Source organism: Gouania willdenowi, chromosome 12 (assembly GCF_900634775.1).
Source record: "Gouania willdenowi chromosome 12, fGouWil2.1, whole genome shotgun sequence".
Lineage (NCBI taxonomy): Eukaryota > Metazoa > Chordata > Actinopteri > Blenniiformes > Gobiesocidae > Gouania > Gouania willdenowi.
This window is the reverse complement of record NC_041055.1, coordinates 20,565,857-20,637,690: the sequence shown is the minus strand read 5'-3', so window position 1 is coordinate 20,637,690 and position 71,834 is coordinate 20,565,857. Positions and strand designations below refer to the sequence as shown.

The 71,834-nt window shown below is 37.2% G+C and overlaps 5 protein-coding genes across 11 annotated transcripts in view; all 5 read left to right on the top strand.

Annotated features, from left to right (window-relative positions):
* The window catches only part of atp6v0a2a (ATPase H+ transporting V0 subunit a2a), a 20,693-nt gene extending 6,948 nt beyond the window's left edge, over window positions 1–13,745 (top strand). Inside the window, exons 9-20 of one of the 2 annotated variants that reach the window (XM_028463203.1) lie at window positions 8–220; window positions 2,235–2,385; window positions 2,486–2,625; window positions 2,693–2,850; window positions 5,865–5,955; window positions 6,030–6,148; window positions 7,321–7,531; window positions 8,353–8,472; window positions 8,548–8,664; window positions 10,219–10,336; window positions 10,972–11,143; window positions 12,876–13,745. In XM_028463203.1, coding sequence (XP_028319004.1) covers window positions 8–220; window positions 2,235–2,385; window positions 2,486–2,625; window positions 2,693–2,850; window positions 5,865–5,955; window positions 6,030–6,148; window positions 7,321–7,531; window positions 8,353–8,472; window positions 8,548–8,664; window positions 10,219–10,336; window positions 10,972–11,143; window positions 12,876–12,978 — 1,713 coding nt within the window. In that variant the 3' untranslated portion in view covers window positions 12,979–13,745. The remainder of the gene's footprint in view (window positions 1–7; window positions 221–2,234; window positions 2,386–2,485; window positions 2,626–2,692; window positions 2,851–5,864; window positions 5,956–6,029; window positions 6,149–7,320; window positions 7,532–8,352; window positions 8,473–8,547; window positions 8,665–10,218; window positions 10,337–10,971; window positions 11,144–12,875) is intronic. The other variant, XM_028463202.1, reaches the window with a different exon arrangement.
* Window positions 13,746–18,182: 4,437 nt separating this feature from the next.
* osbp2a (oxysterol binding protein 2a) lies at window positions 18,183–43,512 on the top strand. Of its 4 annotated transcripts, XR_003675260.1 has the most exons (15): window positions 18,183–18,639; window positions 21,754–21,959; window positions 31,290–31,540; window positions 32,356–32,524; window positions 34,003–34,123; window positions 34,222–34,288; window positions 34,389–34,526; window positions 35,664–35,909; window positions 36,009–36,129; window positions 36,246–36,349; window positions 36,547–36,642; window positions 37,722–37,906; window positions 38,880–39,100; window positions 40,977–41,525; window positions 41,614–43,512. XR_003675260.1 is itself a non-coding variant. In XM_028463212.1 (14 exons), exons 1-14 carry the CDS (start codon window positions 18,479–18,481, stop codon window positions 41,117–41,119), a joined length of 2,229 nt encoding a protein of 742 aa, XP_028319013.1. In that variant the 5' UTR covers window positions 18,183–18,478; the 3' UTR covers window positions 41,120–43,512. The 4 variants fall into 4 exon arrangements, 3 of the variants coding, with proteins under 3 accessions (XP_028319013.1, XP_028319014.1, XP_028319015.1); XM_028463212.1 differs by having other exon boundaries at window positions 40,977–43,512; XM_028463213.1 differs by lacking the exons at window positions 18,183–18,639; window positions 21,754–21,959 and adding an exon at window positions 24,416–24,570 and having other exon boundaries at window positions 40,977–43,512.
* A 1,545-nt stretch (window positions 43,513–45,057) lies between these two features.
* slc35e4 (solute carrier family 35 member E4) lies at window positions 45,058–56,415 on the top strand. 2 transcript variants are annotated; one of them, XM_028463630.1, is made up of 3 exons: window positions 45,058–45,154; window positions 46,638–47,248; window positions 55,817–56,415. In XM_028463630.1, the coding sequence occupies exons 2-3, from the start codon at window positions 46,657–46,659 to the stop codon at window positions 56,347–56,349; spliced, it is 1,125 nt and encodes a 374-aa protein (XP_028319431.1). In that variant the 5' UTR covers window positions 45,058–45,154; window positions 46,638–46,656; the 3' UTR covers window positions 56,350–56,415. The 2 variants fall into 2 exon arrangements, with proteins under 2 accessions (XP_028319431.1, XP_028319432.1); XM_028463631.1 differs by lacking the exon at window positions 45,058–45,154 and having other exon boundaries at window positions 46,511–47,248.
* Window positions 56,416–63,208: 6,793 nt separating this feature from the next.
* On the top strand, window positions 63,209–68,335 carry smtna (smoothelin a). Its single transcript, XM_028463111.1, has 8 exons — window positions 63,209–63,417; window positions 63,832–63,929; window positions 64,097–64,172; window positions 64,236–64,331; window positions 65,049–65,100; window positions 67,278–67,398; window positions 67,485–67,636; window positions 67,775–68,335. The coding sequence occupies exons 2-8, from the start codon at window positions 63,855–63,857 to the stop codon at window positions 67,920–67,922; spliced, it is 720 nt and encodes a 239-aa protein (XP_028318912.1). The 5' UTR covers window positions 63,209–63,417; window positions 63,832–63,854; the 3' UTR covers window positions 67,923–68,335.
* Window positions 68,336–70,443: 2,108 nt separating this feature from the next.
* Window positions 70,444–71,834, top strand: part of inpp5ja (inositol polyphosphate-5-phosphatase Ja) — a 12,723-nt gene continuing 11,332 nt past the window's right edge. The window contains exon 1 of one of the 2 annotated variants that reach the window (XM_028463109.1): window positions 70,444–70,914. The gene's annotated coding sequence lies outside the window, so the exon portion shown is untranslated. The remainder of the gene's footprint in view (window positions 70,915–71,834) is intronic. The other variant, XM_028463110.1, reaches the window with a different exon arrangement.

Sequence of the window (71,834 nt, the reverse complement as noted above, 5' to 3'; positions counted from 1 at the left end):
CCTGAAGGTGCTCCACCGCACTGAGGAATACCTGAGGCAGGTCCTTCAAAAGGCCTCGGAGTCCGCCTACACCTGGGTGGTGAAGGTGAAGAAGATGAAGGCCATCTATCACATCCTGAACCTCTGCAGCTTTGACGTCACCAACAAGTGTTTGATCGCTGAGGTGTGGTGTCCAGTCAGTGACCTGGCCAACCTGAGGGGGGCGCTGGAGGAAGGCGCCGTGAGTGCAAACTGTATTTTCCACCATTACTCAGCACATTTTGGTAGAAGCATTTTTAAACGATGCTCTTTGACTATTAAAGAATACTTTTACCTACATACCTCACGTTCTATCTGACTAACAGTTCAAATTTAAATTGTAGTTGTTTATATTATGAAAGATTATTCCACTCAGGGATGTCCCGATACAACTTTTTCATTTCCGATATGATACCGATATTGCAGCTTTGCTTATCGGCCGATACCGATATTGATCCGATATCTGCATGAATCATACATACTTTTTTTTTTTTTTTGCTTTAATAAAGAAATGACTTATTTTGTAGTGTGGAATGTTAAAAAAGGTTTGATCAAGTGATGTCACTCAAACAGAGAACAATAGTAAGCAATAGTAGGTATGAGAAAAACTGACACATTTATTATTAACCTATTTGTTACATAAATTTCATTGAATAAAATAAATAAATGAATTGGGGAAAAAATTTAAATATCGGAGAATCCGGAAATTTGAATCCGATATCCGATATTTGTTTTCAGGCTAATTATGGACCGATATCGATATCGGATCGGGATACCCCTAATTCCACTATGTGCTGGAATAAACTGTATTTAGCTGTATTTGCCATTAAACATATCTCTTGTTTCATTATTTAGTCGTTTATTTTCCTATAGACTCATTGTAGCTCTGGTTTGGATGCTGTGTACTTTCTATTCTATGTAGTTAAACCACAGTTGCACAGTGACCAAACTGGGTTAAACATGAACCATAATGGGAGTAAACTTTGTATGTTTTTTCCATACCGGTTCCTTTTTCATTTGTTGGCACGCCTAAAGACCCATAAATGGTTCCTATAGCTGTTGTCAGGTTAATGAAGACCTGAATGTATAAATATCTAAAAAGTAAACAAAACTCCATCTTATTGTGATGATTTTTTTTGGGGGGGAGGAAATTTGCTTTCAATTTAAAAAAAAATCTTGATTCATTTAGATTTAAATTTTGTTTCATCAAATGAAAGTAAAATGACTTATTTTCTAAAGCACAGTGGTTTTAAACTCATTTTAGCTCAAAGGCAACACACACACACTTCTCCATTTGATCCCAGACAGTCCTCACCAGTAAAATCATTGCAATACATTTATTGAAACCTATTATGACTGATATGAGATTATTTTATAAATATAAGTGCACATTACAACTTAGGGATCATAGATCTTTATTAAATGCGCAAAACATAAAATCACATGCATCTGGGTCTGAGCAGTCTGGTATTTTACTTGGTTAAACACGATGTAATATTCAATAAATTATTTCTTTATTGGCAAACCACATATTTTATCTGTAATTCTTAGTGAACAATTTAGAAACTGTACTTACTAGGGCTGGGCAATTTTGCCTAAAAAAAAAATCTCAGATTTCTTAAAGAAAAATTCGAGTTTCGATTCGATTTATTTTTTTCCAATGCACTTAAAATGACTGCAGACATCAGATATTTTGTCAAAAGTGCAACTTTATCGCTGTGATTGTCCTCAAGAGTTAAAATGCATAAAACAATCCCAAATTAAAAAGTAAATGAGGCTCTGTTATTCAACAATTATAAGCTTTAACCCAGGTTTAAGCAAAAGTGTAACAGCAGTAGCTTAAATTTTCTGACTAAGAAACCAAATATTTTTGAACATATAACATTACAATTAAAAAAGATAATTAACTCTTCCCTTAGCATCTCAGCATAGTGCGTATAAAAAGTCAGAAAAAACTGGTGGGAAAAAATAACAATAATTTTAATGATTAAAAAAAAAAAAAAAACTTGAATTTGCAAAACAAAAATCATTTTTATCTACAAATTCGATATATCGATTAAATCAATTTTTTTTGCCCAGCCCTAGTACTTATTTTTATTTGATAATTACACCATGTGTTTTCTTATGTAATGGTCGTATTGAACACCCTGGTATGCTAGTTTTGTCCCGCAGCCTGTATGTTTAACATAATAACTATTTGTGTTTTTTTCCATTAGCGTAAAGGTGATGCCACCGTCCCATCGTTTGTGAACCGCATCCCCAGCACTGACACTCCACCAACCTTACTGAGATCCAATAAGTTCACGTCTGGGTTTCAGAGCATTGTGGAAGCGTATGGGGTGGGGGATTACCGCGAGGTTAGCCCAGGTAACAACTCCTGCTGCTACAATCAGTTGTGACCATTTGTTTCATCTTTGCCTTGCATAAATTCTAAATTCAAGCACTTGTGGTATTTCCTTACTGACAGCCCCTTACACCATCATCACCTTCCCCTTTCTGTTCGCCGTGATGTTTGGGGACCTCGGCCACGGCGTGATAATGACTCTCTTTGCTTTGTGGATGGTGCTGAGGGAAAAGAAGCAGAAGAAGAAATGCTCCAGTAATGAGGTGGGCTGAAGTGGTTTTTAATGTGTGAATTAGCTGTGGCTAATACTCTTAACTCTGCCGCACTCAGATTTTGACCACGTTTTTCAACGGTCGTTACATCATCTTGATGATGGGACTTTTTTCCATCTACACTGGACTTATTTACAACGACTGCTTCTCCAAGTCTCTCAATATATTTGGCTCGGCCTGGAGTGTGAAGGCAATGTTCTCAAGTCAGCAATGGACGTGAGTTATCAGTTTGGACACACGCAAACACACACACACACACACACACACACACACACACATACACTCGACTCTTTTCAAATGAACATACTTTCATATATACATAACCTCAAAAAGGAGTGGGAGGAAGTAAACTTATAAGTTCCCACCCTTTGTAATTGTCATAATTCATATCAGTGGTTGTTTCCTTTCACAAAACAGTTAACGTAACAGATAAACAGTTTACATGCAAGAAACATACATATGCATATACACATAATTACATACACACATATAAATATACAAAAAGATATGTTACCAACAATGGAAAGTACTTTAGTAGATCACAATCTATTGTCAAGCACTGATATGTAACAGTTTTATTTTTTATATATATATATTCCTGTCATTCTTATACGTATACTAAGAACACCTCCTACATTGTTCACCCGGATGCGCCTTTTACCTTTATAGTCTATATATATATATATATATATATTTATTTATTTATTTTTAGTCACAAAAATCACCGCTATTGTTATAGTTCAGCGTCTTCAACCACAACGATCTTTTTACCACTGTTATTGCCTTTTATTATTATTAATAGACTTAAAATCAAAGCAGGAAAAAAACATCAGGCAAGCAGCATTTTTCTGTTTTAAAATGAAATCTTGTTCTGTTTGTGAGATATTTGGTTATTTAAGGGAGACTCGGACGAGAGCTTCATGTTTTAAGCTCACCACACAGAGTGGACCCACAGACGGGGGTGGACTTTTACTCTCGGACAAAAAAAGTCATATTACTGATGAGCTGATGAATTGAAACATTATTAGTACATAAATACAAGAATGGATGTTACGAAAAGCACACGCAATATGTGATTAAAGTAACCAGAGGTGGTGTAATCAACCTACTGGTGCTCCTCGTTTCTTGTAATCAACTTCCGTGTGTGTGTTGACGGCTGCCGTTAGTGGCTAGCGGTATTATAATACGCGAAACAAATTTTTTTTTAGTGCCCTCAAAAAAGCTGTGTAATAGTTTTTGCAACAGTGTGAAATTGTAGAAGTTCTTGGATCTGAACTGAACGGTTTGAGCCACCTGATATAATGACTGAACCCATTGATCCTTCCCAGCCTGTACTCAAATTACGTGAAATAACAGAACTGAAGGTAGAAAACATCATTGATCACTTAAGAGTTCCAAAGCAAAGGATGCTTATGGGCTAGATACGCATTATCTGAAATTATGTAAAGACTCCTTAATTGCTCCAATAACATTTATGATCAATTTATCATTCAAGCAGAGAACTGTTCCATTATCCTGGAAAATGGCCTGAGTCACCCCTAATGACCCCTTTAAGTTAAATGTAGCCAACTACCAACCAATCAGTATCCTTCCAGTGGTCTTCAAGGTTGCTGAGAGGTGGGTTGCTAAGATTATAAAAGAACATCTCAATAAAGGCCACTCCTGCTTGCATCCTGTGCAATTTGGGTTCCGTACCAATCACTCTACTAAATTTGACAAAGGTTTGTTTGTAGAAAAAGTAAATTGGATAATAATGCTTGTGTTGGTGCTGTGTTTTTAGATCTAACAAAAAGCATTTGACACTGTCAATCATGACATTTCATGATCTAAGCGAACATATTTCAACTTCTGCTCAAATGCTATTCAATGGATAAAATCTTATTTGGACTCAAGGAAACAGTGTGTTAACATTAACAGTGTAAAATTGTCTTTCCTTGATGTTGCCGTTGGTGTGCCTCAAGGGTCCATACTCGGACCCTTATTATTTTCTTTGTGTAAATGACCTTCCTAATACTTGTGTTGATGTTGAATTTCAAATGTATGCTGAAGTGAAAGAAATATTCATGAGGCTTCTGCCATCCTGACCTCTGCTCTGGTCCCTGTAAATGAATGGTTTTTCAAATCCTGCCCGCGACTCAATACAAAAATAACTGTTTGTATGATGTTCACTAAACAGTCTCACGACATAAAACAATCTGGTGTAGTTTTAAGAGAAGAATTAGAAATTGTCTCGGAATAAAGACCTTGGTGTGACCCTTGATTCCACATAAAGTTTGAAAAAACATTTAAAAAGAATATCGAATACAGTCAGTTTTAATCTACAAAAGTTTAAACAAATTTGTCAATTCGTCAATTCGTGCCAAAGTGTTTTTACAGTCTATGATTTTATCGCATGTTGAATATTGTTTTACAAGTTGGTGTGAACAACCTCAAATCAATAGAATCACTCTATAAAATGCCTTAAAAGTCTCTGATAAAAAGCCAATGTCCTTCCATATTTGTAATATTTTTCAAAAACATAATATCACCATTAAGTGACTCTTATTTTACTTTTCTTGTTATCCCCTTAGGTTTGGACTCCGTGTGTCCGTCTGTCCAAGTTAAAGGGGACAGATTTTCTCAGAAACTGTTTAAGATAGGATAACCAAATTCAATGTGTGGCTTCAGGGTATCAGTGCCTTGATGGAGTTCGAAAATGAGAAGTGTGCAATTATTGTTTCCGGAGTTATTGCCTTTGTTCTGTTTTTTTTTTTTTTGGCGGGAGATGTTGATGACTATGTCTTATTAATCATTTCTGTTACATTGTTTGTTGTATTTTCTAATAAACACATGAATAAAATAAAGAAAATCTATTGTTTCTCACACCAGCCTCACAGTCTATAGTCAGTCACCAATTTATTTGGATATTATTTGGACCGTAACACTGTTCACTCTGACAGAATGTGACGTGCTTTAGCTCCCGCTCTAATTTCCACGTAAATATTCAAATATCTCACAAACAGAACAAGATTTCACCAATAATATTTTTGATTTTATAACAGGAAAACGCTGCTTTTCTGGTTTTTGTGGTTTCTGTATTTCTGTTTAGGTTTTAAGTCAGCAAAACAAAATAACCACACAATTTATTTGAAACGGAATAGCCAAAGAGCAAAGGGTACACGAAACCCCTATTGATTTCCATTTTCTCTAAATCATTGTAATTCTATTATTTTTTTTTTTTTACCTTGCAGAAACAAAACACTCCAAGCCAATGTATTGCTAACTTTAGATCCCAACGTCAGTGGTGTGTTTTATGGGCCGTACCCATTCGGCATTGATCCTGTGAGTAAATAAACATAAGATAATACATGGTGTAAAGATCACGTTTTCTGAGGTATTCAATTTTTTGTTATCAGATCTGGAACCTGGCAGTGAACCGTCTGTCTTTCCTAAACTCTTACAAGATGAAAATGTCAGTGATTATTGGGGTGATTCACATGACATTTGGAGTGGTGCTCAGCGTCTTCAACCACATGTAAGTAATCCTGTGTTGATGAGTGTTTTTCCTGAATAAATGAAATAAATTTAAAAAAAAAACATTTTAATTCCAGCCAATGAGAATGTGTGTGTGTGTGTGTGTGTGTGTGATAGAAAGGAGTGAAATTAATCATTTAAAGTCAAAGTTTTAAACATCACTGCTAAAAATAAAGCCCTTTTTATGTTTATTTTCTTTCATTTTGTTATTTAGAATGTTTTGTAGAGTAACTCGGGTTTTTTTTTTCTCCCCTTGAAATTATTTATCCACCTCTTTGAATTTTTAGCTCACAAACTGTCTGATTTATGCAAATGCAACATTTTTAGGTCATAATCGATGCAGACGCTGGGGACGTTTGATGAAGTGTGTGCACTGCAGAACGTCTGACTGAAAAATATGAATTCAATTTAATTCAAAACAGCCTCATTGGCATAAACAAGTTTACATTGCCAAAGCAAGTGTGATGTACACACACAAAGAATGAATATTTTTTTTAAAAAGCAACATTTGTGTTGTGCAAAATAATAATATAAAATGTCAATTTTGTTCTGCATAGCAAGAGTAAAACCCTATTTTTTTATATACGTGTTAGAAAAGGGGAAAATGTTATGTACAGAGTTTTACATACATATATGCATACATGTTCACAAACACATACATATGTATATATACATACATGCATGAGCAGAATATTTATATATACATAAATGTAGTGAGACTATAGGGTCTATATTATATATTAAATATGTCGTCATAAAGTCCCAAAATAAAAAATAAAAAACATTTTAATTCTTTGAAAATCCAAAAATGTGCAAAAATCAATTAAAGAACTTACAGTATCTTATATATTTTATTTATTTATTCACAAACTCCAACCAAAATAATGCGACAATGTCGCAAAATAAAGACTTAATACTTGGTATGAAAGAACAAGGAGGGACAGGGACAAGAGACTTGTGTTCATTTGTTAAGAATCTCCTACCATTGCTTTCCAAAGCAAAGAGTTTGGAAATAAAAGCAATCCTTCAGTGATCAATCCATGTTGAGCTGTACTGTTTAATGGGCCATTGTCTATGATTTTCTTTGATTGAAATCCTATACTTTGAAAATGAATTTTCACCATCTGACATGTTCCATATTCCCCATATATGTTTTTTTCTTCTTATCCTTAGGCACTTCCGACAGAAATTTAACGTCTACCTGCTCTTTATCCCCGAGCTCCTCTTCCTGCTTTGTCTTTTTGGGTACTTGGTCTTCATGATTCTGTACAAGTGGTTGGCGTTCGGTGCACATGTGTCCAACCAGGCTCCCAGCATCCTCATCCACTTCATCAACATGTTTGTCATGCAGGGAAAAGACATGACTCCACTCTACCCAGGACAGGTACTGTACATCTCAACAGCAACATCCCTGTCAGGGGTGGACTGGGACAAAAATTCATCCCAGACATTTTCTGTCCATAGCAGCCCACTATATTATCAGAGGACACAACGTAGAAGCCGTTATTAAGTTGGTAATGGTCAACTTGTGGCTTTTTATGTCTTCATTTTGATTATTATTCCCCCAGAAAAGCTTAAAAGGGGGAAACCTTTAAACCCCTTTTTTTCCTTTGGCCATTTTGCAACTTCCTCTGTCCAATTTTTGCCCCTTTTCAAAAAGTTCTGACACATTTTTCAGACTATAGCTACCCTTTGCCAATAAATACCCATTTTTTTCTATTTTTTTATCAATTTTTGAAAGTTCTTTGTGACACTTTTTGTCCTTTCTTTAATTTTTTTGGCCACTTTTCATCCAAATAAGCTAATTTTTGCCCAATAAATACCACTTGTTTTTTTTCTGCTACATTTTGCCTCTTTTTGTTAGACATTTTTTACTTTTTTTCGCTATAGTTTGGCACATTTTTACATACCACTTGGTTCTTCTTTATTTGCTCATCTTTTGGCCACTCTTGACTGCTTTTGGCCCATTTTAGTCACTTTTCACTCTTTTATTGCCACGTTTTTGCCATTTTTGGCCACCTGTGACCTTGTCGGCCTTTACTTGCACGTCCAAAAAAAAAATGTAGCGGACCGGACCGACCCACTTTGGGTCGACGGCCCACCGGAACAATATCCGGTATGCTAGATGGCCAGTCCACCCCTGATCCCTGTTCATTTTTGACTACTCAGCTGTGTTTTGAGATCGTATTTGCTCTGCTTTTCAAGACTGGGTTGCAGATCTTCCTGGTTTTGGTAGCCATGCTGTCAGTCCCAGTGTTGCTGCTGGGAAAACCCCTTTATCTCTACTGGTTGTACCGTGGAGGCAAAGGTCTGCGCAGACGCAGAGTGAGTGCAATCAAATCACTGTTTGGTCTTTATTATTGGATTGTTTGTTTATGTACAGTAAATGTTTGTCTTCAGGGTTATGAGAGAGTGAGGCGTGCAAGTGAGGATGACCACTCTGCAGCTCCTTCCTTTGAAGATGACGAAGAGGAAGATATTGATGAAGCAACCAGCAGAGACTTTCTACCGAAACAGGTCAGAGTGAACAGCATCACATTCATATTTATATTTGGATTTTACTAGATCAGAGGTGGGCAACTTTTATCGCAGCAGGGCCAAAAAAAAGTGATTTTCTGATCTGAGGGTTACATTATCAACATTCATGTCAGCATTTAGAATAATGACCAATCAGACCATTAATACATGGAACGAGAATACGTTTGTGTTGTCATTTCATGTGTTTTTGGTGTAATGTATTGTTTTGTTTGGTTTTTTTTGTGTAATTCTTTCCTCATTTTGCGCTTTCTGTTGTCGTCTCGTGTATTTTTACTGTTGTTTTGTGTGTGTTTTTGAAGCCATTTAGCATATTTTCCTCTTATTTCATTAGTTTTTTGTGTATTTGTTTTCTAAGTTCTTGTTGTCGTTTTGTAATTTTATCATTTTTCTCTCATTAGGGGTTTTTTTTGTTGCCATTGTGTGTTTTTGGAGTCATCTTCTGTATTTATGTTGTCTAGTGTATAATTCTTTTTCATTTCATTTTGTTCATTTACTTCAGGGGCTGCTCAAAATTAGAGCAACGTCCGCATGTGGCCCCCGAGCCGCTAGATGCCCGTATCTGCACTAGATTATGCTCGTTTAGCATCATGTTAGCATTTTATAACAGTTTTACTGCTGCTTATGTCCAATAATCTGAGCATTAATACAAGAAAGGACAATAAGTTTGTGTTGTCATTTCATAGTGTTTTTGGTGTTTTGTTTCATTGTTTGTGGTCATTTTGTGTATTTTTTTTTTTTCTCATTTTTTGCTTTCTGTCGTTGCCTTGTGTCGTTTTATGTGTGATTTTGAAGTGATTTAGCCTATTTTTCTCTTATTTCATTTGTTATTTTTGTTGTTGTTTTGTGTGTTATGAGCCAATTTGTGTATTTTTGTTCTAATTTTGTGATTTTGGAGACGTTTTCTGTGAATTTGTTATAATATATATATATATATATATATATATATATATATATAATTTTTTTTCTCATTAGGTGTTGGTTTTTGTTGTTGTTTCCGTTGTGTGTTTTTGAAGTCATTTTGTGTATTTATGTTGTCTGGTGTATATTTCTAGAAACTTTGTATACGTTTTTAACTCATTTTGTGCATTTACTTCAGAATTAGAGCGACCCCCTCAAAATATATCTGTTCTAGATTATGCTAGTTTCTGCTAGTTTAGCATCATGTTAGCATTTTATAACAGCACAGGTGGATGATCTTTCCTTTTCACTGCTGCTGATGTCTAATGCCAATGTTACCAAACTCATGGTGCACGGGCAAAGCTTGGCCGATCGTAGCATCCAATGCAGCCTTAGTAGAATTTTGCAGAAATTCACAGGAAAACCTTTATTTTATTTTTTAATTAATGTCTTTGACCGAATGGTTGTTTTGACTTAAGCAGTTTTTCTGTGATCTGTAATTTTTCATTTATCTCCACAAATGACAATGTACAATGTTCCACTGTCCACTTGAAATAAAACCAGGACAAATGTGGCCTCTGAACCACGTCGGAGTTTGACAATCCATTCTTATATCTCGCTTGCTTTGATTTGCAGTTTGACCTGGGTGATGTGCTTCTGCATCAGTCCATTCACACCATCGAGTACTGCCTGGGCTGCATCTCCAACACTGCTTCTTACCTGCGTCTCTGGGCTCTCAGCTTGGCTCATGCTCGTGAGTTCAGTCAGGATTAAAGCACTTCCTGTTGATGGTTCTTTTTTTGTTTTGTTTTATTTTGTATGATTTCCTACGGTGGCTGAGAAGTGCAAAACACTTTTACAGATTCCACAAAAAATGTACAATTTTGAAAACAAATACACGTAATTAGCTAAAAAAAAAAATAAATTACAACAGCAAAACACTTTTACAAATAACACAACACATTTAAAATTTTGAAAGCAAATTTAAATTTTTGTTCAAAAACAAATTTACAGTTTTGAAAACAGATAGAAAACAGATAAAAAAAAAAAAAGACAATAGCAAAACACTTACAAATGTTGAAACAGATTTATAAAGGCAACTTTACAGCTAGCCGTCTACTATCGGCGTTTTTCGAACCCTCTCTTTCCGTATGATTTTACGCAACAAATCAACAAATCACACTTCCATTGTAAATCTGTTTCAACATTTGTAAAAGTGTTTTGCTATTTGTATTTTTTTTTAACTAATTATGTAAATTTGTTTTAAAAAATGTTAATTTGTTGTGGTGTTTGTAAAAGTGTTTTGCACTTCTCAGCCACCGTCATTTCCTCATAATCTTTAACATTTGAACACCTTTCTGCATTTGCTCTGGTCGACCTTATTCTCAGAGCTTTCAGAGGTCTTGTGGTCCATGGTGATGCGCCTCGGATTCAGGGTCACCACAAAGGTTGGGGTGGTTCTTTTAGTCCCTGTGTTTGCCCTATTTGCTACGCTCACTGTCTCCATCCTGCTCATCATGGAAGGCTTGTCAGCGTTCCTCCATGCTCTGCGTCTTCACTGGTGAGTCATCACTACCTTTAACATCACTCAATGTGCTGATCTACCTGCTCTGCTCCATCATAGTGAGTTATGTCCCATAATGTTAAAGGATACATTTGCCTTTATGACCATCAAAGTAGTCCCATATAGTGCTTTACAATATCACCCACTCACACACCAATGAGCAGAGCTGCAGTGCAAGGCTAGTCCGCCACTGGGAGCAACTTAGGGTTCAGTGTCTTGCCCAAGAACACTTCAGCACACAGCAAGGTTGCTTTTGACCTATTTTAGTCACTTTTCACAATTTTCTTACCCCATTTTTGCCACTTTTGGACCATTTTTGGCCACTTGTTACCATGTCTGCCTCCACTCGCTCGTCAAAAACGGACCGGACCGGCCCACACAATGCCCTATATAGGGCCCTATAAAATGCATTTTATTTTTTTCCAAATTCCGTTTTATTTTTTTCCACTTAAATTTTTTAAATTCCGTTTTTTGGAAACATTTTTAATTTTGTAACGAAAATTTTAGTTTTTAACTCCTGTGGGGAAAGAAAATAAATACTAATAAAAAAAAGAAAAAGAAAGAAAACCTCATAATTAAACAAAAGTATATGTCAAAAATAAAGTAAGATACAATTAAAAGGTAGATATAAGTTGTAATGACATGGATTATTCTGACTGCTCCTTTTTAAATATTTGTATGTCATATAAAGATGTATGAGAACTGCATTGATGTCACCTCATTTCCTCTCGGGGATCAATGGTTTACTGAATTTCAGCGGGTTTATTGAATAAATTTTGATCAACTTAGTATAAATGAACCTAATTTAAATGATCCTATCTTCTGTAGCTCTGATGAGATGTTGTTAGAATGTAACTGTAGGAAAGCCCTGTTATATAAGTGTTTAGTTTCACTTTCAGTGATGTTGTTACTAGCCCTTTAAGAGGAACGTATTTTAGCAGAGTTCTTCCTGCTGCATGCATGAGCAGAGTGTGTTGCATGTTGACCAGCTGCAGAGCTGCATGTGTGTTTCTCTCCTGTTCCATGGAAGATGTGTGTACATGAAAAATGTAAGTAGTGGCTGATTCATGTTATAACTCATGACAATGCATCTTGGAGGATATTGAGTTATTCTTAGTTAGCCAGGCACAACAGATCGAACACTGAGCAGGTGAAGATTATTAAATTTGATCACGTTTACACGGACCGTCGCAGCGTGACATGAGAAACGGGCGGAGCTTTGCAGGCACAGCAAAGTTAAACAGGCACTGGAGGCTCTGTAGTTAGGAGTCAGTGATTATTTCTGTTGTTTTAAAAGGTGTGTTTGGTGGTTTAAGATGAGTTTATTGCCGCCAGGACAGGGGGAGGGAGGGCGGTGTACCTAATAAGCGTACCACAGAAATATTTCCCAATAAAAAAATGTGTGACAGCGTTTCATGCCGATTTTGTCCATTTCCACGTTTAACCGTTTTCATTTCTCGATTCCGTGATTCCGTTCGCAATTTCATTAATGCAGATATTAGATTTCACCTATATTCCAGATGGCCAGTCCACCCCTGTATAAACTGTGTGTCTCTAATATCTAAACCTAACATTTATATTCCCAGTGTTTATACTGAATAAAGTGGTAACAGGCAAGTGTAAGCAAAGACAATTACATGTTTATACATCTTCCCACTCCTTTCCTGTGAAAGTCTAAAACTAAAACTGAAACATCTTTTTACTCTCTTGCTTTATCGTTTGTTCCCAGGGTTGAGTTTCAGAACAAGTTCTACCACGGGACAGGCGTGAAGTTTGCGCCCTTCGACTTCTCTCTGCTGCCCTCCATTTTTGAACAAGAAGGCCTGCTATGAAAACCCACAGGCTGCAGATAAGAGAAACACAAGACTTCATCCTGGGAGGAAAACTGGAAGTAGGGAAAGGTTCACACTGTGATCACGACAAGAAAACTCAAAGACAATGAATTGAAAATCACTCTTGTAGCAAATTTTCTCACCGTGACATTTTCTAAATGTTATGAATCGTGCTGACTGCCTTACCTCTCTGCCCCAGAAAACCTCTGCATTTTCAGAGGTTCGAATTTCCTCTTCTGTTGACAATATGAATTTAATGGTGAGGAATTACTCAGCAACTCTTAATACACCTGTTGGGGGATTTGAAATATTATATTTGCATTGTGCTTTGTAAACTGACTTTGTATTCTTCACAACAAGATAATAAAATCAGATACAGTGTCGAAGTTGGTTTTAATAAAAAAATGACAATATCAACTGAACCTTTTCCAGCATCCTGATGTAGTGCCATAGAGATAAAGACAAGCCTTTTAGGAGGCCTTATGTCACAAAGCACTTTGCAAAACTGATTGTACAATTCCAGCTTTTCACTTATTGCAATGATGCCAAATGGAAAATATTTCCTGTTTGCGTAATTACTTATGATTGCATCATTAAGCTCCCTTTATGATCGATACAAAACATGAAGTACTTCTGTAAATGTTAAGAAGCCTGAGGTCTCTTATTTCACTGAGTGTTGCATTTGTTATTCATATTAATCCTGTTATTTATTTAAATTATTGTATGTACAAGAATTCAATATTTTACCATTTTGCTGTGTTCAATAAAAAAAATTTGAGTTCTGCAAAGTTGACAAAGCCATCGTCATTTTTAATACAATAAAATACAATAATATTATGTATTTAAAAGATTCACAAGAAGTTCTATGGTTATACTAGTTTGTATTATTCTTAAATTATTTAAAATAAGTAATGAATCTGTTTCACTGCCTGGAGAGATTAGCACTTTGTTTATGTTGTTAATATTTTATTCACCTTATTTAGGTCAAGGATGACTTAATGTTTCAGCACAGATACTGTATTTGTCAATCAGTAAAGGAGTAAACATTAGGTCAATATGTGGTGAAATGGAAAAAGTGGGTGTTCCTTGCAGCTCTATTCACAGGGAATAGGGAGTTAGGGTGGGATAATGGAGGGGGTGGGTAAGATTTATTACCAAAAATAAACATGGGGGGTGAAAGTAGCTAGTAACTTTGTGGTACTATTTAATGCAGCTACTTTTTACTTGTAATTGAGTATTTTATGTATGAATTACTTGTACAATTTCAATCAAATAGCAGTACTTCTACTTGAGTAGGATATACCAGTACTCTTTACACCTGTGGTCTCCAGTCAAAATCAGGCCCCACTACTGTTTATGATGATGATGAATATTATAAACAAAAATAATGATGGTGAAGATATTTCAATATACTAAACAGGAACATGGGTACAGAAATTTAGGTTGATTAGTAATAATATCTAAATCCAGTATAGTCAGTCACAGACAGAAATGAAATTGCTTATGTCTGAAATAAACCTAACGTAACATGTTATACAATATGTATCACAAGCACAAACATTTAAAAAATATATTTGAGTAACTTCACATGCTTTTTATTGAACTGTAATGTGTGCATGTATAATTCAGGAGATCGTTCATTGTTCGGCTCGAGGCCGCTTAATAAAATTAACAGGTCTAGACAATTAATAATTAATCATGTTCATTATTAATCTGAGTTAAAATGGAAAGAACTGATGTTTTGACAGATGATCTGGTAACTCAGGTTAAGTTAGAACAGCTTTGTTGACAGGTAGTCGTGGTAACTAACGGGTAGACATCAAAGTCAAACTGTGGAACTACGGGCGCTGTACTGGTTACTATAGTAACCAAAGTTCCAAAACATTCATAGGAATAACAACACATGAAAGGAGCTGCAACATGAAAGGCAGCTGAATTGTGGATTCTATTCGTCATACTAGTTCGAATAAGTCTGGCTTTTGACAGCTAGTGAATTTCAGCTATTTGGTGAAACACTCCTATTTGTGCGTATGAACAAGTATACGAAAGAATATTGTGAATTCAGAAAGTAGTGAAAAATGTGCACTAAGACTCCACTCGTGGTAGGGAAGGTTCTGCAGGGCAACTATAATGCCTTTATCATTCTGGAGTTTATTGGTGAAGGTTCCTATGGAAAAGTGGCTAAGTGCAAGGTATATGGCAGGAACGCAATAGTGGCTGTGAAGATCATTAAGCAAGAGATCAAGGTGAACGTAGAAAATGAGCTGCTCATGTTGGAGGTCATCGGCCTACTGAATGCAGACCAAGCACATGTGGTCAAATTGTATGAGAGATTTCTGTACTATGGCCACACCTGTTTGGTTTTTGAGATGCTGGACATGGATTTATTTCAACACTGTCTGAAGAAAGGGTCACTGTGTGTAAATGATATCCGCCCCATTGCAAAGCAGCTGTTGGAGACATTGCAGGCTCTACAATCTCTCGGGGTCATACATGCTGATATGAAACCTGACAACGTCATGCTGATCAACTCGGAGTACCTTCCCAACCGAGTTAAAATGATTGACTTCGGAATGGCTCGACACTCCTATGCCACCAGGCGTGGGGACTTGTGTCAGGCCATTAGCTACCGGGCTCCAGAGGTTACACTTGGCCTTCCTTACACTGAGTCCATTGATATGTGGGGATTAGGCTGTGTGCTGGCATTTCTCTACCTCGGATTTAGCCTCTTTCCTGTTCATTGTGAACATCTCATAATGAGGTGCATAGTGGAGACCCTCGGCATGCCGTCACGTCGACAGCTCCAGAAAGGCAAGAACACCAAATGTTTTTTCCATGAGGAGGTGGATGAATCTGGCTCAACATGGAGGCTGCTGACAAAAAATGAACTCTCGGCTATTCATAAAACAACAGCTAAGTGTTGGAAGAAAAATCACGCTCGTTTCTCATCACTGGATGACCTGTTCTATATGTTTGAAGTAGGGGAAGATGAACAAATGAAAGACCGGAAGTCTTTCATCGACCTATTGAAGAAAATGCTGCGTCTGGATGGGGAGAAGCGGATTTCTCCCACTGAGGCTCTCCAACACCCCTTTATCACCATGTCTCACTTGAGCCATGATCCGAGAAGCAGAGACTATCTAACCGAGGCACTTGCCTCAATGAGTATCATATAGGCATGTGGACTAACCACATGTGGACTATCCATAGGACTAACCACATGGATCAACCCAAACACCAACCTCCTGGAAATATTGTAGAAACATGTATTATTAAAGAAGATGGGAATGAAGAACTCCAGATTTCTTCTTCAACTGAGAAAGATTCGGAAATCCTGTCAGAAACTGTGGATTTGATTCTATCATTCTCACAAATGTACCAACTATACTAGGAGCAGTGACATGCATGACTGATGAGGCACTGTACGAGTTTATAAACCCAATAAACCCTTTAAAATGCAACACTTCTTTTTTTAAACGTCATTTTGTAAAGTATATGTAAATAAGGAGCAGTCTTTTCCTTGTACTTTGACTATTTTGTCCTGCTATTGCAAGAAGATTTTGTTGCATGTATGACGTGTTCTTTCACTGAAATGATATACAAGTTTGATTATAATTTACAATAAGCATTTAGATTCTGATTATGTTTCAATTTTGACCTTAATTTAAACATGTATTTGTTTTAAAAGCTTTTGAATATGCTTTAATCCATTCCATATGTTTCAACAATACAATAGCAAGAAAAACAAGAACTCGCCTTATAAGGTCCGCTTTGTTGTTAATAAAATGTATATGTTTTTTATCAAGGGTGCACGATGGCTTAGTAGTTACCACAGATGCAAAGAATAAAGGGCCGCACAACTGTGTGGTTAGCTCCCAATTTCAGTTTTAATTTACACCAAAAACGTGACGTTTTGGGCTGACCGCCCTTCATCAGACATCGAGCGGTCAGCCCGAAACGTCACGTTTTTGGTTTAAATTAAAACTGAAATTGGGAGCTAACCACGCAGTTATGCAGACCTTTTTTTCTTAGCATCTTTGGACCTTTTTGATCCAGCACACTGCCTAAAAAAGAAGGAAGTGCGTGTTTTTTCGATTGTGCTACTTAGTAGTCACCACATCCACCTCACTGCAAGAAGGGGTTCAAACCCTGGGGTGGACACTTGGATCCTTTCTGTGTGGAGTTTACATGTTCTCCCCATGCTGCGTGGGTTTCCTCCGGGTACTACGGCTTCCTCTCACAATACAAAACAATGGAGTCTGTAAATTACCGTGGTGAAGATAGTTTGATATTTGACATTCGCCTGTTTCCTGTTAAACTTCACATAACAAAAAGTGACGATGCAGCTGGGAGTGCAAAGAACTCAATGTGTCCAAAAAGTGCAATACGGCTCATTTCAATATTCAGTAACTTCTTTATTTTTCAACATAGACATCTCAATTTACCAAAAAGTACATTTTATTTTTCAAATAAACTAAATAAACGTTTAAAATGCATAATTTGGTAAACAACATCAGAAACAGACTGCGATGTAAGCAATGTGTAGGCCACCCTTTCCTTGTGTACTTTGAGAATTTCCCAGTGCAGATGGGTGTACTCACACTGGCAACTGGAAAAAGCCAGGAAAATAAGTGAAATGTTATATATTATAGACTTCACTGCGCCAGTTCCTTTGGTGGATATCTCCTTGTTGCATGAAAATAGCATTATTTTTTTTTAAATATATGTATGGAATTACCAATTTGTTGACATGTTGGTTATTTATAATTTTTTATCGGTAAAAAATAAAAAAAATATTTCAGCATTGAGACCGGATGTATCAAATATGATACAAACTCATAAATGTAAATTGATGTTTGAATGAATTTTTTGTTGTTGTTCAGGGACCATTAAGCCTCCAGTTTCAAAACGTTTGCAATTTCTGACAATTATTTAATGGTTCAGGCTCTACAGGGTTAAAACATTTCTAAAATGTATTTTCATTTTTCAGGAAAAAAAAATCAGGCGTCCCCATATGGGGTCCCGACCCCAAGGTTGAAAAACCCTGCTTTAGCCTCTTTGTCAATATTAGCATGATAATAATACAATGTAAATGTGTGCATTGCACTTGTATTAGTGACAGTAGTGAAATCACAGTAAACAAACATGCGCATAGTTGCACGCAGGCGCTCCAGGTTCTTGACGTCACCCAGGATCAGGATGACGTCCTGGGATGAGGACGTCATCCTGACCCTCTGATGGTCCAGCCTGTGTTCGAGCAGGAATCAGGATGCGGTCCAAAGTGGCAGCTCTCTGTGCACTAAAGTGCTTTATTGTGGCTTCATGGAGGCTTTAACGTCACTGTAGCGGAAGCTGGAGTGTCTCGCTCTCTCCAGCAGCTGTACGCTAACAGCAGCTCGCTCTAATCCGCACAGCGGTGCTCAGGCGGCGGCGTGACTCCGCAGAGCCGCCCCGGAGTCTCCATCTGTTCTCCTCCCCGTCCTCCGGAGCAGCGGCGGACATGAACGAGCTGGTGAAGAGCCTGCCCTCCCCGACCCTCCCCGGGCTACACCTGTCCCAGCTGGACACCTACAAAGGCTGGCTGTTCAAATGGACCAACTACCTGAAGGGCTACCAGCGGCGCTGGTTCGTCCTCAGTAACGGCCTGTTGTCCTACTACCGGTTAGTGCTGAGTCTGACACGTACTTTCTACACATTCACCTGGTTGGAGCATGTTAGTCCATCCTTGGGGACATAATAAACTTTCTCTGAATGGGAAAATGCTCTGCTCCTAGGAACATCATAAATAACCTGTGACACCTGTGTCGAACTCAAGGCCCGGGGGCCAAATCTGGCCCCTTAGAGCATCCCATTTGGCCCGCAGGCATACCTGTCAAGTTTTGGATTTGAAAATAAGGGACATTTTCTGGCGCCCGCTACGAGCAGTCCCACCCGCCCAACCAAACTCCAGTATCCCTTATATTTTAAGACAAGTGTACAATAGATCTAAAATAGCCACTTGTCATCCACTTACTAAATACAATCATGTGATTAGAATCTGGTAGGTCGACCTTTATTAACATTGAAGTGCTGTGAACATGTGGGCGATATGGACCAAATCTCATACCTCAATATATTTTCTCAAAATGGTGATTTACGATCTAAATCTTAGATAATTTTATCAAATAAAGTCTGACCAGAAAGACAATTCTGGGTTAAATATGCTGATGCAAAATGCCCCACAGGCTCATTTATTAACAAACAGATGTACAATATGTGACACTCAGAAATTCATCTAACTGAGCTTTACATGTTGTTCTGAGCAGTATAAGCAGCGACTCTGAAAACTAGTATTTGATACATAATAAGCTATAATATATACATATATATATGAAATATTATAGTTTTCTATATCGCCAAAATAGAAAACTCAATACATCTTGAAACTCTAATTTCTGAATTATAAAACATTCTAAATTAAAACATAAATGTGTATATGAAGCACATGTTTATTTAATATACTTACAGTTTATATACAAGTCAACACGTTGCATATTTACTGTTAATTTCACATTGCTTGTCTTTAAGTTAGACATTAACATTTTATTTTTATTACATATTTTCTTATAATTTTTCATGCTCACTCATGTGTTTCTTTGGTATTCACTAATGACTTATTAGACACATTTATTACAGATTTTACATTCTTTAACACTTTTTAAAGCAGTGTATATTTGTGGAGCTTGTGATTGGCTGATTTTTCATGGTGACTTACGACGTTCCTTCCGCTGTGGTAGACGTTAAAATCTCAGTTATTAATCTAACAGAACATGTAACTGTGTCCTATCCTGCAACTCTTTAGGGAAGGTAAACTCTCTGTCTCATTTTACAACGTATTTACACCAGTTCTTTGTTTTTTTTGCCAGAACGTCTTCATTCATCATCTCTCTTCTGAGTTGTTTCCGGGTTTGTTGCCGCTGTCAGCACTAATCTCGCGAGAACTGCCACTCAGGCCATTTCAGGTGGAAGTTCTCACGAGGCTAGTGACGGCGTTCAGTTTAGTAATGCATCTTTTAATTATTATTACATTAAAATACGGGATATTTATGGGAAAATACTAATACGGGGAGATGGCGGGAAAGAGGGGTAAAATACGGGAGTTTCCCGGCTAAAACGGGATACTTGACAGGTATGTCCGCAGGAGAAAGTAAAAACAACATGAATCATTGTGTAAATTACCAAATAATTCAGTTGTAGATATCACAGCAATTTATGCTTACCGGCGGTGTATATTACATTGCATTTGGCTATACGATTCGTATCCCGATATGATATATCCCGAAATGAAAGTATCAGGCGATTATTGCAATTTTACACTCAAAACATTGGCTTTAACATGCCATGTGCCAACAACTTAAAATAAAAAAATAACATGCAATCTGCCTGTGGCTTTTAAACCAGCTTTAGTGCAACATGACTTTAGTGCAACGTATCTGAGGTACAGTATATGCCTAGAACAAGAAATATATGCAGAAAGTTAGTCCTTTCTTTTCAGATTTTATTGAAAAAGCACAAGCTGGTCAACATACCCAGGTTTCAGTGCACTTCTTTGTGCAGTTACAATGTTCCCTGCAGTGGAAAATACTTTCCTGGTTAAAAAAAGGTAAAAAAAAAAAAAAAAAATTAAATGTAAAAAAAAATCGATATGGATGTATTTTTAATCGATCCGAGAATTGCGCAACGTAATATCGCGATATATCGCAGAATCAATTTTTTTCCAACACCCCTCATGCATTACATTACATGATGGCTGTCATTTTAAATCTGGATTCAAAAAACAAAAACAACTTTCACTTTTTAATCTCCTTGTTTGAAGAACTTTCCATTTTTTTTTATTTCAAATTTGAATTTTTCCAAAGTCCTGTAATTCTTAAAAAAAGCACAAATCCTCCAAGTCAATATTTTTTTTGTGTGAAGTCTCTCTTTGTGTCTTATTATTTGGTGCATTTTAGGTTATGGGGTCTCCAAAAATGCTTTTTATGTCATTGTTATGCCTTTATTTTGTCTCATTGTGTCTCTGATGGTTTTTTGAAGTGGTTTTGTTGAAATATTCACAACGCAGTGCCGCCTTTATACTTACCTGTTAATCTTTAATTTTACATATCTAATGGGAATCATTCTTCAAATATTACTAGGACTCAGTGGGTATTTATTTATTTATTTTCAGAAAAATGCAACAATACATTCAAGTACATTAGAGCTTTAATCTCATTTAAATATCCCCTCATTGTCCCTAAAATAAATCTGTCACCTATCTGTAGGACATGTGTTATTTTGGTTCTATCAATAGTTGCACATTATCTGACTCATTGTTTGTTTTTTCTTAAGCTTTATTGTATTTGTTTTATAATACATATTTTAAATATTTATGTTACCGGGTTGGTCATTGAGAACCAGTTTCGTTTACAGTAACGACCTGGACACTTACATGATTATATGGTCCTTGTTTATGTATAACATTCATTGTGTTGTGTGCTTTATTCTAGGCTCTAATAATAAAAATGTAATACATATATGAGTAGCTACCATCACATGAAGGAGCTAGCTGAATTTTAAGGGTCAATATTCATTGGCAAAATATTATTCAGATAATATTTGCTTAACTGAAGACATTTCATCTCCTAATAAACGTTGCTGAATGTCATGTTGCTCGCTACTTCAATGTAATAATTGATCGAATTGAATGAGTGGCTGCAGTTTTCACTCACTCACCCAACCAACCCTGCTTTCCCACAGGACTCAGGCAGAGATGGCACACACCTGTCGGGGAACCATTCCTTTGGCGACAGCCCACATTGAGGTGGGCGACACCTGTCACATGGTGTTAAGCAGCGGCGGTCGAAGCTACCACCTCAAGGCTACGTCTGAGGGGGAGTGTCAGAGATGGGTGTCGGCCCTGCAGCAGGCCAAGGCCAATGCCACTCTGCTGATGCATCACTCTGGTGAGCAGGACACTCTGTACCGGAGCTGGACAGCTGTCCCACTCTTTCTTACTCATGGGATTCAGAAAGTTCACATAGATCAGCAAACGTTGGTTCAGTTTTAGTGATAGTCTTTGGACTAAAAAGTTATTTTGCTTTAGTCAGAAATGAGTGTGACGATATCGCAATATGGCGATGTCGAGATATTTTTTCGCACGATTGATTATCGATATGCTCACGCATATCGCAATTTTATAAAAAAATTATTATTTTTTTTTTTTTTTTTTTTTTTCCAAAACCTTTTCTGCTTTCTTCACAAAAATTTTGTCACTGTTTGTTGAAGGAATCAATATATTGTTTACTGGAATCTTGCACTATAATGGTGTCACTGGTGAGAAAGACCCTATTTTTTGTTTACATAAAGCACTGTTGGAGATATTTATTCATTTACATGGGTATGTCGACACTTATTTACAGAAATGTTGCACTAAAATAGTGTCACTGTTCATAGGACACCAAATTATTTCAATTCAATTTATTGTCTTTCAGAGATATAAAATGAAAATTGGGTTTTTTCACTTAAACTTTTTTTCTTTCTTGTTATGTCATAGATAATCGTAGACTGATTTCTGACCAATATATCGATAATTGCAGTATTGTCATATCGTGAGATAATCGTTATTGTGAGCTTTGTATTGCGTATTATATCGTATCGTGAGGTACCCAGAGGTTCCCACCCCTAGTCTAAGTATAGTCAACTAAATGACATGACGATTTGTTAATATGTTACAGATATAGTCGACTAAAATATAAAGCATAGGAGTTTATCCTTTAAAAAAACCTAAATTACCATTTATTAACCTGATATTTGATGGTATGAATGTTTTTAAATACACACACACACAGATTTGACGTCATCAATTCGTAAAACTACATAATCACATGACATCTGATTGGATTTTGTGATTAAATTATATGTAGTTCCATATTTACTTGTCAATAAAAAGTTTATTATACTTTTTAGGGGTGTCTTGATCCAATATTGATATCGGATATTGGTCCGATATCAACCAGAAAACGAATATCGGATTTTATCGGACTGCATCTAAAATCTCCGATATTAGTACATCATATTTATTCAATTGTAGAAGTACGATTTCCTTGGAAGAAGAAAAACTACATGCAGGATAATGTTAGGTTTGCGTTAGCTACAGGCTGTCTGGCCCCTAATAATCTCTGTATGTCTCTGTATTAGTCACAATTGTCATTATCTGGGCTATAGGAAGTTTTGGAATCCAGTCTTACTTTTTCTCTTTTTCTCAGCAGAATTTGTATGTTCTCCCGAGCATGTGAGGTTTTTGTTCAACTAGACTTGAATTGAGTACCTCTTTAAAGGTAGGGTAGGGGATTTTCAAAAGCTCGCATGATTTTGAATGTAGCCTCCTCGACGGCCCCGCCTTTACCCCCTTCGCCCCTCCCCTCTGTGCTGCGTCTCACTCACATGCATGCACACAGCTGCTGCAGTAGAGGAGCTCAGCTCATCGCTTGTATTGTGTAGAAACGTCGTTGTCTCATGTCTCATTCAGCAGTAAGTAAACAATAAACTTTACCATTATATATGTTCAAAAACGTGACCAAAAACTCTGTTTTAACTCTGTCAGCGGTGACACTTTCACGCTTTCAGTGTGAGCTCGTGCATGCAAGGGGTCGTGAACGAGCAGTGAGACATGATTGGTTAAAAAAACGGTTAATTTTTTTCCATTGTTATTACAGATTTACAGCTGGTACAGTCGACAGATTTTCTTCCTTTTTCAGAGCACATAAGATCTTCATTTCTATCAGGATATTAAGAAAATTTCAACCAAAAACTTTAAAAGTGTATCTGGAGAAAATCGCCTATCCGAGCTTTAAATGGTGACATGAATATGGATTTGTGTGATTGTCAGTTGGTTTGCCACACCCTACCATAAGTGAGCCTGGATTGGTTCCATCGTTGTCTTTGTAGTCCTTAGTGCTACATGAACAGCAGTACACAAGGTGGCAGTATGGTTCCATATATATGTATTGGGAATTGGGACTGGTCTGTTAAGCAGGCTGTATGTATTTATAGACATCAAGCACAACACTGTACTAGTTTCCAGAGCACTCAATTGAAATGATTTCTTGTACCGTAATCCTGCTAGACCTTTTTTTGTTTTTTTCTTCCACGCTGAATATTTCATTAATCTTTGCAATATATTTGAGAATTAATCCCATGTTTTGAGGATTCGTAGTGATCTTTTTTGATCCTTAATGCTCACACCCCGTTATCTGTGGGTGTGGTGTGTAATATCATTCATTTTTATATGTTTGCTGTCACAAATGTATTCTCAAACACACATGCAGCCTTCACCTCCGCTCAGCGTCTGAGCTCTCCCTCCCCGTCTCCCGCTGTAATGACGGCAGCCAGAGCTGAATGAAATGACCTTCCCTCAGACTCCGCCTTCCTGTTCTGATAGCAGGAGGGGTAACGGGAACAAAAAATGTGAGCGAGCACAGGAGGGTGTGAGCATCTTCATTGAAAATATCTCACAGCTCAACTGGATGGACAATAGCATGACATGGGGGTAGCTTTTTCACTCACTTTCACCTTGTAAGTAACCTTTTCCTTTGTTTTATGCAGCACTGTGTGTGTGTGTGTGTGTGTGTGTGTGTGTGTGTGTGTGTGTGTGTGTGTGTGTGTGTGTGTGCGTGCTTCCATGTGTTTCTACTGTATTGTGAGTTCAATAAGTTTGGCAAATCTGTGACTTTGAAATAACCCTAGTAAATCTAATTGAATGTACAGCCATAAAAAAAGCAAGGACAGTTTTTGTTTTTCCAGCTACACAAAGCTACATGTCTGAAGCTGTCTTTTTTTTTTTCCTGCTGAGTTTGCACCTGCATCATGTAAATGATGGCTTAACGTCTTTCCAATCATTTTGCTGACAGTCGTGCATGTCGCATCACAGGGTGAGGTGCAAGTGCAGCTGAAAAGCAGTGCAGAATTTCAATAGCTCCAGGACATTCCATTGGGTTTGTTTACACACCATTTTACCATGAGTTGTGTTTTCACTCCTTCACAGATGCATCGTCCGTATCTTGTGTTCTGTGTCTGGTTAATTTATTTCTTGGCTTCCTGTGTGTGTTGTTGAGCTTGCGTGGGTGGTGAATCAAATCCTGGGTTTTGTTTTGTTGAACTGTGTGATGAGATTATACAGTAGATAATGACGGCATGGGTTTTTAATTATAGACTCATTAGAAGTCTAAATTCATTGGCTGAAATTAGATTAGAGCTGCTGTGAATAGGATGATGTTGAAGTTGCTACAAACGTGCTCAGGGCAAGATATCTGGACTATATATATGAATATGTGTGCTACATTTCTAACAAAGACAAAAAAACGGCTCAATCTTTGGCATAAAAAAAACGTCATCTATATGGCAGACTTTGAATAAAGTGTCAATCCACTGATTTTTAATTACCATCTGCTCTTCCCACACTGTGCTCTGGCTTTTTCTGATGCTCTCTCCATCACCTGTGGGTGTGTTTTTATGATTCAACAATGAGTCACAAGCGGATTTCACTCTCATTGTGATGTGAGAACTATAACCCACGAGTGCACTGACCAGGAAAGTCTGCTTTGGCTGTGCTCGTTCATGAATGCTCTCTCATTAAGTGCTATTTGATAGAGCTTCCATATGAACATGGCAGGGGACAGATGGCCACAGAATTCAGTTTCATAATCGTGTGTGTGTGTGTGTGCGTGCGTGTGTGTGTGTACACATGGAGAGGTGAGATCTTGTTTTCTCGGCTCTATGTGGGTCAATAAAGCGTTGCAGATGTCTGAAGAGTTTTTCCAACCTCTCACTTTTAATCTTCTCCTCCAGAGACTTTGTTAATTCATTTTGCGCTGGTGGTTTTGTTTTACTTAAACAGTGTGTGACTGGGTTGCGCTCCTATAGGCAGTGTGATGCCGCACTAGTTTCACTCAAAGGGGTTTTGAGTTTGGGGGTTTCACACACAGTCTTTCTCCCAGCACAAGGGGTACGTTTTGACCTAGAAAGTTTACACAGGATGGAAGCTGTGTTGTGCATTTTAATGTTGGATTATTTGTGTAGCAGCTTCTAAATGCAACTCATGTGCTTTTCACAAGAAGGCTCAACCTTTTCAGCTCGCGACCCCCAAAATAAAGTAGCCAGAGACCGGGAATAAAGGGGAGACATTTTTGGGGCCCATCCATAAAGTCAGCAAAATGATGGTCCATTGTTCTATGAATCTGTGATAACCACATTTATTTATTCATCTGAATAATATCCACCCTTATCCAAGACGTTTATTATGATTTGGGCTATATTATTGTCATCGTAAAGATGTAAATGAGTTAAAAGTGACCAACATTGGTGTTGGGATTTTAAAAACCAGAGAAATTTGTTACAAGTTGCAAATTAGAGTGGCCAAAACAGACGGCAAAAAGTGGTACAAAGGGTTAAAAGTGTCAAAATGGAACAATTAGTTTATACTGGCAATGTTCCGAAAATGTCTTAAAAGTGGATAAAATGTGCAGAAAAGGCATTGAAATTAGAAGTGGCAAAATGTGAGTAATGTAGCAAAAATGCATTAAAAGGATCAAAAATTTGGCAAGAAAAAGTGATGAAAATAGGTTAAAATATGGCAAGTTTGGTGAAGTGGCAGGAAAAGAGTAAAAATAAGCAAAAATTAGCTCAAATTGTTAAAAAAATATTCTTAGTTTTTTGAATGCATCTGGGGACCCCCTTCCAGTGACTCTTGACCCGTAATGGGGTCCTGACCACAGGGTTGAGACACCCCTGCTTTAAAGGAAGCCTCCACAGTTTTTTACAAGTTGGCCTTAAAAGCTTCAAAATGTAATTATTAGAAGCCTAATTATGCACCATAACCATTAATTGTCTTTTTAAAGATAGGCTTAATAGGGTTTGTAATTTGCCTTTGTGAATTGCTGCAAAGCATCATGGCTTGATGACATGTAGTGGGAAAGCAGCTCCTATCTTTGCAGTGAATTTGGTTAAATTGGTATATAGGAGTAGAAAAGAACAAAATGTGTCAGATTCTCTATTACCAGTTGGAAGTAGAATATTTATGAGATGAGGAAAGAGGAGAAAGTGAAACAGGAAGGAAGAAGAATGATTCAATGCCTTCAGATCAAGGCACTCCTGTTCACTCGCAATGAGTATTTTAAACAAATAATTAAAGGTGAAAATAAAATGCCATTAGTAGGGCTGGGCCATATGGACCAAAACTCATATCTCGATATTTTTTCTCAAAATGTCGATAATATAAATCTTGATATTTTTAATCAAAATAAAAGCAGACCAGAAAAACAATTCTAGGTTAAATTTTGTGATGGAAAAATGCCACACAGTCACATTTATTAACCAACACTTTTTCTCCTGTAAGGGACAGCACGTGTGAGTGAGTTCTGTAGTGGGGCTTTTTTAGTACTCAACGCAGTCAGAAATCCACCTAACTGAGCTTTTCATGTTGTTCTAAGAAGTAGCGAAAGCAGGGACTCCTAAAACGAGTATCTTACTACAAAATTAACTATAAAAAATGTATATATGTATATACACAATATTCCCCGCGACCTTGACAAACAGGAATAAGTGAGTCTGAAAATGGATGGATGGATGGATATAGGCAATATTGTAATTTTCTATATCGCCAAAATAGAAATCTTGATATATCTTGAATTTTGATATATTGCCCAGCCCTCGTCACAAGATCTATCTATCGCTGATGGTACAGGTGGTATATCGTGAAATCACGGTCAACTGCAAGATACATAGTCGTTTTAGTTTATTTTTTTCAGTTTCAGGTTATTTGTAACAAAATATATTCAAACATAAATCACAATTTAGAAATACATAACAAGACTGAAACAGGCAGAAGCAAAAATGCTTATATGCCCAAAATAATGCCAAAAATTGCCAGAAAAAAAAAAAATTAAAAAAAAATTAAAAAAAAAAAAATATATATATATATATATACCGTATATATGTGCTTTCTTTTATGTACAACAAAGAACACAAACATATTTTTACTGTTTCACATAACTCTGTAAAATATATTTTCACATTGTCAAAAGGTTTCAACAGTAATAACAAAGTCCCCGTTACAACCCAACACTATTCAAATCTGTGCACAGAGATTCTTTATTAACTCAGCTTTATTTACTAGCCACTCATTCTGCATACAACTAACAGGACAAGCAGCTTCAAGTACACGTTAGACGCTACGTACCGGTTTACTTCTGCTGTAAAGCATGTGGTAACACTGCTGTAACATGCACAACTCAGCTACCTGTGACCTACATACTGTATGTGCATATGGAACAGCGCACAGCTGTCGAGAACGAGTTGTTTATGTTTTTAACATCTTTTGTTCATGTGCTATAAATTAGCCTTCCATTCACCTCCTCAGCATCCACATTTTTTGCATCTTCAGCTCATCGAAAAACATCACCGGACTGTGTCTGACCCGTGCCTGTGTTAAAATGATGAAACAATTAAGAATGAATCCGACCTGGCCCGTCAGTTTCAGTCGTGTTTGGGCAAAGAGTTTCAGCTCTTGTTCTCATATATTACAGTATATATATATTAGATTTTAAAAATGAGATTCCAATTTAAAAATGACCATTGCACACCGCATGAAATAACATCATTGTAGCACGGCATTTGATATAAATTTGAGCCAAAATACAAACATAACTTTTTGTGTTTAGCACTATTTATTAAGAAGCAGTGATTAAAGCATTAAAATGTGATGTAATTTGTTAAAATAACAAGAAATATCATACTCATGTGTGGACAGAAGTTGTTGGTGGTGTGTTACATCTGTGAGCACCAGCTGTCTGACAGAAGTGTGGCTGCTCATTTGAACAACTAAATATTCAACAACATACTGTATGTAGTACGTAGCAATGATCCTTCAATAACTCATTATTCCTACCGAGTTACGGTACTACCACTTGGAATCTACACTTTTTTTGTCCTCTTTCAGAAAACAACCATTCTGTATTTGTGTCGTACATTTCATGGATGGGATTCAGTCTGGTTTTTGTGAGACTGATGGCTCAGCTCATGTCTGACCAGGAGAGAGAGAAGAAAAGGATAGTGCGTCATCTTTTTTCTTTTTTTTTCTCCCGCTTCCTCTAAAAATATCCCTGCCTCCTGATTGCACTAGCCCACGTTTCCAGGGCAACAATGTTCATTCACAGCTTCCAGATCTTGTAGAGGAAATGGCTTGTGGGGGGGGTGGATGGGGGGATCAGGGTGGGAGTTTTTATCCTCCTCTTTCCGTTCCCTTTTAACACCCTCTAAACAAGTCACGCTCTAAATTTAGAGCATTCAAATAGCTGTCCATGTCCATCTGATGAGAAATTAAATCCCTCCATTGACTCTTAAGTTGAGGTTTTCTTTATTCAGACGAGGATTTTCAGGAAATGTTTCTCTCCTGGACATGTCTTCATCACAGGAGTTCTGCTGATCGCCTTTGATGGTTCCTTTGAAGTTTCACTTGACTTCCATGTAATAGTTTCATCAAGTTTCATTCAGTCTTCTTTTTGAACAGTATGTTAAAGCCACACCGCGGACTTTGTGACCTAAAGAGTTGACGCATATGAGTTATTTTAAATGATACCTCAGGTCAATATACAGTGCTTGACAGTATCAATGCTCCGAGCGGGGCTGCCCTCTTCAAATACCGCCCATGTAAGTTTGGAGAAGACGGACCGTCGTTGGCCAGGTCATGTGACCTGGAGAATGCCTGGAGAACATTTCACTTTACGGCAGTCACATGACCACAGGCTCTGATATACTCATGGAGCTAAGGTTTTTGCTACTAATCCACTGATGCGATGACCAGGGAACAGTGTGTGTATGTGTGTGTAGAAGTTGTGACAGAGGAGAGAGAGGTCTGATCACTTCTTTTCCTTCTTCCCCGGCCGTATGTTTACTGCACTTATCATAGACGGCTCCGCTTTTACGGTTTAAATTATCAACATACGGAGTTACTAAAGGATGAGTTCACTCAGAATGTAGGCTTATTCAAGAAGTTAACAACTTCTATAAATTTTTCTTCTATAAATTGAGGAAGTGTAGTACAGCCCTCTGCTGCAGCCATCTGCACTGTAGTGGGAGGGAGCAGGAAAGGGCTGCAGCCGTGGCTCTACAGACAGTGAAGGACGCTAGAGTTGTCCCTTTGAGCGACAAGGTCACGCCTTGATCTAGTTGCTCAAATCACCCAAGTCACGTCGCTTGAGGGGGGATAAATTGGGGTCGCGTCATTTACATTGATTTTAATGTAATCTATTCGCTTCAGTCGTGTTCGGTGTGTACGCACCTTCTGGCATTTCGCGCAATCGACAAATTTCTACTTACATAGAACTAACTTTACTTCTTTTTAATAGTGAGTCGATGATCTCTCTTCAACCAACAGGTCAACTACTGTCGGCATACACAATCAAAAGACAAGGGTGGCTGGCCCGACTGTTTGTTGATTTTTGCGACAGTGCTGCAGCGCTTGTGGCCACTAGGGGGCGCTTGACATGAAAGTTACAAGTCTAGCGTCTCTAGTGGCCAAAAGTTACACGATGTTGCTTTAAGGTGAAGTTTTGTTAATTCAGACGAGGTTTTTCAGGAAGTGTTTAAATCCTGACATGTCTTCGTCAGAGGCGTTCTGCTGATCGCATTTGATAGTTCCTTTGAAGTTTCACTTGACTTCCATGTAATAGTTCCATCAAGTTTCATTTAGTCTTCTTTTTGAATAGTATCATGAGGTTTTGTTTATTCAGACAAGGTTTTTCAGGACATTTTTATCTCCTGACATGTTTCGACTATCAACTGCCAGTCTTTGTCAGAGGAGTTCTGCTGATTGCCTTTGATGTTTCACTTGACCTCCATGTAATAGGTCCAACGAATTTAATTTTGTCTCCTTTTTGAATTGTATGTTAAGGTGAGGTTTTGTTTATTCGGACAAGGTTTTTCAGGTTTTTTTTATTTCCTGACATGTCTTCGTCAGAGTTCTGCTGATGGCCTTTGATGGTTCCTTTGACGTTTCACCTGACTTCCATGTAATGCTTCCAGCGAGATTAATTTCAAAATGACTTACTGACTCAACTTAACATACTATTCAAAAAGCAGAAAAAAATGAATCTAGCTGGAACCCTCCATTTACTATTTACTGCACAATGTATTTTTGCCACTTTGAACAACCTCGCTGTGTAGACATAACATGCCTATAAAATGCCTCCTCATTACCTTATTGACCTTGTGCCCTGTGTTTGTTTCTCTCTGGGAAGATGACTCAGGAGATGAAGTTCCTGTACCTCAAGACGACCGCGCCCTGACCCAAGGGGTGCTCAAGACTCTGGCCAGCAAGCTGGACGACCTGAGCACCTGTAATGAGCTGATAGGAAAGCACGGTTGGGCCCTGCAGCGCTCCCTGAGCGAACTCGACGAGCAGCGTGCGTCCATCGACAGCACAGACAAAGTGAAAACTGTTGTCGAGCGAGCCACACTCTTTCGCATCACCTCCAATGCTATGATCAATGTGAGTTCATGCCAGGGTTGGGGTCAGTTACATTTTTTAGTTACAATAACATTTTCAATTACCCATGTTACGTTTACAGTGACCAGCAATTTTTCCATTTACAATTAAATGACAATTTTTTTTTATCCTCAGAAAGTCATTTACAATTACATCAATTACTAAAGTTTAATTACAATTAATCTCAATTATTGAGCCTGAAATAAATGACCTAATAAAATGTTACTTTCCTCTTGTGTTAGCTTCTTCTTCTGTTTGCATCATCAGCTGTAAAATACACTAAAAACAAATATACATCATCTTTGTTTTTTTTAAATATGTTTTATTTTTTGCCACATACAACACAAAGACAGAGACAATTAGAGAAAAAATGCTGACAGGTTACCATAGACAGTATTTACTAATCTTATACATTATAAGACAGTAAGTGTGTGGGTGATATTATAATAATTATAATAATGGTGTTATGCTATTGGTGGGTGAGGGGAGGAGACAATAACAAGTTAATAATCAGCAAATATGTGGGGGACAGGAATGATATATAAATACATTCATACACATACGAAGTAGATATATTAAAATGGAGAGAAGAGAGGGGAAAAAGAAAAAGAAGTGAGAAATTAAATAACGCTTGGTTCCCCAGTTTTGTTTTAAATTATTATTGACCATTTTTATTGAATTTTACATGGCTATTACAACTACAAACTCAATTAGGCCGACTGCGTTTAGCCGATTGGGACAAATGTCACATTTAATGAGGAGTCATCGTTAGACGGGGCCATCTGCCCATCCTAAAGTTTCCTGTGATCACACTATAGGCTTGTCGTGACTTTCTGGACTCAGCTGAATTTCACAGCCGGAGGTGGCAGAAAGCCCTGCAGCATGAGAGAGAGCAGCGTCACCATTTGGAGGAGACCATTGAACAGTTGGCCAAGCAGCACAACAGCTTAGAGATCGCCTGGAGGGAAAAGCCCTCTGCATATCCAGGTAAGTCCCGTCACTTCCTGACACCCCGCTGCTCTAATGAAACCTCAAAGTCTGACACACAGTAGGTTTGGCACCTCTGATGCTCACATATTCATACAACATGGATCTGTACATGATATATACTAATAAAAAATAATCACAATCAATAGAAATATCAATTATTCTGATAAACTTTTTTTTGTATAAATTATGAATCTAATGTTTGTGGTTAGTTCATATGCTTTTAAAAGTGGTCACTTTCACTTCAGTTGAGTAGCACTACTTCTCAATTTAGCATTCCATCCACAGGTCCAAGAATATGGAACTCACTTCCTCCTCATCTGATCATACTTACCCTGTGCTCATTTAAACATTCACTCAAAAACCTACTCTTTAATGAATAACCAAACAATGGTTGCAACTTGCAACTTGCAATTGGTTTTTGTTGTTTTTTTGTTGTTGTTTTTTTGATTTTTCTTAAGTTGTTTTTCTTTCTCCTGTTTTTTCTGTTCCGTTTCAAATTGTTGCTGTCTTGATGATTCTTTATTTTCTTTAGTTACGTAAAACACTCGAACGTTTGTGGTCCTCAGCATGTGTTTTTGTGTGGCCCCCAAAGTAAATGCACAAAATGTGAGGGAATATCCAAAACGGCATCAAAAATATACTAAATGACAACAAAACCAATCAAAACTATTTAAAAAAGCACACAATTAGGCAGGGCAAAGCAAAAGTTTTTGTATAGCGCATTTCATACACCAGGCAACTCAATCTGCTTCACATGATAAAAAAACTGCAACAGAAAACATTAAATTTGTAGAAAATGATACCAAATTACAACAAAAACACACCAAAGGACCCCAAAACCACAATAAAATCAACAATAAAAAATATACAAAACAACAACAAAAACACAGAAAAACCTTTGTTTATGATTCTAAATGCTGACATAAATGCTGATAATGTGGCCCTCAGATCAGATAATCACATTTTTGTCACCTCCCGCTGTGATAACGTTTGCCCACCTCTGCTCTAAAGTGTATTCATTTCTGTTAATGTCTGTACACTGTTGATATTATTATGTTTCATTGTATTTTAAACTGTACCATATAAAAGGAAATAAATAATTATTTGTGATTACCTGCTAATGATTTGGTATCAAACTAAACTACTATTATATCTTTTAACTTAGAAAGTGAATGGCACAATAATTAAATACTAATAATGCATAAGTTAGAGTTAAATTTAAGTAATTTTTTTTGCCTTCTGCCTATTTTATTACCCCTATCATTTCAAAACAATAATTTCTCTTTCAACACATTTTATTTATATATCCCAAAATGCAAGACTTATCCAAAATGTATTTGGAATTAAGATACAATTTTACTCAGAAGATTAAACTTATGTCATTAAACGCACTGTATCTGCAGCTTTGAGTGCAAAGGTTAAGGGGGAGTTAAGGGAACTAAAAGGTGTCTTTGTTGCCACATTTTTGGTTTTAGGAGTCGAGCGATCTCACGAGGGAGATGCGAGCGATGAGAATGATGAGGCAGAGTTCTTCGATGCCATGGAGGACTCCCCAGCTTTCATAACTGTGACAGCTTCTCGCAACACACAGCACAAGTGAGAAATGTTTGTTTTTTTTTACCAGCTGTTCACTCAAAGTTCACCTATAAGTGTTAAAAGGGTTGTTTTAAAACGTGAGGATGATTCCCTTTCAGGCGCTCGGGAAGTAATCATAGTATGATGAGTGGAGGTGTGCCCAATGACTGGACTCACAATGAAAATGTAGGTTGAAAAATAGATCATCAGAAATGCAAACTTACATTTTTCTAAATTGCTGCTGTTTAGGATTTTACACCTTGTGTTTTATCACTTGTATTGTCAGGACAATTCAGGCAAAAACCACATACAGCTACGGAGAACGAGACGCAGTCGTATCCCTGACAAGCCCAATTACTCCCTCAACCTGTGGAGCATCATGAAGAACTGCATCGGCAAAGATCTGTCCAAGATTCCCATGCCTGTTAGTAGGAGACCGTGTCACAAACCAGCTCTGTTTAAAAAGAACAGGGTGATCCTGATTTAAAACAATCATTTACCACTCAACAAAAATGTTTTAATGCCTGAACAGTCATTCATTGATTGAGAAACGAGAACCTGCTGACATCCATAGAGACATTGATTAACATCGTCAGGGCAACGACGGCACACACACTGCCTGTGTGGGTGGTGATGTGTAAATGAGGGGCTGATCAACGCAACTGTTTCACAAGCAGCTGTGACTTAAAGTGCCAACAAGTTGTTTTAAAGCATAAAATAGAAAACCAGCCTGCAGCGTCACCAACAGAGAATTGTCAAACAAATGCAATTTGGGCTGCATACTTTTTTCCAATTTTTTTAAAAACTTTTTTTCTGATCATGAGACAGCACTCTAAACCAAAATTGTAATTATCTGATCTCAGGGCCACATTATATCAACATTAATGTCACCATTTTAGAATAATGACCAAAGCGTTAATTCAAGAAAGCAAAACTTTGTCTGTATTTGTTGTTGTGTTGTGGATTTGAGTAGTTATTGTGTGTATTTTTGTCTCCTTTCATGTGTTTTTGTTGTTTATGTGTATATTTTATGTTATTTTTTTAGTTATTTTGTGGATTTTCTTCATCCTTTTGTGTGTTTTTCTCTAATCGTGTATGTTTTCTTTGGAGTCATTTTATGTTTTATGTCTGTCTTGTGTGTTTTTGGAGAAATTTTTGTTTGTTTTTGTTTTGTATATTGTTTTTTTTTTTTGTCATTTTGTGTGTTTTGGGACTAATTAAGTGTATTTTTGTCATTTTGTATGTTTATGATTTTTATACATATCTGGAGAGCTCACGTGGAACACCTGATCAGATGTCATAATTGGTTATTTTCAGTGTTTTTTCACTGTCCTAAATGAGAACCTGCATTAGTTAGTTATGCTCTAGCTATGCTCCCTACTGTTGATATTTGCCCCCCTCCATTTTTAATTGGAGCCAAGTATTTTATCCATCTTTCTTAATTTGTAGGCTTTTTTACTATGAAAGATTATGGTAGATGACTTTAGAAGGAAGTAAATATTTGTTTTGTGCAGCATTTTCTCCTATTTATTCTAATAAGCTGATTCACCTCCGACTGCAGGTAAACTTCAATGAGCCGCTGTCGATGCTGCAGCGTCTGACTGAGGATCTGGAGTACAGCGAACTTCTGGACCGGGCCGCTCGCTGCGACTCGTCCCTGGAGCAAATGTGTCTGGTGGCGGCCTTTTCTGTGTCCTCCTACTCCACCACAGTCCATCGCACAGCCAAGCCCTTCAACCCTCTGCTGGGGGAGACCTACGAGCTGGACAGACTGGACGAGTACGGCTATCGCTCCATCTCTGAGCAGGTCGGCTGTAAATTATTGACCAGTGTAGGGTCAAGAATGGATTAGTGAGGTGTCCCTGAGATGCCTGTGCTGACAGCAGTCGATGCCGTTCCCCCATAGGTCAGTCACCACCCACCAGCTGCAGCCCACCATGTGACGTCTCAGCAGGGATGGACCCTCTGGCAGCATATCACTATTGACAGCAAGTTTCGGGGGAAATATATTTCTGTCATGCCCTTAGGTAAGAAGTGCATTGTAATTGGATGCGGTTCGGCCTTTAAATCCTCTTATAATAGCCAATGTATTAATACAGTGCATTAAGATGTGTGGCTGGTGTTTGTTGTGTCTCACCTTCAGGAAACATCCACTTACAATTCCACTCGAGTGGAAACCACTACGTGTGGAGCAAAGTGACATCAACAGTGCACAACATTATTGTCGGGAAGCTTTGGATTGATCAGGTGTGTTGATCGCACGATAGGTAAAGTGTGTGTCTGTCACTAATAATCTACTGAGCGACAAAAATGAGAATGAAAAAGAAAGAAAAGGCCTAAATATTTAATGAAAAAAGCTTTTTGTATAGTGGCTTTGTGTGTGTTTAAGACTTCTGACCCCATGTCTTTGTCCTCTTGTCCCTCTGTCTCTTTGCTGCTGCTAGTCTGGAGACATTGACATCGTAAACAACACAACCAAAGAAACGTGCCGGCTTAAATTCTCACCCTACAGCTACTTCTCCAGAGAAGTCCCACGTAAAGTAAGTTAGCTGTTAGTTTGTATTCAGTTACAAATGTTTAAAACATTCAATTTTAAACCACCAATAAAACAAATGGGTGATGCCGATTAAAAAGATGTCAGTAAATATAAAAGATCCAATGGAAATCTACTGGATATATACAAAAGAAAATTACACAACTTAAATGGACATATTGTGTTTGTCAGGGGAAACATTCAATAAGGAGGTATGGATTTTATTAAACAAAGATAATTTCAATTATTTTTAAATGAGTTTGTGTACCTTAGTTATGTGAGTTTAGCTATTGAAGAATACATTAAAATGAATAACCGCAGATAAGCATGAATTATTTTAGCACATTTGGTGACTTTTTAATAATTAAGTGTAAACGTATTGCAATGCACAAGAATACCAGTCATTGCAGGCAATCCAGTTAACTTTTATTACCTTTGAAAAAGAAATATTACGACTTCTTTGGAAGAAGAATTGAGAATAAGTTTAACTCTCCTTAAACTAAACAGAGCAAACTTCTTTCTTTTTCAGAAAAAAAGTGAATTAAATTATTGCTATTGATTATTTAAAATAATAATAATATTGTTGAATAGTCAGGTCTGTTCAGCATTTTGATTTTGTAAATTGTGCCTCAGGAACAAAATGAAACAGATGACAGCTGCAGTAAAAGCCTGTTTAGAACAAACTCAGACTTCAAGCTGTCACTGATTACAGAGGATTTTTTTTAACCAAACATAATTTTTCTTTTACTGGATTTCAATATAAACACAAAATTAAAGCTTGAAGTCAATTGAAGGTACCTAAAGCACAGCTTGATTAATTATTCTTTTGGCTAATATTAATTAACTTGACTGATTTTCCTGAAATTGACCGACAGCAGCTGAAGTTAATCATTGACATACAGACACCCTGCATGCGATTTGTACATACTTTGGTTATGAACAAGAATTAGATACGGAAGCACAGTATTATCACTGGTTAAATAAATCCAACGCCTGCACAGGCTGTTGCCGCATGCAGTGAGGTGCTGTTTACTGCTGTGAATATATCAGCTCGCTCGTAATCTTTCTCCTCTGTGGTGTGTTCAGGTGACTGGAGTGGTGGAGGACAGCGAGGGCGCAGCACATTACATCCTCTCTGGGACCTGGGACGATAAGATGGAGAGCGCTAAAATAGTGGACAGCAGCGAGGGCTGCAGCAGCTCTGAGGGCAAACAAAAGACAGTTTATCAAACGCTTCAGCCAAAGCTGCTGTGGAAGAAATATCCTCTCCCGTAGGTCACTCATAGAGGGTGCTGTTTGTAAAGTGGCACAATTTAAAATACAATACAAACCACGTTTAAAAAACATATGTAAAGTTTGTAATGTTATTTTGGACCAGATTTACAGGAATATTTGTGAAGTTTACTTTTCTCATAAAATTATAATGTCAGTGTTAAATCTAAATGTTAAATATGAAATTTAAATGCTAAATAGTAAATCTAAATGCTTAATCTAAATGTTAAATATTAAATATAAATACTAAATCTAAATGTTACATTTAAATATAAGTATTAAAATTAAATGCTAAATAGTGAATCTAAATGCTTAGTCTAAATGTTAAATATTAAATATAAATACCAAATCTAAATGTTACATTTAAATATAAATATTGAATTTAAATGCTAAATAGTAGATCTAAATGCTTAATCTAAATAGTAAATATAAATATTACATTTTAAATCTAAATGTTATATATTAAATATAGATATTAAATGCTAAATAGTTAATCTAAATGGTTAATCTAAATGCTTAATCTAAATGTTAAATATTAAATCTAAATATTACATTTTAAATCTAAATGTTAAATATTAAATCTAAATATTACATTTTAAATCTAAATGTTAAATATTAAATCTAAATATTACATTTTAAATCTAACTGTTAAATGTAAATGTTAAATGATTTAACCCTTTGATTTTCACAAGATAAATATCACAAATTTCATAAATATTGCTGTATATCTGGTCAAAAGTAAATTAACACATTAATTTTTTAAACATGGTTTGTTGCAAAATTTTGCAAAAAGTTGCTGTTTATTTCAGCATGTGCCACTTAAAAATTGGTATCCATACACTCATGTCAGTCTGTATCTCAAACATTTCAAATGCTAATGATATAAATCCCTTCTTGTATATTTCTGTTGGTTTTTCTACCCCCATTATACCTTGTCTTTCTCATCGTTTTTTTCCTCTCTCCTTCTTTTAGGGATAATGCTGAGAACATGCACTTTTTCTCCTCCCTGGCCCTCACATTAAATGAGCCTGAGGAGGGCGTGGCACCCACTGATAGTCGCCTGAGGCCGGACCAGCGTCTGATGGAAGCTGGTCTGTGGGATGAGGCAAACAGTCAGAAGCAGCGTCTGGAAGAGAATCAGAGGCTGGAGAGAAAAAGGAGGGAGGCACAAGCCAATCAGGTGTTGGATGAGGGTGAGTGGTTAGCGGTCTGAGCCTGCATGTGCAAAGGCTGCTGATGTGCTTTGTGCAGATGAAACCTGGGGAAGCAGTAAAAGCTTTTCATCAAAATGTAGCCCATGTGCGCCCCCTGTGGACAGAAACGGTAAAACACCTTTGGCAAGGTGATTCTTTGAATGAATGCGCTTCAGTGATCATTGCCAATAAACAAATGGGTTAGTCTCTGAACAGATGGAACGTTTAAATATTATTATTCCACTAAAGGCAACATGCAAAGTAGAAGCAACAATGTATTATTATTTTTTATTTAGAAACATAAACATCTCCATAGTGATTGGTTCACACACTTTGGGAGCCAAATCTGGCCCTTTAAAACGTCCAAATCGGCCCACAGAGGAAAGTAAAAATGACTGAGAAAACATGAATCCTTGTGTAAATTACCAAATAATTTAGTTGTGGATTTATCAGTAGGGGCGTAAAATATTGGAATGTTGGAAATATTCAGAAAATAAAAAGTTTTCATGGGAATTGTTTGTTGAAATTACCTCACCCCCCTCACCCTGGGAGACTCTACAGTGAGCTCTGTAGAGTACTTCTGCTTCCTGGGGACCATCATCACTCAGGACCTCAAGTGGGAGCTGAACATCAGCTCCCTTATCAAAAAAGCTCATCAGAGGATGTACTTCCTGCGGCAGCTGAAGAAGTTCAGTCTGCCAACAAACATGATGGTGAACTTCTACAGCTCCATCATCCAGTCCATCCTCTGCTCCTCCATCACCATCTGGTACGCTGCAGCTACGGCCAAGGACAAGGCCAGACTGCAGCGTATCATCCACTCTGCAGAGAAGGTCATCGGCTGCAATCTGCCCTCCCTCCAGGACCTGTACGCCTCCAGGATTTTGAGGCGTGCAGGAAAGATTGTGGCCGACCCCTCCCACCCCGGTCATAAACTGTTTCAATCTCTCCCTTCTGGAAGGAGGTTTCGGTCCATCAGGACCAGAACCTCCAGACACAAAAACAGCTTCTTTCCCTCTGCCACCATCCACATGAACACACCCCAAGTCACCCACTGAACCCCCCCCCCACCCGATCACCACCTCCATGATGACATTATCTGGTGCACTGTATATGTATATATATTTATCCTATTTATCCTTTATTCTCTATCTATCCTTTATTTATCCCTCATCCTTTATATTTATCATTATTATTATTATTATTATTGTTGCTGGGTTGTTCTTTGTCTTTTGTTTTGTTTTTTTTTGTTTGTTTTGTGCACCAACTACCAAGACAAATTCCTTGTACTGTCCTTAAAACTGTACATGGCCATTAAAAACATTTCTGATTCTGATTCTGAGAAATGTGGAGCAATTTTAAATCACTATATCATATCCAAACATAAATATTGGTATCCATGCAAAATAAGACACTTTACAAAAACACAACATTTCAACAAATTTATTTGGAAGTAGAATTTGTACAATTATTCAAGTGGAGTTTCATTGAATGTGACACAAATTTCAATGAAACTTTATAATATTTGTAGGGGTTTGCGGTTTTCCCATGCTGGTATAACACGATGGAAGTCATTTCTACTCTCAAATTGTTGAAAGAAATCTATTTTTTTCCCCAAATCCTGCTCAATTATTCTAAAAAATGTCCCAAATGAATTAAATATTGTCACTGCCTGTCACCTATTGCTTAGATATTGTCTGTGCCTTATATACATACTTTTATTTCATTTATACATGGAAATGCAAAGTAGCAATAATGTCAAACTTATCCATATTTGACCTCTAAAATAAAAATGAGTTTGACACCCCTGCCCCACGTATACCCATGTGTTAGATATGAGGTTTTCTCTAAAAAAAGTGTTCCTGTGTTTGACCAGGGCAAGACATTGAGGGCTACCAGCCACTGTGGTTTGAGAAGAGGACAGATGAAAGAACAGGAGAAAGTATCTATGTGTACAAAGGCGGCTACTGGGAGGCCAAGGAAAGACAAGACTGGAGCCAAAGTCCAGAGATCTTCTAGGACGAAAGGGTTCTACCACCGTGGACACCGACCGACTTTGTTGCCATTGGACAAGAGGGTGCATTTAATCCACAAAACCGTTGTTATGAGATGTGTGTGCATACACTACTCCATGGGCCCGGCGTTTCAAATTCAAGAACTTCTGCTCGTGATTGACTTGCTTCTGCTCGGATGTAGCCACGTCTCCAAACTGCATGGCCTCAGTCTGATTGCAGACTTCATGAGATGTTAGAACTAGTATGTTTGTGAGATTAACATGTAAGGTTTTTATTCAGCTCTCTTGTTTCATTCTCCTCGACATTGGAACAGTGAGTTTCTAAAGCAGGATGTAGGACTAATCCGTCATCCGTGCACAAGCAGCGACTGAAAGGAACTTGGTTGAGTATTTCCCCCTCCCCTAAATCTTGTGAGATTTTTTTTTATTATCATTATTGTTTTTAAAAACAATGCAAAAAACTGTATTGAGGAAGAAATGTGTTGCTTGTGCCTGACAGATTGAAGACCAGGAAAGTCAAAGGGGATTTTAATTTCAACACAACAAACGTCTCTCAGATGATGTCGGGTGCAATGTGTCAATGTGACAGTCATCACTTTCCATGGTAAAAGGGGTTCTCAACCTTGGGGTCAGGACCCCATTTGACTTTGAGAAACACTGGGAAGTGGTTACTAGATGCCTTCATAAATATTTTCTGAACAATTTGAGCCCATTTTTGCTTATTTTTACCCTTTTTTTTTGCAACTACACCAAACTTGCCATATGTTAACCTATTTTCATCACTTTTAATGCATTTTTGCACATTCACAATTTGTCATGCTCCTTATGTGCCAGTTTTAACTGATTGTTCTTACGTTTTAAATTACACCGCCCATTTCACCATTTTTGGTCACTTTTAAGTTAACCCATTTTACATCTAATTAAAAGAAGGTATTACATCTTTAAGATAACTGTTTACTATGGTTGCAAATAATAAACTTGCTGGATAACAGTGGATGTTATTCAAATAAATAGATAAATGTGGTTATCACAGATTAATCCAATAATGGACCATCATTTTGCTGACTTTATGACTTTTTGCTCCCCTTTATCCCCCCTTATAGATGACCCTGTCTGTCCTTGTCTGTGTTCAACCACCTTCAGATACAGTGGGGGTCCCCGGTCTCTGGCACCTTTATTTTGGGGCAGCGGGCTGAAAAGGTTTAGAACCACTACCCTAAAGGTTGCATTGTGTTGCATCGTTGCTCGTGTAGAATCCAGCATTTATTGAATGAGGACGAACTCTTGCACCCAACACCAGGACTCACAGGCACTACTTCAGGTATTCATCAAACATTATGAACTTGGAGGACCTCTCTAGATATCTTCTCATTCCACTGAAACATTGAATTACTTAACCTGGCATTGTCCTCTGGGAGGGATTATGTTGGTGCTTGAAGGTAATTTTAGCCTTAATTATATTATATCCCCATAGCAACCACTCATTAAAGCAAAAAGACTTTGTACTGATTCCAACAATCTGGTAGGTTTTTGTTCCTTTGGGTGAGTTTGTTTAAACATATTTAACGACAATATCAGGATTTATGATCTCAGTGAGTAGCAACAAACTCAGTCTCCTTGATTTCATAGATCTTGGATGTAGATTGTTTGTATTTGACCAATTTTGTTGCTACATTTGAATAAATCAGCAATAAGTATTAGAGGTTAGAAAGCTTAAAGGTTGTAGCCCATTGTATTTAAATGAAAAAATCACAAAACATCGGACAGGGCCTAGATTACATTTAAGAGACGACCTAACACACTTTCTATGGTTTGTGAATGCAAACTGCTCCAAACATATATACATATATATAATATGTTTTAGTAGATACACATTGCTAATAATGACCATAGTAGCTTTCTGTAGAGCAGGGCACTGTCCATTTGAGCAGCTGCCTGCTTGGTTCAGGCCTGTAAATAGCAATAATATAGTAAATTAATTACTTTATGAAAAGGATAGTATTGTGTCACTTTCATATTCATCAATCTGAACTCTGCACATAATAGGAATAAAGCTGAAGGCTATATAATGTACAAGTTTTAAGGGGTTGGAAGTGAATTGTAATATAAATTTGACAAGAATATATCATGTGTAATAATGATGATGCAACTAATATGTTTGATTAAAGCACAATGTGGTGGGTTCCTAATAATATATACAGTACTTAGTCAACAGTTCCCATAGCGACATATAGCAGCTATGCATGGTTGTAGGGTGCTCGTGCACTGCAGTGTAGTGAGAAGCTTCCTCACCTATAGCTCAATGTTTGTAGACTTTCTGAAACATGATGTGAATATTCACCTTTTGTGCCCGATTACCTCAGAAATTTCAGACTTTTCAACTCAAATAAAAATGTGAAGCCGCCTCTCTTTACTGTCTAATGACTCTTACGCACGGATGCACTGCGTGTCATCTTATCTAAGTCAGAAATAAGGACGTGTTTCTCTTTGGTGTGACACAAAATGAAAATATGACACTTTTTCTTTTCTTTTTTTTCCTACTTTTTATTATATAAATGTTTACGACAAACCTTAATGTCTTGATCCACCAGTTAAAAACCATTGGAAGCAATGATTGCCAGAACTGCAACTGCTTGAGTATTTCCCAGGCCTGTTTATCTATAGAGGCCAGTTTGCGAGATGGCAAATGTATAGTTTGGAGTTAATAATTATTTATTATGGGGCCCCATCTGGATGTTAAATTTACTGCCCAAAAAAAAAAATATATATATTTCAAGTGTTGGTCTTTATAAATGTGATCACGACCATTTTTTTAATATTAGAGGAAATATGATATTATTTGTGAGCTGAGGAAAAAAAAAACTGTTTTTTCCTAGTTAACTGAATGTAAACTTTTTTTTTTTTTTTTTTTTTTACAATCTTAAGCAACATTTTACCTTTTTATTATTATTAATATTATTGTTATTATTATTATTATTTAAATCTTTTTAGCTTCAACAGAAGGAATTATTTTTGAAAGTTGGTCACACTTCACCCTTTTCAAATTAAATTTCATGAGAAAAATATACATATGTAGTTCACTAAATGTGATTTTTTCACCGAAGAGAATGTATAATTTGAAATAGAAAAAAAATTATGGTTGTGACAGAATTAAGATTTATTGGTTTGTTTTTTCCATTGTTGCAATTATCATTTTGAAATATGTATGTATACATATATAATCTGAATTTTAACACACAGAGCTCTAACTCCTGCTAAATAGGGCTACACTTAAGGAACAATATAATGACACCATTTAATGGTTAGTAAGTACAAGTAGCACATTTAATATGATATTATATTATCATAGTATAACATTGCAATAATAAAACTTAACAAGATTTATCGTTGAGGGTATGAGTGGTGGCATCATCATGATCTACTACAGACTAGATTGTTGTGGTTTGTTTTATTCTCATATATATATATATATATATATAATAGTTGGAAAAAGTCATGCCCAGAGTAAGTGTATCCTTAGTTAAAGTTTTGTTTAGTTTGTTTGAGCAATGTTACAAATAGCAACATCAACAGAGAAAAGCACTAAGTACATTTTGACATCACACAGAATTATCACAACCACACATATATACATACAGTATATTGGTGTTTATGGTAAAGCATTTAGCCAAATAAAAGCATGGGTTTTTTTCCAACAGCATTTTTTGACGGTCTTTTTTCCTTCTTCAAAAACACCGTATCGTATCGTTTTCGCGTGCTCTATCATCATATATGATAAATGAATGTTCAACGTAGAATATTAAAACATTAAACTAATATACTTGCAGTAGCTGAAAATCTTCCTAAAATGACAGCAACTATGTATTAAAAGAAAACATTAGAGCTTTGCGGTGTTTCTGTGAGATGTTGTTGGTTGTTATAGAAACAGCGGTGTCGCCCTTTAAATGCACCGTCCAATGACACGCTGTCCTCGGCTCACTCACAGCGCTGTGACGGACGGACTGACGGAGATGTGGCGATGCTGCCAGTCAGAAAAACAGGTAAACAAAGAGCTCGTCTGTGTATGTTATGGTTACCAGAGGCAGGGCCCGTGTGTGCTGTTTTACAGGCTGATGGAACCAGAGCTAATGCTACCTAAAGCTAATGTTAGCATGTCTGCGTCAGTTCACAGCAGGGGTCAGCTAAAGTGTTGCTACTCTCTCTGTTTTGGTCATGTTACAGGTTACATGGCTGCTTATACCGCTGTGTTTGCTTAACAGGCAACAGTTATGTCAATAAGAGAGACGCTACGTGTTGTCAGGGCCACAAGCCCGCTATTTACAACATTTCACAACAACAACATAGTCATAGCTAGGGCTGCCATTATGGTATGTGATTACAGGCTTGTCTCATAGTCGCCGGTTAACAGTTTATGATTGTGTTGAGCGCACCATTCAGTGACGTCACCGTCTGCGTTACCGCATGTCAGGAGATCAACCAATCAGCAAAGAGCGCGAGCGATGGAGAGGTCCAAACCGTGTAGTGGATGTGTTGGTCCCTGTGGTAAATGGTGAAAATCTCCACAGGTAACCACGTTACGAAATTTTGAAAATACGTGTTTTTGTTTTTTTTGTTTGTTTGTTTTTTTTTTGTTTTTCTTAACGTGTTCAAGTTTGAAATAATTAGAATTTTATTTCGGCAGTCTTTAGAAAAACATTTAACATTTAATTTTATATTACGAGGCAAACAGGTAACGCCGCTGGCTAAAGACTGTGGAGGCTAGTAATGTTACAGCTCTTATGTACGTGTACGTGTATATAAGATTGTAACACAATTGTTGTCTCCCAACGTCAGTTATGTAAAATGGTTTATATATTGCAATAAAAAAGTAATGTTTCAGCTTTAGAATGTCGTCTTGTGTGTTTGGTTGCCATAATATGAGGTATAACGTCAGTGGACGTAAATGAAAGCTTTATAGGATTCCAGCGGATACTTGTGCTCAGAAAAAAACGAAGACAATTGTGGTTTTGCCTCCAGGCTAAGCCCCGCCCGACAAAATACGTCACAATGTTTACAAACAATCAAAGGGTTTATGTAAATGTACATAACTCAAGCCTATTGCTTTGTTAATGTCACCTATTGTAAATTGTATTAAAAAAGTTGATATACTTTTCCTATTTATTTTTTCTGGCGGATTTTTTTTAATTTATTTATTTCTGGCGGGAATGGGCTTCCATATATCTTAGGTTGAAAAACACTGAACTGCAGCAAACGCTCCTTACGTCGCCACCCTTTAACGGGGAAACGAGCAGATTCGGGACACCCATCCTCTCTGTTTGTTCCGCCTGCGCGTGATCATATGGCATGTAGCCACGCGGGGCGGAGTTACGCAACCAGCCCGTCATACAAAATAGAAACACGTGTCTGTCTACAGTTGGATCTGGGAAACTGTGAGTGTTTGGGAGGAAAAACACAGCCGCGCTGCTTCTCACGCCTTGTTTCACAGGCTCCACTGAGATGGCTCAACATGTGATTGCCTTTCAGAGGGAACCATGAAAAGAACATGATCAGCGCCGATGGCTTCTCCAAATGCGAGGCGACCCTGGCAGAGGGCTGCAGGAGGAGACCCCCCGCGGAGATGCTGCATCTGCTATCGGCGGTCATCGTGTGGCTGGTGACGGGGACCACCATCTCCAGCCTCAACAAATGGATCTTTGCCGTGTACAACTTCAGGTATCCTCTGCTGCTGTCCGCGCTGCACATGCTGACGGCCATCGTGGTGGACTACGGGCTGATCAAGCTGCGGGAGATCCGGCCCAGAGGAGCAGGGGACCAGGATCTGACCCCCAGCGCCAAGTATAAGGTGTTCCTGTTGAGTCTGACGTTCTGTGCCAGCATCGCCTTTGGGAACATGGGACTGAACTATGTCCAGCTGTCATTTGCACAAATGATCTACACCACCACTCCACTCTTTACACTGGCCATATCCACCCTGATCCTGGGCAAGCAGCACCACATCCTCAAATACACAGCCATGATGCCCATCTGCCTGGGGGCGTCCTTCAGCATCATGGGTGAGGTGCAGTACGACCAGACCGGCTGCATGTTTGTGTTTGCAGCCACAATGTTGAGAGGAGTCAAGTCCATTCAGCAGAGTGAGTATCACTTTAAATCCAACTTTAACATTTTCCTTTCTTTGGCCATCCACTGTATAATAGTGGGAAGTGTTTCCCTCTCTGACGTCACTGCTCTATAACTGTTACTAGTCTGTGTGTCTTATTTCTGGGACACACCCAAGGGAATGACACACTGGCATACTCATGGTTGCTATAGGAAACGTAACACACACACACACACACACACACACACACACACACATCACTGCTGGATAAACCTCTCAGCTCAGCACACAGATGTGTATGTCTTCTCATTAGGGCTGGGCGATATAGATCAAAACTCATATCTCAATATTCGTTCCTCAAAATGGCGATTTAGGGATAGATCATATGGATTTTTTTAGGGACGGAGCAAATACCGATTTTTTTTCATCAGCCTAAAAGTCGATGACCGATACGGACTGCCGATTTTCTTGAGCCCATACTACTTTTTGCTCCCTCAATTTACATCATATAAATTGCACAATGATGATAACAAATGGTACGAGTCTCAATTTTTAAAAAAGGAACATTTATTGAAATGAACAAAGGTGAGGTAGAACGACAACAAGTAAAAAATATTTAACAAATGTTAAAAACAGGTGACGTAGAACAAGTAAAAAATATTTCTGCTCTCTGTAAATAATGCGGATCGGCGAACCCAGCAGCCTGCATCAGCCGATAATATCGGTTTATCACTAATGGCGATACATGATATAGATTTCAATATTTTTAACTTAACAAAGTCTTACTAGAAAGACGATTCTGGGTTAAATTTGCTGATGAAAAATGGCACACAGGCATATTTATAAACAAACTGCTGCACAATATGTACCACTTTAGTCTTTTTCTCCTGTAAGGGACAGCACGTGTGAGTGAGTTCTGTAGTGTGGCTTGTTTAGATGAAGGTCGGGGTTAGGACGCACTCAGTGATCATCTAACTGTGCTTTACATGTTTTGAGAAGAAGCCAAAGCAGCAACTTCTAACACGAGTACTTTAATACAAAATAAGTTGTAAAATATGTATCTCAGAAAAATGGGAAAAAAAAACCTGTTTAAACACTGTTTAACTGTACTCTATGAATGATATTAAATACTTATATGATGTGGTTTGTACTGTATGATTGTATGAATCCAAACAAATTAAAAAAAAAAAATATATATATATACTGTATCTCGATATTGGCGATATTGTCATTTTCTTTTTTGCCAAAATAAAAAACTCGATACATCTTGAATCTCAATATATTGCCCAGCTCTACTTTTCTATATATATATATATATATATATATATATATATATATATATATATATATATAAACCTTTCAAAAAACTTAGTTGTGATTGGATTCCATATGATGTGACTATTATAATTTAGTTATTATTAGTGAATAAGTATAAAATTATATCTTTTGATTCAGTCTTTTTCACATGTATTTTTTTATTTTTGTCATAGCATAGTTATTGTCAACAAAATAATCAATCTTTTTTTTTTTTAGCTAACATACCAGTAGCGCTGGGCAAAAAAAATCGATTTATCAAATTTGTAGATAAGCATGATTATTATTTTTTTCAAATTTGAGTTTTAAAGAGAAAAAAAAAAATGTAATTTAATTTTTTCCCACCACAGTTTTTTTGGACTTTTTCATGTTCCGTCCTTGTGGGTTACCGTAGCGCGATGTGAGCCCGCCCCCTCTTTGTTTACATTTGTTTACCCTTTGAGTTGGCTATATGTGTGCCACAGACATGTTTAATGTTTTATTTGCACTATGCTGAGATGCTAAGGAAAGAGTTTATTGTTTTTTTTATTTGTAATATTATAAAATATGTCGTTATCTGATTTTATTAATCGGAAAATTTAAGCTACTGTGAAGTTGCTGTTACACTATTGCTTAAACCTAGGTTAAAGCTTGAAATTGTTGATTAACAGAGCTTCATTTATTTTTTATTTTGGGATTGTTTCATGCATTTTAACTCTTGAGGACAATCACAGCAGTAAAGTTGCACTTTTGACAATATATCTGATGTCTGCAGTCATTTTTAAGTGCAGTGAAAAAAAAATAATCAAAAATTGAATCGAAACTCAAATTTTTCTTTAAAATAAATCGCAGATTCTTTTTTTAAGGCAAAATAGCCCAGGGCTAGTATATACTGTATGTATGCACATGTGATGAGCGGTTGAGTTAGCTAAAGTGGATGTGCATGAGTTCATTAGTTTTTCTTTGTCAAAGCTTTTTCAAAAACTCCAAATTTAGACTTTTAACAAACTTTATTAGTGTTATGTTTCCCATTAAAGAAAACAACAACAACAGAAATGACCAGAATTTGTTCAAAATCAGTTTATATTTAAAAACAGCTTGTTTTTATGCAGGAGGTTAAATGTTTTTGTTAAACCAAAAGTGAGAACAAATGTGAAAAATCTGCATTTGTTATCACAGAATTATGTTCTGTTACCAATAGGAGAAATTGTGATTCCCTCTAGGGCTAGTGTAGCTCACCACTGCTCCAGATGACCTATAGCTGAAATCTGTTACCTTTCATAAATCCACTTGTGTTTCTGTGGATTTCTAAAAATGCCACATGGCTCCAGTTCAAGCTGTAAAAGACTCCTGAATCTATATCAACTGAACATGACTACTACCATAACCCAATTTATCTGCTGTCACAAGTTCTACTTTCACATAAGCACATGTTACATAAAATACTTAGACATTTCTGTTTAACAGAGCAGTGTTTGTCTCTTTAATCTCATTAGTCTCAATCAGAACTGAAGGCTCAATGGTTTTCACTAAAGATGACGGTCCAAAGACCTTTTCTTTCCTTTTTTTTTTAATATAAACCTTTTTTTTGCCCAGCGTAATATTATAAACGGACATTTCGGAAGTTAAATCTATTCGTGGACTGGATTTGTTTTACTTTATTTTAGACAACTTTTTTTATCACCAAAGGGAATTTCAGTTTTTTTTTTTGCGGTCTACCCATAACGTACATTCATTTACACACAGCAAACAGAGACTATAATAAATAATAGTCGGTGTATGATAACAGAGATGTTCTTTGACACATCGAGCCTCATGTGTCCATTCTAGAAATGACATACCCAGGGTCAGACACATTATATATATATATATATATATATATATATATATATATATATATATATATATATATAATACACATTTAGGAACACTTGGAATGGAACCTATGAAGAGGGAGACTCTTGAATGTTTCTTTTATGTTGGATGTTGGCTGGGACTTTATGTCCTGTACTTTGTTTCAAGTCTGAACAGGCTCTTTTTTTCCCGCTTCCTCCACCACCAGTTTACTCTTGTAGTACCAGCATAAGAACTTTTTTAGAAGACTAAATGCAATAATTTTTCTGTTTGGAATGGAATATATACTGTATATATAGGGTTGCTTGATTATAGAAAAAATAATAATCACATTTATTTTAGTCATAATTGAAATGGCGATTATTGAAACGATTATTTGTCAACTAAAAAGTTGTTCACTTTTTGTAAAAAGCAATGTAAAATATATTCTTTAAGCATAAATAAAATCATTCAAACACTAAAATCAAGTATGTTCACTTTTGCACAAAACAAAACACTTCTCGGTACTTTGCTCTAAGTCACGTGTGTCAAACTCAAGGCCCGGGGGCCAAATCCGGCCCTTCAGACCATCTAATTTGTCCCGCAGGAGAAATTAAAATGACAGAGAAAACATGAATCATTGTGTAAATAAAACTCAATATTTGCAGGAGCTCACAGTTGCATGGTTGCAGTCATTTTTAATGGTAAGCTGTTGAAAAAAACTCAAAATGCTTAGAAAATCCTTACATTTTCCTCAAATTATTACACAATATTTCCCTTAATTAAATAGAAATTTAAAGTGAAGATCCCGTTGGGTCTGATATCTATCACTTTTTGCTTGGATTTTGTCGGTTTCTTTCATATTTTGTAGGGCTGGGAAGATGCCATTTTGTCACGATTCGATTTTAATCCCGATTCAGATTCGATTTATATTGCGATTCTGATTTTACAAGTGTTGCGATTCTACAGTGACGATTATCACAATTTTTTTCTCCTTATCCAGACATTAACATTGAATCCTACACTTCTAGAAATATTTATTATTTTTTTTTCAAATAATCGTTTTTTTTTATTTTTTTATTTAATTTTTAATTTTTTAATTATGTTATTAACGTTGAGTAAAATATTCGAAATCATAATCGAATTTTGATTAATTGCACTGCCATATATATATGTGTATATATATATATATATATATATGTATATATGTATGTGTGTGTATATATATATGTATGTATGTGTATATACATATATATATATATGTATATATACATGTGTGTGTGTGTGTATATATATATATATATATATACAGCGGGAGAGAATGTGAATTTCATTTGCAGAAGTCACGTTCAGAAAACTACTTTTTCAATTATCAGGACAGTAAAAACCTCCTCTGAATCACTATCACGCTGATGTCGTGTGATGCAGGAATCCAGTCATGTCAAACTGTTGTTTGGAAGCACTCGTAGCCTCTGAATCCTGTTTGGATTGTTGTGTGTGTGTGTATATGAAGCAGTGTGTGCACTGACTTGGCGTGTCTGTGTCTGTGTGTGTGCGCGTGCGTGCGCGATGAACAGCTTCCCACAAATTAAATACAACAGCCCACAACACAGCAGCCTTAAGTACATAATGTGTGCACTGCAATATTGCACTGAGGTTAGTGTAGTGTGCAGGGTAAAAATCACTTCTACACTCACATCTACGGCTGTCATTGGGTGCTAGGCGGGGGTACACCCTAGACAGTGCACCAGTCCATCACACATGACAGTCATATTTAAAAAAAAATCCCAAATAGGACTCTGCTGCTTTCTCCCAACTTTTAGCCGTAGCCGTCACGCAAGCTTAGGTCACAGACCACTAGCTTCCGTACCAATAAAATTAGATCAACCTAATGAGAAAAATACATTTTCAATGGGACGTCATGGTAGGGCTGCACGATTAATCACATTTTAATTGTGATCATGATTTTGGTTGCCACGAATAAACTAACCTGATCGTCGGCAAAATTTCCATTTAAAATACTGGCTCTGCACTCTTTAATAATGTATTTATTCCCTTAGCCTTTGGTACAATTTGTTCTTGGGTTAATTTCATTTAAAGCTTCATTTTGCACTGTAAACTGTACAAATATTGTTTGTTTAAAAACATTTTTTATCCAAACACGATAAATAATTGTGATTACAATATTGATCAAAATAATCATGATTATCATTTTGGTCATAACTGTTCACCCCTACGTCATGGCTATAATTTAAGTTTATTTTAAGTTAACTGTAATAACCCTGGGTCAGACACATGTATAATGGCCATTACAGTAAAATAGAGGTCGACCAATATGTAATGTTTTTTTTGTTTTGTTTATTTAGCACTTTAGAGTAGCCATTGAATAGAAAAATGACATCCAATCGGATGTATGAATATACAACAACAAAAAAGTAATAATAATGATAGCATGTGCATGGGAGAGGTAGAAGCCAGGAGGCTTACAAATGAAAAGCTGATATAAATAATAGGATAAGGATATAACATAATGGTGCTTATCCTATTACAGTATATCCTTAATAGGATAAGGAGTTTAGTTTTCCTTGGTTGTGTACGGGTATATTTAAAGTTCAGTAAATGTTAAGAGTTCTATTGGTGTATTTAATTTAATTTCTAATATATACATTTGTGATATTACCGATATGGATTTTTTTAAGGCCGATACCGATTTTTTTTCAATCAGCCTTAGCCGATGACCGATACGGACTGCCGATTTTACTTTTGGTCCCTCAATTTACATCATAAAAATTACACAATGATGATAACAAATTGTACAAGTCTCAATTTTTTAAAAAAAAGGAACATTTATTGTAATCAACAAAGGTGAGGTAGAACGACAGCAAGTAAAAAATTTTTTAACAAATAATAAAAACAGGCGATGTAGAACAAGAATAAGTAAAAAAAAACATCTCATGAAATATAGCTTTGACAAAAATTGGCCTGACTGAAGATATTTTATTTTATTAACAGGATTATTGAGTATAAAGCTATATAATTATAGTATTAAACACAAAAAGAAACCATGAATAATAGTCCATTCCAACACAACCCCAGAACATAAATTAGCAGAGGAAAATAACGAGATGTCAGATGTGCGTCAAGCAACAAACTGTTCAAGTTTCTGCTTTAAATTGCATCAACATTAACAGGAATAAATATTCAAACGTAGTAAACTGCTTCTCAAAGTTAAAAAACTTCTTCTCAGCACAGCGCTGAGTGAGAAACAGAAAGGGACACAGACACATGCCAAACCTCCAGCCAGCTGCTCGTTAAATACAACTGTGACAACAACACGTGGAACCATGGAACAACAGCTAAGTTAAATAGTTAAAAGATGCTTTGAAAGCATGAGCATCGGCTTTTGAAAATCTCATATCGGTCGACCTCTACAGTAAAATAATAAGTTATGAAAAAGTAGTATTTAATCGTGCCTCTGCTCATCCTGTCTGTCTGCTTTAGGCTCTGTTGAAAACATTTAGATGAGATCAAATGTGACAGTTGTTTTCACCTAAAAAACGTGGGAAGTATAGGACTAAGTGCACGCTCTTTTTTTTTTTTTTTTTTTTTCTGAGCTACAGTCACCCAGGCAATAAATTTATGATCATTAATGTGTCATTCAAATTACATAAGGTGTTATTGCTCGGGGCCGTGGTGTGCTCATTAATTGGTCGATCAGATCTCATGACATCTGTGCATGACAAACTTCAATGATCGCCTCACGGGAAAAAGAAACAAAACATTTTTTGCCAAAATAATGAAACGAAATGAGTCGCTTATGTCAAACACTAAATTAAAATGTAAATTTATTCCACAAGACAAATAATCAATAATCCGTGTCATGTATATTCTCGATGAATGACTGACATTTGTGACATCAAAATGTTTTTAATGAACAAAATACACAAAATGTTGCTTATTGTCCTCAAAATATGAATCTTGTATCAGTAAAGAATCATTACAGTTTAATAGGCAATAAATAAATAAATAAATACGCAACTCTAATAACTATTGGCTGATAAGCTTTTTATTTTTACATTACTGCTAAGCAGGGTTGGGGTCATTTATAGTTGTAATTGCGTAATTGATCATGAATTGCAATTATACTGTAATTATATTTGTAATTGTAATGTAAATTATGTTGCTTTGGTAATTGTAATTGAGCTCAGATAATGTACTTTGTAATTGTAATTAGCATGGAAATTCTATAAAAATTCAGAATATAAATAAAACGCAAAACATGTACACGTATGTAGTTAGAAATTATTGAATAATGTTACATATCACGTTTTCCCACTACCTGTTATTCCAGTTATTGCCCCGAGTTGGGCTTTTACATAAGATGCTATAATCAATCTTGTTATAGCTCATTTATTTTTAATTATTTGGTGGCTTTTATAGTTTTAACTTTCATAAGCTTTGATTCCGTGACTGTACTTTGTATTGTTTTTAATGTACTTGTTTTCTTGTGCTTTATATTTGTTTAAAGAACATTTTATTTTTATTTTGACACTGTAAATGTGTTTTATTTTGTACTGCTGTCAGGACACACTTGTAAAAATATGATAAATCTCAATATGGTTCTCCTGTCTAAATAAAGTCTAATGAAAGCAAAATGTAAATGTAAAGATGCTTAAACTACACTATAACACTAGGGCTGGGCAATATATTATGATTCAAGATGTATTGAGTTTTCTATTTTGGCGATATAGCAAATGACAATTCTGCTACTACTCCATCAATTTTCAATGCGTTTTCTGCAAGTTTTTTCCACCTTTAAGACATTTTGGGTGCCTAATGTTGCTCGTTTTAGGAGTCGCTGCATTCGTTCCTTCTCAGAACAACATGAAAAGCACAGTTTGATGGATTTCTGAGTGCGTTCTATCCCAGACCTTCCCCTAAACAAGCTCCACTACAGAACTCAATCACACGTGCTGTCCCTTATAGGAGAAAAAAAACCAAAAGTGGCACATATGGTGCAGCATTTTGTTAATAAATGTGGCATTTTGCATCAGCAAATTTAACCCAGAATCGTTTTTCTGGTCTGATTTTATTTTGATTAAAAATATCTAGAATAATATCGTATGTTGCCATTTTGAGAAAAAATATTGAGGTATGAATTTTGGTCCATATTGCCCAGCCCTAATACACACACACACGATCGTCACGCTATATTAATAAAAGTTAGTTGTAATTAAACTTTAGTAATTGAGAATGTAATTGCATCTTTCAAGGGGAAAATAATAATAGTGATTTATTTGTATTTGGGAAAAATGCTAGTCATTGTAATCATAATTAAATTGTAATTGAACATGGATAATTGTAAAATGTAATTGACCACAACCCTGCTGTTAAGTTGTTACCGTACATTGTTATAACGATGCGTTCCTGACCAGATGAATGCTGTTGTCTCTCTGTAACCTGCATGTGTATTCAGGTATTTTACTCCAGGAGGAGAAGATCAACTCCGTCTTCCTACTCTACCTGATGTCCATCCCCAGCTTCTGCATCCTAGCCGTGGCCGCTCTGGCTTTGGAGAACTGGGCCCTGCTGGAGTCGCCGCTGCATTACGACCGCCACCTGTGGCTCTTCATCCTGCTCAGCTGCCTGGGCTCGGTGCTCTACAACCTGGCCAGCAGCTGCGTCATCACGCTCACCTCCGCTGTCACCCTGCACATCCTGGGCAACCTGAGCGTGGTAGGGAACTTGCTGTTGTCTCAGCTGCTGTTCGGCAGCGAGCTCTCCGCTCTGAGCTGTGCCGGCGCCGTGCTCACGCTGTCCGGCATGCTCATCTATCAGAACTCAGAGTTTATCGTCGGCTACATGGACGCACGCAGAGCCAAAGCTGAAGGGCCTGGAGGGGTGGATTGTTACGCTGAGAAGGGGGAGGACTTGGTCACACCTCTGGCATCAGACGATACATGCCTGCAGCGGACAGTGGACAGAAAACTGGAAGATAAAACGGATTAAGCTGTAAAAATGGAGGGAATACAAGCTGAGTATTGTGCTTTAGTGTAATAAAGCGCTGATGGGTGATTTTTTTTTTTTTTTTTTTTGTTCCAGAAATTTAGAAAAAAGTATTGTGTGTTTTCGCTCTCATCAGCTGGTTTACTTATGCTGCGTTCACACCGGATGCGGCACGAAATGTCCATACATACAGATTACATACAAAGTCAATAGATAGATGCGTCCCAGATGCAAAAGTTTTCAAGTGCAGCGGTCCGGTCCGCACGTCAAGTGCGTTGGCCGTGCGAGCGCGCTCCCGATTTTATGCATATCCGCACACCCGCAAGAGTTGAAAATATTGAACTCCTGCGACTGTTTAGCATGACGAAAGCCAATCAGAGTCTTTGTCAACACTAACATCGGTCTGTTCACCCATTCAACCATGGAGTAGAAGTCATGTGTGACCACCTGGAGCTGTATGACACGGCCTTTATAACCAGGACTGGACAAGAAGGATTTGGCGTTGAGGAGAATCAGCGAGGAGGTGGTAGTAGCAGGTAAAAGTTCTCTCTGTAGCACTGAGCTACGATAGCATTAGCCGCTAATCACACCAGCTTTTTTCACTGGTGGTTTATGTTTATGAGAAGAGAAAAAGAAACGCAGCTCCTCGCTTCAGCAGGCAGTGAAACTCACCCAGTTGGATGTGTCGCTGGTGGGCGGGGCGTCGCTTCAGACGTGCGTATGATGCGAATGGGGACATTTTTTGATCCTGCGGTACGTTTTGTGCGGCAGATGCGTCCGGTGCCGCAGAAGACGCATTTGGTGTGAACGCAGCATTAGAGTTTTCATAAATAGTTCAGGTTTCTCAGCTTTCGCTCCTCATGTCTTCAGTATATAATGTTATTATGCACGAGCACTCGGACTTATTGGATACCTCATCAAGTACTCCCAGTCACTTCACTGTGAAAATGCTATCATGTGCACAGGGCTCCAATCAAAATGGGCGGGGCTTAGAGAGCATGCAGCCCACCAATCAAAACAGAGTCTGTTTGTATTATAAAAACTTAAAAAGATGATATTTTTGGTGCTGTTAATGCACACCCACAGTGAGGGACTGTGGTGTTTTGGCAGCTGTGTTTTACTATTATATTTAAATCAGGAGGTTTGTTCGAGTTAAGGAAACAACTGCTGTCGTTTGATGCAGATGTTTTAACCACTGGGCTAAAGCCAAGGTGTTCATGCAATGACAGTGTCCCTCTACTCAAGCACATTGTTCACCTGCTTTCTGAACTTCAGGGTGACGTCCCGTCAACTGGCCTAGATTTTTGTTCTCATACCAACCTTGAAAGGCGTTCTCTAGAGAGTCGGTTCATTTGTGCGGCTCGAGGCGTACTTTAATAAATAGGCACACTAGATCTCTAAGGAGGAACACTCCCATTAAGCTGTCTTTTTCCCAGTAGAAATGATTCAGTGGGTTTTTGATGCGGCTCTCAGTGCGTTCAGACTTTCCCTTTGTGGCTTTGTTCTTTTCAAAGTTGGTTTACCCGCTCCTGCTATAGGAAGCATTGTTTTCTCTTGGTATTACATTTCTAATTTCATGACTTGGTTTTTGTTTTTTGGTGAGAGAATTGTTAATATTTGCATTTTTGATATGTATAGAGATGGAAATTATTTATTTTTTACATTTGCAGAGGTCGCAGACGTCGATTACTGCACGTTTGGTCATTAAATGTGTTGCAGAGTAACGCACGTACTTCAGTCAGGAGATGATGTAACGCTGCAGGTGAACACATTTCAATGGCAGCGTCTGAAGTGGTTCTGGTTTTTTTTTGGCTTTCCGCGCTAATTGTGTCCATATATTTACAAGACCGCAGCACTAAATGGTAGAATCGATGTCCCTTAACCACTCTGGTTCAGGGGAGTGGTGGCCTAGTGGTTTAAGGGGAGTGGTGGCCTAGTGGTTAAGGACGCTGGGCTTGTAATCGGAGGGTTGCCGGTTCAAGCCTCACCGGGGCCGTCACTGTGGGATGTTGAGCAAGTCCCTTAACCCCGAACTGCTCCCCAGGCGCCGCAAAATGGCTGCCGACTGCTCCTCAGGGATGGGTTAAGTGCAGAAGACAAATTCCAATAATGTACTAACATTACATGGCCAATTAAAGGCGAAAGCCCGATTTAATCTTAATCTTAATTTAATCTTAATCTTAATCTTAATCTTTAATCTTAATCTTAATCTTATTTTTTAATTCCTCTTACAGACCCTTTCCAAAAAATTAGATCATGGAAAAGTTGTTTGAGTTTCATAATTCCATTCAAAAAGTTAAACTTACATAGATTATAGATTCAGGGCCCACAATTTAAATGATTTCAAGTATTTATTTGTTTATTTTTACATAACTTGGGATTCCAGCTCATAAAACCCATGAACACAGGAATTCCAAAAATTAGAATACTGTGAAGAAATCACCATTTACTTTTCAGTTTTTGCAGAAAAAAAAAGAGGAGAAGAAAGACTGGACTGTTGGTCAGTGGTCCATGGTCCTCTTTTCTGATGAAAGGACTTTCATTCGGGAATCAAGGTCCAAGGGTTTGGAGGAAGACGGGTGAGGAACAGAACCCAAGCTGGTTGAGGTCCAGTGTGAAATATCCACAGTCAGTCATGATTTGGGGTGCAACGTTCTGTCCAGTCCAGTCCTTCTTCTCCTCTTTTTTTTTTCTACAAAAACTGAAAAGTAAATTGTGATTTCTTCACAGTATTCTAATTTTTTGAATTCCTGTTTTAGTGGGTTTTATGAGCTGGAAGCCCAAATAATGTAAAAATAAATACTTGAAATCGTTTCAATTGTGGGGCCTGAATCTATCATCTATGAAAGTTTAACTTTTTAAATGGAATTATGGAAATCAAACAACTTTTCCATGATATTCCAATTTTTTGGAAAGGGTCTGTATATGACGATTGGTGTTCCCAATCAACAACATTCACAAACCTAAACGATGATAAATGCCAAAACAAAAATGCACCAGAAAAGTGACTTTAGTTCTGCTGTTTTCACAGAGATCTTCTGAATTCACCAAATCAAGGCTTCTACACAGATGATGTGTAACGACTAATGCATTTTTACATTGGACTCCAAAAAAATGTCAAATATTTTCATGAATTTCACAGCACAACTGTAATTATAACATTCAGCAGACACACTCGTCAAACATTGACGTGGTGTTTTTACAACAAAGCGTGAAAACAATGCATGAGTCACAAGGCGGGTGCAGACTGTTGTTATAAACGTATCTGTGATGATGTCTGAGATGCCAAACATTTACTTTATAATACCTGTTTTGTTGGATTGTAAAGAGTTAACTGCTCACCAGACAACACAGTAACACACTGTTGCAACACTACGTTCAGTTTACTTTATTTATTTTTTATTTTATTTTAAGGTGTTACGCACATCAGGAACGATTTTAAACAGCATATCCTGTTTAGATTAAGGGTATAAAAGTATGTACTTACTTGACAGAAGCCCACAAACACTTTTTTGTGTTTTGGCAGTGGTTTAAAATCCTCCATCTAACGTCATCATCCCATACCTCAGCTCGTACATGAGGAAAAATGTAGTCAACACATATTGTCACGTTGACGGTTCTAGACTTTTAGTTTAACCACTTTCGGACCGGTTTGCCTCATTCCTTTATAAAAACTGCATTAAGAGTTGCACTGTCGAGGTATGAGAGACGCTGCCTTCCACGCCTACCCTTCCTGTGCTTATACTGGTTATGATTGTTCCGAGGTCAATAGTTGTTTAAATTGTATTTATGTATTTTACAGTCATCTGACTGGTTCAAAGTATAAACCGGTTCAAGTTTTCAGTTTATTGCCTCATGCCTTATTGGGTCACACTGTAGGTGAGAAAAAAATAAATAGATTTTATGGGTTGACGCTGAATGCTGCATCTTCCTCTGTTTCAGGGCAAAGATGTGGATAATTCACAGAAATATCATCTGAAAGTGCTTGAATGAAAGAGTTGCGCACAATAAAGTAACAAAACTGAACAAAGGTGATTGTGATTTTTTTTTTGGCCACCACAGAAGAAGCCAACAGACCAACACCACCACTGAAGCTTTGCCTTTTGGTGTGATTTTTGGAGACTGATTTTTTTTTTTTTTTAAATCAAAACACTCCTCCAGCCTCCTCAACATTTGCTGGAGTCACTTTATGTTTGGTTGTGTTTAGTTTTCTGACGAGTTTTTCATATTATTGCATTATTACTACAAAATTGTAATATTTTCACTGGCATTTATTTATTTATTTGATTGTCTAGTGTTAGCAGGATTACATTATAAGTCCTTAAAATATTTTTCACAAAATTTTAACCAAAGTTTGCCCTTAGGCAATGAAAGAGTCCATTAAATTCAATATACCAATTGTGGCTCAGTATATGAATAGTTTTCCAGCAAATGCTGGTTGTAGCAGAGTTTTTCTGTATATGTTTTATAGATCACAAAGCTTTTCTCATGTTAAGGGCTTCAAAAAAAAAAAAAAAAAGCTTTTATGCAATCTAGAGAAAGCGTAATTATAAAATCTTATTATGAGAAGACTCCAGCGAGGCTATATAGGCTTAGATTTTATAAAATCTGCCATGTCCACAATGCAAACCTCTGAACATCTGATCTTATTTTGAAGTACCGGTAGTAGGGGGAAAATCTTTAACATTTTATCCAATTTAAAATGCTATAAAACATGCAAAAAAAGACCTGATTATGCTTTCATTGGAAAGCAAATGACTGCAAAAAACAGAAACAAGTACAGTTTTTTGAGTAAGTTGCTATAATTTGGTAAGTATACACATTTTCCTTAGAATATTATCTGTATTTCAATCATGATTTTGAAATACATATGTTAAGGTTTCATCTATTCACACAACTTTTTTTCAGGAACATGTTTCGACTGTTAACTTCCAGTTTTCTTCAGAGGCGTCTTCTGGTTGCTTAGATGTATCCTTGACTTCTGCATAGTAATTGCAACAAGTAACAAGTTTTTGATAGCGTGTTAAGGTTTCATTTATTCAGACAAGTTTTTTTCAGTACATTTCATTTTGAAAAAGAAGACTTTGTGGAATTCTGATTTTGAAAGCTTCACATCTGATCCAGGTGAAATACAATCACTGTCTTTTACATTTATTGTCAAGTTAAAGGTGCAGGGTATAGCATATGTAGCTGTAAGGAGCTATAAACATTTGTGGATGTGAATGGGTGCGTGTTTTGCACATTTATAATCTAGTTTAGGGTTTCTCAAATGAGGGTTCGTGTACCCCTAGGGATATGTGATGCTACTACAGGTGGGACTTGAGGGAATGTGTCAAATTGACAAATGAAAGCATTAAAAATATGAAGGTTGGAAAGATGTTGGAAATGATTTTGATTAGAACATCAACTGAAAATACAAGTGTGAGTGTTGGTTCCACATCAGGCGGGAAATGATAAAAACTATAGTAATAAAATAAGATATTCAGGAGGCACTAAATTACGGTTTCTTTCCACTTATTTACAAAATTATATTCTATAAAACGTGACTCATCACTCATTCATTTCAGAGCATTCCGTGTAAAATGTTGAAGTTTGAGAATCACTGATCTGATTATTACTCTAGTGGGGGACAGTCGCTCCAGTGGTATCTGTCATTGTGTCCTTGGGCAAGGCACTTCACCCACATTGCCTAGTATGAATGTAATGTGTGAGTGTGTGAGTGTTGGTGGTGGCTGTGGCTACAATAGTAGCTTACCACCACTAAGTGTGGAGTGAAAAAATAATGCCTTAACTCTGTAAAGCAACTTTTAGTTTCCCAAAAAGAGCTATATAAAATTATTATTATTATTATTATTATTATTACTCATTAGAATGTTTGCATGTCAATTTTTAATATTCAGAATAATGTGTGACAAAATTACTGAAAGTCTAAATGATTGAATATTTACCACCTACTCGGGGTGCCCCGATCTGATAACGATATCGGATATTGGTCCGATATTAGGCTGACAACGAATATCGGATATCGGATTCAAATTTCCGGATTCTCCGATAATATTATAATTTTTTTTTATTATTTAGTTGTTTTTTTTTCTTCCCCCAATTCATTTTGTATTTATTTTATTCAATTGTACAATACTGTAGATATTATGTTGAAGATTAAAAATCATGTAACCAATTGGTTAATAATAAATGGGTCAGTTTTTCTCATACCTACTGTTGCTGACTATTGTTCTCTGTTTGAGTGACATCACTTGATCAGGACTTTTATAACATTCCACACTACAAATTAAGTAATTGTGATTTTTTTATTTAAAAAAAAAAAAAAGTATGTATGGATTTATGCTGATATGAAAAAGTTGTATCGGGACATCCCTATCACCTACATTGTATGCCCAAGGAAAATCCATCTATTAAATACAGCAACAATTCAATAAGAAATGACAATGGGACAGTGATGTGATGCAGTAATGTATTTTTACCACTGGAGGGAGCAATCTGACTGTAAATCTGCAATCTGTTATTAATAAATTAAACTCTATGCAACTAATTTTAGAAGTACATACATACATACAGTGTGTGGGTGTGTGTGTGTGTGTGCGTGCGCGCGCTCGTGTTGTGTGCGTGTGTGTGTGTGTGTGTGTGTGTGTGTTGCCTCTGTAAACAGTCAGCCTTTTGCCTGAATAAGGCATTGCTCCTTTAACTTTTTTTCCCCTGTGTTAACTCTTCATATCCAACCTTCTCTCGGTGTCTGCGTTACTTTGCAAAGAGGTTCATTTAATGGAAAGTAACATTAATTTCCAAATGACATCATTGTAAAACCTTCAAGTGGAGAGAGAGGCAATGAAATGCAACGACTGAGGTGTTTCCCCCCTCTTTGTGCTTCTCCTTCATCCCATTTTGGGTGCTTGATGCAGGCAGGGTTTGCTCTCTCTCTAAACATGCATCTTTAGTGTGAAGTGTGATGTCAGGGCTGCACAGTCTCATCTCCAGTCAGGTTCAGAGGAGAAACGAAGAGGAAGCACATCTGAATCCTAAGGAATAGCAAAACTACAGCATCCTGGGAAAAAGGTGAGACACAACTCTTTAATCCATCTATTTCGTCCCCATAATGTGATCACTTTTCCTTTCTTTTTTTTTCATACATACTTCCACGGTGTTATCAGATTCTTTCAGCGCTCCCTTTCCACTCCTTTACTATATTTGTGCATGTTTTCGTCCCCTCTGCTGCCAATCGCTGTGATGCACTGAAAAGGCTTTAAGTTGGAAAAACACATCTGTCCAGCTGCAGAGTTTGTGTCTGTCTAGACTCACTCCTCCTGTTTATCATTGATCATCACCACATTAATATGTCTCAGCACTGCACAACTACACATTCTATTCCTAATACAATCTATTTCTATTTGGAGTAGATAATACTACAGTCAGTCAATCTGTAATTGTCTTGCATTTTGATATTTCTTCCTTTGTGTCTTGAATAATAAGTAAGAGAAGCTTCTGTTTGGAACATGGAGCCAAAGACGGATGGTGCACCAACATTAGATCTTTCAGAAATTGAAGATGAGGACGTCCTTAACAAGATGGTGAGTTTTTGTTTGAAAAAGACTACAAATCTAGCTTAAAGTATGAGGAAACCTTCTGATTTCTAACTTTAAAAGATGAAATATCTCTTGTTGTAATTGAAATGACTGTAAAAGTGCCAACATTTCTAACTCCTCTTGTAACTTTGATGTCCCGTCATCTCTCAAAGCTGGACGACACAGCAGATTTTGAAGAAAGGCGAATGATTCGAGCTGCATTGAGGGATCTTTTAAAGAAAAAGAGAGGTCAAATCTTCATGGAGTTTGTCTGATATTGTAAAAGACGAGAATAACACCTTCTCTCTGCAGATAAACGAGAGCAGGACCGAGGATCAAGGCAGCAGGACTTAAGGCAGCAGGGTCTGAGCAAAGGACGAGCATCTACAAACCAGCCATCGACAAACAGTGAGTCTGATATCTGTGGACAAACATGTTACATTGTTCTTTAAGGTTCACAATTAACCTATTTGGGCGATTTTGCCTAAAAAGAAAATTTCGAGTTTCAATTAGATTTTTGATTTTATTTTTTTCAATGCACTTAAAAATGACTGCAGACATCAGATATATTGTCAAAGGGCAACTTTATTGCTGTGATTGTCCTCAAGAGTTAAAATGCATGGAACAATCCCAAAATAAAAAAAAAATAAATGAGGCTCTGTTAATCAACAATTTCAAGCTTTAATCCAGGTTTAAGCAAAAGTGCAACAGCTACTTCACAGTAGCTTAAATTTTCTGATTAAGAAATCAGATAACTACATATTTTAAAACATATGACATTACAATTAAAAAAATAAATAAATAAAAAAATAAACTCTTTCCTTTGCATCTCAGCATAGTGCGAATCAAAAATTCAACATGCCTCTGATACACATATAGCCTACTTAAAGGGTAAACAAAGAGAGGGCTGTCTCATATCGGAATGTGAAAAAGTCTGAAAAAACTGTGGTGGGGAAAAATAAATAAATAAAGAAAAATGAAAAGAAAAAAAAAGAAAAATTTAACTCAAATTTGCAAAATAAAAATCGTTTTTAACCACAAACATGATTAATCGATTAAATCGATTTTTTTGCCCAGCCCTAAGTTGACCTTTTGTTATTGTGCCTGTTTGATTCTTTTGTTTAGGAGCTGCGGGACAACCAATCTCTACTTCTGCTATGAACAAAACAGGAGCGAGGTGAGGACTTACTTACTTTGGTTTTGCCACTTGTAAATATAACTGTTCTGTAAAAGCTGGGTGGTTTTTTTTTCCTTCTTTTTATCAGTGTTACGATATGTTTCTTAAAAACATGTCAGTCATACCACAAGTAGTAAGAGCAACTTACGTAGTGCTACATTTTTAGAGACACTGAGACTAACCCATTACAACAGCTGATCAGTCATTCCCTATAAGCTTAAACTTACTTGGTTGAGCAGTGGTCACCACTTCTACCTCACACCAAGATTTTTTTCCCCCGGTTTTATTTAGAGATGTAATGGTAACATTGCTATGTATGACTTTACAATTTGTATAAAACCTTCTTTTATACTTTAGTGTCTGATTCTGACCTCTAGAACAGCGGTTCTCAAATGGTGGGTCTTGGACAGCTGGGTAAAAATAAATAAATAAATACTTAATGTCTCTCATGTTGGACTTGTCTTTTATTTTGGAAGATTATTTTCTTTTGACAGGCATGCTCTGAAATGCATGTTGCACAGGAAAATATATAGATTTATGTTTTAAAGGGGAGGTATGATGAAAAAAATACACATTCCAATGATTTTGCTACAGTGATATACATCCCTTTAGCCTCATTCAGGTGGCCAAAGTTGAAAAAGTTCTATTTCCTCCCTTCCTTGTTATTCCACATTTTGTAAAAAGTCAGCTCAAAACGGGCGAGTTGTATTTTGCCCGGCAGGTGACATCACCTACCGGAAAGTCCTCCTCCTGACAATCTTCTCTCCTCCTACCATGGACATAATACACACCTCCTAGAATGTGAGCTCCTCCCTCTCCAACTATCTAACAGCTAAAACAAACACTGCTGTTTAATATAGAATATATATTATAATTTATTGCAATATATGTAAATGCAAACTGCACTAGTGGACGCCCAAACTGCACTACTCGTTCACACACACATCAGCTGTTAGCACTCCGTGCTAATGCTACACCATCCCATGCAGCGAGACCCGACATTGCTTGTGAACTGAGGAGGAAACAATGGGGATGTTTACGGATTTGTGGCTCACAGCGCTGACAGCGGACTTTGTTTTGGAATTGGACAACTTCCAATTTTTACGCGGTGACGGACGAAAGATTATATATGTGTGTTTTCAACAGCTATTTTTAAAAAACTAAATTTTGGTTAGTTGAATTTAAAAAAAAAAAAAAAAATGGGTTGTGGTTTAAAGGCGCAGTCCGCAACTCTCAGATCTCTCTCTCCCCCTCCCTCCCCGCTGCTCTCTTGCCTTGCCTCCAAACTTTACAAAGTCCCTCCCTCAAGCTAATGTTAGCCCGACAGCAACATCACAGTAGTATAACATGCTTTGTTAAAAGCATATTACTGCAGCGCTTCTCTTTGTCAATTTGCACACACCTCAGCAGCAGCAGCAGCAGCAACACAGTGTCACTTACAGCAACTCACATGGAGGCTGTTGCACACACATGAACAACACATGCACTACAGAGTTCTAGTGTAACAATTACAAATCAAACATAATGTAAATCAAGCAGCAGTAATTACCTTTCATCCAGAAAAGTCACCAATTCCATCTTACTTACTCCTCCAGACCGTACACTGTAAAAAAGACGGCACTTCAGCCCCGGGAAAGGGGTGGGGACTGTGAGCAACAGCTGTCAGATAGTCGATCAAACACAATCCTGGCTCTGATTGGTTCTTTTTGCTCAGTCGTGGTGCATTCTGGCAATCTGCCAAAGGCTGCAGGAGCAGCAGGAGGGACTCAATGAGTCTGTTTTTTTTTTTCACACAAACTACTAGTTTCATGTAAAGCTGTCCTTACATAGTGACTGCTTTAGCAAATATGACAAAAAGTCACTTTTATAAGAGTTGCAGACTGCACCTTTAATGAAGTAATTTCTACAATAGCACCTTATAAAAATAGAAAAAAAGAAGAAAAAACAATCAGGCCCCAATTAATCCACTTCAGAAATTAATGTGTGTGTTTTCCATGTGCCCTCAGGATACTTCCTTCTTCCTCTTTGCAAGTCTAAAATATATTGACATTTTTGCTCAAATTCAAAAGTGGCAACTCACCAAGAACCCCATGTGACCATGTAAATGTCACCACTTCACAAACTCTCCAAATGTCGTTTCTGAATGTTGCTATGTATGTCCTCTATCTTACTCCCAGTCCTCCTGCAGCCGCATCCCAGAAACGTCCTCCTACTGCAGCAGCAGCAGCAGCACCCAATGTTAAAAATGTCAAACAAATGCTTTTGGACTGGTGCAGGGCCAAAACCGAGCCGTACGAGGTCAGTATATTCCAACTCCTTAGCCTCTGTGCAGCTTTACATCCATCTACGCCCAATGTCTTCACACACTGAACACTGTCTGTTAGGGAGTCGACATCCAGAACTTTTCCTCCAGCTGGAAAGATGGCATCGCCTTCTGCGCCCTGGTTCACCGCTTCTTCCCTGACGCATTTGAATACTCCATCCTGAACCCAAACAAACCCAGGGACAACTTTCAGCTGGCGTTCGACACTGCAGAGTAAGAACGTGATGCCAAAGGGTAAAAGTTTCAGGGCCTCAACACACTGAGGCGACCATTCAAAACGAGAGTCCCTTTACACCACAGACTATCAATCCTATGAGTCAGTGTTTGCTTTGTGTTTGTTTTAAATGGCAGGAAGCTGGCAGGCTGCCCTCCTCTGCTGGACGCTGATGATTTGGTGCGGATGAGAGAGCCTGATTGGAAGTGTGTGTACACATACATCCAGGAGTTCTACCGCTGCCTGGTGGAAAGAGGTCTGGTGAAAACCAAGAAGAGGCCTTAGAGCACATGTGTCAAACTCAAGGCCCGGGAGCCATATCCGGCCCTTTAGAGCAGTGGTTCCCAACCAGGGGTACGTGTACCCCTAGGGGTACTTCAACCACCGCAGGGGGTACACAGAAACATTTGTCAATTTATTTTTCTAAAATGACCAGACAATTTTCCGCTTGCTCACAGACATTTTCCTTATCTATTGATAATACATTGTGGCACAACTCTTTAAAATACATAAAAAAAAGGTGAAGATCAACACCTAAAATGGTCAAAACATCAGAAAAATATGAGTGAAGCTTTCTGATACAAATTAACAAAATAATAATAGTGAAGCTTTCTGATGCAAATTAACAAAATAATAATAGTGAAGCTTTCTGATACAAATTAACAAAATAATAATAGTGAAGCTTTCTGATACAAATTAACAAAATAATAATAGTGAAGCTTTCTGATACAAATTAACAAAATAATAATAGTGAAGCTTTCTGATACAAATTAACAAAATAATAATAGTGAAGCTTTCTGATGCAAATTAACAAAATAATAATAGTGAAGCTTTCTGAGGCAAATTAACAAAATAAAGGGGTACTCGCTTTAAGACAGAAAAGATAAGGGGTAAATTGGACAAAAAAAAGATGGGAAACACTGCTTTAGAGCAGCGATTCTCAACTGGTGGGTCGGGACACAAAAGTGGGTCGCAGACCTGTACTGGGTGGGTCGCGGACAGCTGCTCAAAAATAAATAAATACTTAAAATAAATGTAATTTCAATTAATAAATGACCTACTCTCATGATAGACTTGTCTTTTATTTTGAAAGAAAAGTGTCTTTTGACAGACATGCTGTGAAAAGCATGCTGCACAGGAAAGTACATAGATTTATGTTTTAAAAAAAAGATTATGAATGCATGTTTTCAACAATTATTTAAGAAAAACTCAATTTGGTTGGTTGAATTAAAGAAAAAAAAAAAAAAATTTGGTGGCGATTTAATGATTGTAGCAAAATGTGGGTCCCAGGGTGAGACCAGTTGAGAACCCCTGCTTTAGAGCATCTAAAATTCCCCAATTTAATGAATCTGCACAATATTTTTAGGGGCTTGCATTTTTCTTTTGTTAATATCACATGAATGCAGTCATTTTTCATTGCTTTGTGTGTTGACGAGGACTTACAGTAACAGTCTGTGTGTGCTCTCGGTGGACAGCTGGTGCTAGGGATCAGTGCATTCCTCTGAGATTACACATCTGTATTAATCCTAGCGCAGCCATATAACATCTGGAAGAACTTTCATGATGATGCTTTAAATATCCATTCTATTAAGCTTTTTTTCATCACCTTATTCTGACCCACCAGTGCATTTAAACATCACTGACACAGCATTTTTTTCCCCCCAAATACTCACCAATATGATATTCATGAGAATAGCAGTGTATTGTATATATTCGTGTTTTGTAAGTGTGAGATAGGTGCTGTTGAGTGAGCGCTCAGTCAACCCACATTCAACTCACATTCTGTCCAGGAATAGTATTTTTTTTTTACATTTCTTCAATCAAAATAAAACTGATTTATCACTAAAAGATAATACCGTAAGTCTTTTTTTTTTTTAAGGTGATGGAGTACACAGTTGGATCTTTAGGGTTCCAAGTGTAGTTAAATCTAGTCCGGGCATGCAGTATCAGCTTCTCTTATTTCTGATTATGAAATTTTTAATTAATGAAGTTTTTGTAAATTAAAGTTATTGATTAAAAAAAAAAAAATCCCATTTACATGTGCCCCCTGATGTTAGTCATTATACTGTATTATAATACTGACTCCAAGATGTTTTACTAACTCCCAGGAGTAATTATGACCCCAAGGAGTTATACTGAATCTGGTCTGAGGAGTAATTATGACTCTGAAGGGTTATACTATTACTGTCCATGAGGGGTTATACTGATTCTGAGGGGTTATACTGACTCTGAGGGGTTATACTGATTCTGAGGGGTTATACCGACTCTGAGGGGTTATACTGACTCTGAGGGGTTATACTGATTCTGAGGGGTAATTTTAACTGTGAGGAGTTATACTGACTCTGAGGAGTTATACTGACTGTGAGGAGTTATACTGACTGTGAGGAGTTATACTGACTGTGAGGAGTTATACTGACTCTGAGGAGTTATACTGACTGTGAGGAGTTATACTGACTGTGAGGAGTTATACTGACTCTGAGGAGTTATACTGACTGTGAGGAGTTATACTGACTGTGAGGAGTTATACTGACTCTGAGGGGTAATTTTAACTCTGAGGTAGTTTTACTGACTCTGAAGGGTTATACTGACTCTGAGGGGTACTTTTGACTCTGAGGAGTAAATATATATGATTATATGAAGATATGATTTACGTACCGGCCCATGTTTATGTATACCTGGCCCCTGAGGTAAATAGTTTGACACCCCTGCTTTAAATGAAGCAGAGGGGAAGTTCCTCAGTGTTGTAACAGGTTGGTCCATAAAGAATACATTATTATTATTATTATTATTATTATTATTATTATTATTATTATTATTATTATTATTATTATTATTATTATTATTATTCTACCCACCAACACCAGGTTATTGCGTCACTGATGGGACAGAAGGCTGCAGGTTGGCAGGACATGTTCTCTGTCCCGCCCCCATAGCCGCAGGGAGGCAGCGGGGGGATGGGGGGGATGGTGAGGTGTGTGCCGGTGTGCACACCGAGGAGGAGAGAGCGCACAGCTGCACGGACACAAGGAGGACCAGTGAGGAGGACTGAGGACCGGACCCTCCAGTCTAACAGCAACATGCGCATCAGGCGTTACCGCCTCCTGTCCTGACAGCGCGGGGGGTGCGCGGACCTCACCGGGTCGCTCACGGGACAAGCAGGAACACTGACTCCATCTGTATCCAAAGAGGATAATAATGTCTCTCTCCTCCAGGAATTAGAGATCACCTCTGCGGTTCACCTTGGAAATAATAATCATAATTTAAAAAGGCGCAGAAGGTAAGAGAGGTGCAGCTGTCACTGTGTTTGTGCTTTATGCAGTGTTTCCCGATCAACCCAGACTGTAAATATCCTGTATTAGAACATCTATTATGGTTGAATAATCAAAGCCACCTCTAGCTGGGCTTTCATCCCTGAAAGTTGCCTCAGAAGTGAGATGATGATTGTACCTGTTTGATCACAGGCTGTACTCCCATGGTTTCTACAAAGCACACATGACGTGTCTGTGACTGCTTCTGTGCTCCTCATGCATTTTTAAGGCAGGTGTATCATGGCACACATACAAAATGGAGGAGGTGCCTGTTCTCATTTAATGTCAGACATCCATCCTCCTTCCAGTGACCTCTGTTGACATGTGTCCCATCATCCATCTCATGCGAACACATTCAACTTAGTGGTGTAAATTGTCATGAATCTGGCGATATGATACGATTTGCATGTCAAGATACAATTTATCCCGATATATCTTAATACTACACAATACTATATATATCGCGATAAATGGCAAAAGTACAAAATGGTATGAAATACAATTTATTTCATGTTTTTAAACTTGCGAGTACAAATAAATAGTGACTAACTGTAATTCAAGTACCAATAACAAGTGGTATGTTTATCAAGCGGTCAAAGTGCATTTTTCAAAAAAAGTTTAGCTTTTGCTTTGACAACAGATTCTGATTCTGTTAAAAAAAAAAAAAACATTTGTCTATAAAAGTGCCCATAAACCATATATGTTTTATGAAAAAGTTAAATCAACTTCCAAGCTAAAATGCATTGAGGATTGAGGTAGTTTAACAAGGTCTTATGTAGTTCACTGACACCTAGTGACCTGTTTGCTTGCTATGCACATGTTAGCGCAATTTAATCATTTTTTTTTGGTTATAAAAAATGATTTTAAAAAATGGATCTTGACATTTTTT

Coding starts and splice junctions, on each gene's coding strand:
- osbp2a (XM_028463212.1), top strand. CDS start 18,479: ATGAACGAGCTGGTGAAGAGCCTGCCCTCCCCGACCCTCCCCGGGCTA. Junction 32,525..34,002: donor AAAGCCCTCTGCATATCCAG/GTAAGTCCCGTC, acceptor TTTTGGTTTTAG/GAGTCGAGCGATCTCACGAG. Junction 36,350..36,546: donor GGAAGCTTTGGATTGATCAG/GTGTGTTGATCG, acceptor TGCTGCTGCTAG/TCTGGAGACATTGACATCGT.
- slc35e4 (XM_028463630.1), top strand. CDS start 46,657: ATGATCAGCGCCGATGGCTTCTCCAAATGCGAGGCGACCCTGGCAGAG. Junction 47,249..55,816: donor AGTCAAGTCCATTCAGCAGA/GTGAGTATCACT, acceptor ATGTGTATTCAG/GTATTTTACTCCAGGAGGAG.
- smtna (XM_028463111.1), top strand. CDS start 63,855: ATGGAGCCAAAGACGGATGGTGCACCAACATTAGATCTTTCAGAAATT. Junction 64,173..64,235: donor TCTTTTAAAGAAAAAGAGAG/GTCAAATCTTCA, acceptor TTCTCTCTGCAG/ATAAACGAGAGCAGGACCGA. Junction 65,101..67,277: donor ATGAACAAAACAGGAGCGAG/GTGAGGACTTAC, acceptor TCTTACTCCCAG/TCCTCCTGCAGCCGCATCCC.